Source organism: Silene latifolia, chromosome 7 (assembly GCF_048544455.1).
Source record: "Silene latifolia isolate original U9 population chromosome 7, ASM4854445v1, whole genome shotgun sequence".
NCBI classification, from domain to species: Eukaryota; Viridiplantae; Streptophyta; class Magnoliopsida; order Caryophyllales; family Caryophyllaceae; genus Silene; species Silene latifolia.
This window is the reverse complement of record NC_133532.1, coordinates 50,786,468-50,858,556: the sequence shown is the minus strand read 5'-3', so window position 1 is coordinate 50,858,556 and position 72,089 is coordinate 50,786,468.

The following is a 72,089-nucleotide window of genomic DNA, read 5'->3' as shown; positions in this document are numbered from 1 at the left end:
CAGAAACCGTATATCCGGTTTTTCCGTAAATACGGAAACCGTATATACGTTATCCGGTTCTCAGCCCCACTTTATATTAATTAAGTAATATTTTTCTTTTTCTTTTTTACGAGTGATTATTTGTTTTTTTAGTAACTTAAAAGTGTATTAAAAATGTGTAAGAGTAAATAACTTATAAAGTATAATATTAATATTAATAAGGCTTAATTACCAACATATTGGATATTATGTGATTTATATATACAATTTGATATTTTATTCTATAAAAAAAGGAAACCGTATCGGATACGGTATATCCGGTTTCAAAATTTGTCGATACGTATCCGATACGGTTTTTGCATAAAACGTATCGGATATACGGAAATTCGTATCGGATATATGGAAATGCGTATAACTTGAATCGTATAATATATTGTATACATATAGCAAAACCGTATCGTATATTTTTGCTCAGCCCTGGTAGGCGGTAGGGAGGCTCTGGGAAGCGATGGGATTTTTTTGGGGTCGTCTTTTAAGGGGTGGGTACTAATTCTGTAATTCAAGCCCACCAAATTCCCTATATACTAAAAGATTAACACATCTCCAAATTTCCACGCTTAAATTTTCCGCCTAAGTGATATTTTGTTGGACAATATTTATTTCCTAATAATTAGTGTTGACTATCTATATTTACTATCAAACAATATTTATCTCCTAACTAATTTTATAACATCAATCACGCCCTATGGCCCTATATACTAAAAGACTAGTTTTCTTGCCCGTGCGTTGCACGGATATTAAAATAAGTTGCAATTATAGTTTATTATTGCACTACTTATTTTAGTTGTAAAACTCTAATTATTGTGCATCTAATGTTTGATATACTATTGTTTTAGATTTCAGTCAGTTATTAACTTAACATCATATCTATATTGAGAAATAGTAGAGAACAACAATATGTCTTGATTATCAAGACCTTGTTGGGTTAGGAAATGGGAGGGAAACAAAAGCATGCAAAATTCCTAGTTTAGTTACCAAATGAGGTATGAGGGAAATGGTGAAGGAATGGAGGGTTCCAAACAATACAACCGAGCCGATATAATCGAGTTCGGTGTGTTACAATCATTCTCATCATGAAAAAAAATAACTCAATTAAAAGTTAATGGTATAATTTTGACATGATATGTACTCCCTCCATTTTTATCCAATGTTCCCACATTCAATTTCCGTAAAATCTAATCCAATGTTTCCCTGCCGTACTTGGTAAAATAGTGGACATAATTATACTCTTTTATTTATTTACAACGATACCATTGCAACTAAAACTCCACATTACAACATTTTTTTTATACACACCCCTAATTATTTCCAAGAATATCGCTAAAAAAAACACTATAAAGTTGTTCCATATTAAAATTTATGCGCTGACCCAAAAGAGCATTGGATTGGATTGAAGGGAGAATAAAATTTGATTGTTTAGTTTTGTGTCTAGCAAAGAAAGAAAATCGAGTTTATATACATAATAATTTAAAGGTTTTTAGCCTATATTTATACTATTTGTCGGGTTCTTATTTTCTTATAATACACTTTTCAAATAAAATTTATTTGTTTACTTTTTCCAATCAATATCTCACTTTACCCACCTTTTTCCATATCCAACGTTTTTCACCCAACTAAACAACCATCAAACTCATCAGAATCGCCTCTAACCCTATCTCTCAACAACCCCGCCTTCGCATATGAATATATTTTTCTATTTCCTAAATCACACTCGTAAACGTCGATGAGTAGTCCTACCCTTCGAGATACTTTCCCCCTTCCTCCAAAATCTGCCTGCACCCCTCGGAAAAATAAAGAACACCTACCTAAAAACTGTCATCGCCCCATAAGATTCATGTGCAACCCGTAAAGACCAGTTTCAACAAGCAAAAGAAAAAAAAACAATGTGGAATACAAACTACGTTTATATAATATAACTATGATTAATATCATTTTGATTCATAGAATCGGGGGTGTACGGTGAGAGTTATTGGAATTGATTTGTTTCATTCCATTGTTTGGTTTGGGTATCTTGAAGAAAAGTTAGAATCTATCATGTATATAACTCCATTACAATCCCTTGAAATCTCACACCCACTTTATCTTCATCAAGATTTCAAACTCCATTCCTATAGTACACAATCTTAAGGGTCGTTTGGTTCAGGATGAAGAAACGTAATGAAATAGTATGATACCTTAGAGGTATGAGGATCCAAATCTATTCCTTCTTAAAACTGTTTGGTTATTCATTCTAAACTTATAAAGGAAATGATTCATTGGGTAAGAATCCAGTACGTATCTAGCTCCATTATATGATTCACCAAACAAACCAAACACTGGAATGGAGCACTTTAATTCCTTTCCAGAAGGCCCAACCAAACATCCCCTTAAAATGAACCAAATAGCCATAAAAAAAGTATGAGATTCAGAATTCATACCTCTATGATATCACGCTCCATCCTATACCATTCTGAACTTATAAATAAAATGACCCCTCATAGAGTTTGTTTTGATATTTAAATTTATAAATCTTAATATATTATAGTTTCAAATTTAATCTAATTAAACTATCATACACTTGTTAAAAAAAAACTATGATTCGTACATTTTTACCATAGACTTGTTTAAATTAAACTTGAGTTTTATCAGTTTATCACACTTGTCCATTAATAAATTACTCCTTCCACTCCAAGTCAATGTTCCTATTTGCTTTTTGAAGATCAAACTTTGTAAAATTTTGACCGTTTGTTCATTTAAAAATATTAAATTTTGAAAGATAAAGCTAACATTTTAGTTTTGTTATGTAATATCTTTCATAAATTATATTTTTGATAAAAAAAAAACTCTATGTATAAAGGAATAAAAATACGGTTAAAGTGTCACTTCAAGAACCACCCAAAAATATTTGGATATGCGCACTAAGGTTCAAGTATAGGAAATAACTTGACGTGAATGGTTGTGATTGCAAAATTGCGTTTCGAAGAAAGCTTTATCCCCCAATGTACATTATTTGTATAAATATTTCATAATATTTATAGATTTTTTATGCGAGACTTGTAAAATATAAAAATAGTCATGTATATATAGTATCCTCTAAGTCATTATATATCATAAATTTAATTAAAAACATATAAATCATGAGATGTAAGGAGTTTCATTCCAAAAAAAAAAAAAATACTCGATCATAATATTTTTATTGAAAATAATAACAAATTAGTTTTGGGTCTAATGCGGTCTTATGTAGATGTAAATAGTATAATATAATATAACAAAGTAACAACAAATGTCGAAGTGTATTGGGAGGTAAATAGCTTTAAAATTGGTACGAGAAATACATATATCAGTAGCAAAAAAAAAAAAAAAATACTTCGTATTATGTGTAATTAAGCATGGCATTAGAAATAACAGATGTAGGAGCATATTTCAGCGTTCATTTTGCTTTTTACATAAATAAATTCTAGTCCTCTGTATTATGCAAATAATAAGTGTACAAATATTAAAGAGCAGTTTGTTAATTCAAATAGGAAAATCGTAAGTAATTAATTACTTTCTACTTCTAATAGAAAAATTATAAATAATTAATTATCTCCTAATTTTAATAGAAAAATTCTCAAAAAAAAAAAGTCTTAATTAATTATTTTCTACTTCTAATAGAAAAATTATAAATAATTAATTATCTCCTATTTATAATAGGAAAATTCTAAAAAAAAGCCTCTTTTAGTTATATACTAGATTTAATGCCCGTGTGATGCACGAGCCTATTTGTAGTGCTCTATCATGTATAATATAGTAACTGAAAAATATTTGTATGATCGAAACTATGTGCTACTTTAATTTGTTCGTGTGGCGCTCAACTCGTGATGAGATTAATAATGTTCTGGTCAACTAATTTAACATTAATCAAATTTAGGAGAGGTGACATCGTTAGATTCTCATCTTTATTCGTAAGTTTAGGAGAAGTGACATCGTTAGATTCTCATCTTTATTCGTAAGTTTCTTAAGTATTATGCTCATATAAATATTTTTACTATTTTCTAGTCCCAAAGTACACAATGATACTCAGGAATACATGTGAAAAATAACTTTTCATCAATTTAAGAAGTTGCTCTATATATTTTTGTAAGTTAAGCATTTGTTTGTTTGTTTTTCCCAAAAATTAATGATAAAGCTTCCAAAATACCAATTGAAGTAGAACTTTACTTAGACTCTTATTTCAATACTCAAAAGTCACAACACAAAGAACCCTATCCATGATAAGTTTTGAGATTAAGATTTTATACGTGTTTAGACTTATAATACAGAGTAATATTTTTAAACATGTGTATACTCATCGAGAAAAACGGTTAGTATTATGAAATAAATATATGCTCTAATTACATTCATAACCAACAAAGATACGATGATAATTGTGTTATATACCTTATGGTAGTACAAACATTTGTGTCATTATTCGCATTACGTATATGTTATTTCAAATCCTAAACTATCTCAACAGTTGTTAGCTTGTTATTATAGTGTACAAATTTCCTTGATTTGAAATAGTTGTAGAAGTTTCGTCAATGCAGCAAAAGTTTTCATTAACATACATGGTGGCCGGTTGAGTTCATTACTTCCTCTGTCTCTATTATTTGTTTAGATTTTAGAATACTCCTTAAAAAAAAAGGAAAGCAAATATTGGAACGAAATGAGGGAACAATATTCAAGTTCTATTGATAGAAAATCTTGTATTTTCGATGACAAATAGCATGCTAATATTCATATTCAGATTTCATTCTCATAAATTAAACTTGTGGATATAATCAATTTTTCCTTTGAATTATAAGATAGACTTGATAAATTCTTCGTCATTAATGTCCAACTTCACATGGCAGATTGGCCGTTATTGTTTGTTTGTATTGTCTTGTTAGACCTGATCAGAGGAAGGGTATTAATAACATTTGATTTTGAATAATTGCTTAGGAGTATGATTTTATCGTACATATAAGAAGTTCATAATTCTTTCATGTTCCATAGTCGTCCAACGTATTTATTTGTGCTAACTATAGAACATATAACATAAATAAACAGGTTAATATGCATGCATGAAGAACTCCATTTATCCATATATGTGGGGGTAAAGTTGGGCTTTTGTATGCTTATCATATACGTATACAGAGAGAGAGTACTAATAGTAGTATGAGTAAGTCTCGAGAGACGGTACAAAAGATTGGTCTCTCAATTACTTAGTCAGAGACCGTCTTTCTAAAATTTTGGTGTAGTATTATACTCCGTACATTCTAGTTTAGAGAATTAGAGGTATAACTCGAAATGACTTCAAAGGAAGATAAAAATCCTACATGCAAATCCCCATATCTTTAATTTTCACTTTCAATAATGTATGCATTTTTTTTCTTTTTAACAATATCTTTTACGAAATATATTTTATTTCATATATTCAAATTGAATATTTGAAAACAAAATTATAATAGTTCATGAAAGTTTGATTCTAATATTACTCGAAAGTGTTTCATGAATCTTAAACTCTATAATAAGAGGCTTAGAAATAAAGTTGTTTCAAATTAAAGTCAATCACAAAAGTTAGCCTCTCCGTTATTGTTTCCTATAAATCAATACATATATATAAAGCAGAAACTTTTCAAGCGATATTAGAGAGTCCAACTTTTTTAGAAATCCTAACAATAGTAGATTTCGAAACAAATTTACTAAAATTATCTTAATACAAGTAGATTTCTTAATATTTAAAACAAAATTTAATAAAATTATCTTAATATAAGTAGATCAAATATATTTTAGTAAAATTATCCTAATATAAAATAATTCACTGGTCTATATACGTTACTCCCTCCCTCCCGGTCAATAGTTTATAATTACTTTATACACGATTATTAAGGTAATGAGAGAGGAATGAGTTTATAATTATTAAAAAAATAAAAGAAACACGAAATGAGAAGGAAATAAAATGGTCCCCACCCACATGAGTTTGTTTATTTACTAGGAAAAAAAGTGTAAACTATTTGACTTATTCACCTTAAATAGAAAAGTGTAAACTATTGATCGGGTTAGAGGGAGTACTATTTTGTTTCATTAATATATACTAAATAAGAATGTGTAGATCATTAGATCATAGAGGAACAAAACCGAGAATAACCGAAGTAAAATTTTGTGGTTTGAACAACTTAAAGCTTGCAACAACTCATAGTATTATTCATATATGATGAACTGATGATCAATTGTAATTTAACCATTACATAATATTGATTTATTCTTAGATTCATATTGCAAGGATAAAATTTTACTTAATGCACAATTCTTCTTAACTTAAACACGGAGAACAAAAAAATTAATTACAATGCAGAAAATCGAAACAGTTTTTAACCATTTAGAGTTTGAGTGTTGGACTCATGGAAATTTGGAAAGATTAAAAGAATAATAGTAAGTGGTACTCTAAATATACAATATAACTTATTCATATACTATATCTCAGATTTCATTAGTCACCGTAAAATTGAAAAGTTAACTGAAAGCTAAAAAAATAGCTTAAAAGGTAACTGAAAAGTAGGAGTTGATAAGTTAACTAATTAAATAAAAAGTGTTTGGAAAACTAACCGAAAGGTAGTTAGTTTTTAGTAAAATTACATAAAAGGACTTAGTAAGTACTCCATGTTTAATATTTTAAATTGAAGGATTAAAAATAAGAAACAAGTAACTTATTACTCACAAGCTAGTCTTATTTTGGTAAATAATTTATCTACCAAATACTTATAAGTGTTGGAATATGTGTCCTCCGACAATAATGCGATCACAACTGTTGATCATGATGATCACATATTTAAGTCTCATTTTAAAGAATACAATTGGGAAGTAATATTTTACTGTCAACTGGTCCACACATATCGGTAATGATTGACTGACTAGAGTTTGACATTACTGTCGTGCGACGGTGGTGATCAGTTGATCCCCTTAGGTCATACCTAAAGGGTAACACACTTAATTGATCATTTAATTGATCGTATGACGATACGGGTCAATTAAATTACTTAAAATTGACGGACGATTTTGGAAGTAATATTTACGTGTCTCATTGTAATTTGATACGGTCTAAGTAATCGAATTATTTTATTACTTAGATGAAATTATTGTTTAAGGAAACAATTACATTTGAATGAATAAATTATTATAAATACAAGATGTTGTGATTTATAATTGATAAAATATTTTGGTAAAAGTAATTATGAATTACTAAGTCAATTTTTGTATATGACGTATTTTTATTAATACGTTGATTTTTAATATGTTAAAAATACATAACAATTTTATGTGACATGTGACATATGACAATTTGACAATTTGACAAAGATAAAATGGAACCCATTTTACCTTCATATGTGCCGAAAATTAGGAGGGAAGATTAGGCATTTTTGTGTTAATAATGTTTAAGTGGAAGGCATAATCATGAGCCTTAACTTATAGCCTTACATGCCTACTTTTATGGGTAAGAGAAAATGCCATGCATTGGCCATACCCAAGCCCTCCTACCCGGTTTTCCTTGTCATAAGGCCAAGGGTCTTTTGCTCATTTTATCATCTAATACACTACATGCAAAGGTGGTGTATTCATTCATTCATTCATCTAAAATTAGAGTTTTAGAAAGATAAAAACTTCCTTCTCCTTCTTCTCTCTTGACCGAAATAGTAGAGAGACCAAATAATATTTTTGGGTCAATTTTAATACAAAATTAGTATTATTCTAGTAATAATAATATTAATTTTATTAAGTTGTTATCTTGGGTATAATACTTTTGGGAGGGATTCTCTTCTTGAATCCTTGTTCTTCCACTAAGGAAAGCTCAAGAACAAGAGAGTAGGAGAACTCTCTTGTGCCCATATAAACCGAAATATCAATGTGAGATGATGATTTCTTCTTTATTTATTTTGTAGTTTGCATGCATAAGATCACCTTTTAATTTTATGACTAAATTAAAATTATAACATATATGAATATGTTGAGTATAGAAATATAATTTTCTAACAAGCGGTATCATGAGCCTTGGTTGTTTGCATGCAAATCGGTTATAGTTTTTCCGAGTTATACGATTAACATATAAAACTTGTAAAATTGTGTTATTATGAAATATCACGAAATAAATTTATGCATGTTAAGTTTCTGGTCCTAAAATGTTTTTAGGATATTTTGGTTATTTTATGGATTTTTATTGTTCACCTTATACAATAATGACATTAAAATGTGATTTTATGATTAAAATGTCATTTTCGGACTAAAATTAGCTAAACTTCGAATTTTCCAGTGATTTTTGGATATGTTATCACATATATTATTTTGAGATGACCTGTAAATTTTCATAATTTTTGGAGTTTTATGCTCAAAATTTGGATTTTTCATGTTTAAAATCGGATTTAGAAGAAAAATAGGTTAATATGAGATAAATTTCGAATATGGTCATAGAAATTTAGTATGTTGTCACATGCAATTTTACAAGATGTGTGTAAAATAATAGGCTATATTGAAGTCTTTATGCATGATTTATGGATTTTTGATGAAAAATAGCATAAATAGTGACTTAATTAGTAAATAATTGCTAAAACATACTCCATGACTAAGGAAAAACGTCACATGTTGCATTTTATTATCTTTTTCAGATCTAAAATTGAAAAGTTGATGAATATATTTTTTCTCATGTTTTTATGATTTTTATTGATAAATCCGTTAAACCGCAACATAGTTTTTCCGATAATTTTTACGAAATTTTAACCTAAGTTTTTTGAACATTATGAGTGTCATGGTATTTTTCTAGAATGTTCACAAGTTTTAAATTTCAAATTTTGAATTTATTTGGATTTTTGTGATTTATTTGAAGATTATAGCTTATTATTGTAATTTTAGGTCCATTAATGAACAATTTAAGAAATATGAGTTAGTTATGGTCAATTAGTTAGTGGAGACTAATTTTGAGTCCTAAGAGGTTAGGGTAATTAACTTATGCATAAATATGAATTTATGTATTTTATTGTGATTTTAAAACGTTGAATCACGCAAATCCGTAAAAACCGTGTAATATACGATATTGGCTACTTAAAGGCGATTTAGCATAAAATTGGGCATGTTCATATATATTATAATGCTGCATTTTATTTATGATTGTCATAATTTTATTTTATGTAATTTTTGAATTATGTAATTTTACTTAGTATGGCCTTAGTTTTTAATTGATATTACCCGAAATGTATGGGAATATCGATTCGGTTGTAATTTATTGTGATCTCGTATCACCGGTTTGTAATTTAATAGATTTATTTTATTATAATTACAAATGTATAATAGGAAATTATGTAATTTGTTATGTAATTTATTTATTCCCGAGTTCCTTGAAGACGGTGTCATTCAAGAAGGCGATACATAAAGACGGTGTTACCTCGAGATGCGTGCCTCAACCGAAGTTCAAGGGACCAATGGAGTTGGTTTCCGAATATGTAATAGTTAAATAGTTTTTCTATTTTAGGAAGGCCATACTAGGATTTATTTTATGTTTTGCATTTTATTATATGTCGCATGCATCGCTAAATCGCCATAACTAAAACATGCATCATCTTTTATCGAGTTTATCGACCGTGTCAATTACAATTATCGTAGTTCACCGCTTTAGTTCACTTAAAACGTGATAGATAATAAATTGACATGACCTCTCGCTAAAATAAACAATTGAGACATAGCCTTACCAAATAGTAGAAACCATGAAAACCTATTTCGTGAGGGAGTGCACTCGGCCATCCCGGGGTACAAACCTTGTTATGTAGGGGAAGTGGGTGATAAATGTCTATCCATCGAATTCGTGTTGATGAGGGTTTCATCGGCCATCCCGTGCCCAAATTAATGTGAATTTGGATCATGGACACATTTATTCGAAATTTGGATTGACCTCAACGGAAGTATTCGTGACCGTAGTCGCATGTGTTCCGGGCTATAGATAAACATTAGAGTAATTTTATCGACCAAGAGTTCTAAAAGTAGAATCGATTAAACGTTAATCCACCGAGTTATATTAATAAAGGTTCCCTCGGCTGTCCCGTGCCTAAGTTGATATGAATTTGGGTTTTGGAATCATTTATCTAAGTTGGGTAGAGGTCACTAGATAAATGCAATAAAACTTGTTTAAATTATTTTTTACGAGTATTATTATTAAAACGACATATGTTTTATTCCTTCTATATTTTTTTTTGTAGACCGCTCTTATTTCTCATAATAAATGGCAAATCCAAACACCAACGCCACGCCTCTCACTAATACTTCATGGCTCCGATCCTTCATGGATCGATGTAAACTTGAAAAGAATGGGTCAAATTTCTCCTATTGGGATGCCCAACTCAAACTAGCCGTCCAAGGTGACGACAAGCTTCGTTACCTTACCGAGGCCTCTCCACCCGAACCTAACACTAGGTCGACCGCCGCCACTAGGGAAGCATATGAGGCTTACCATAAGGAGTCCGCCGCAATGAAAAATGTGTTGATCTTTGCGATGGAGGCGGATCTCCAAAGGAGAGCCTTTAAGATGGGCACCGCTAATGAGATTTACTCCAAGCTTGTGACAATGTTTTCACAAACTCCGCGGATCGTCCAATATGAGGCGGCCACGACATTATTTGATCTCGACTTCAAAGAGGGCCAAAAGGTTAGCCCTCATGTGCTCAAATTAATGGAGCTAGTCGAGACCTTGAAAATTCAAAAGGTTGAAATCCCCAAAGAACTCATTGTAGATAGGATTCTACACTCCTTATCCAAAGTCAAGGCGTATGTTCAATTCCGGGTGAATTTTAACATGCAAGACAAGGACGTGTCTCTTGAAGAGTTGCACAAGTTACTTGTGCAAGCCGAAAGGGACATGGGGTTAAATGTGAACCCACCCAAGGATGTGCTTAACATTAGCACCAAAAGTAAGGGGAAGTTCAAGAAGAATGGGAGGAAGGGCAAGAAACAAGCTCCCACTTTCACCAAAGCTAAGACTTATGAAGCTAGCACTTCAAAAATCAAGAAGGGTCCACTTGATAAATGCCATTATTGTAATGGTGTTGGACATTGGAAAAGAAATTGTTCCAAATACCTTGATGATATTAAGGCTGGAAAGATCACTCCAGTAGGTAAATGACTATACTTTCTTTTATGTTTCTAATTCAACTATGGTATTGTGATACAAAGTTGTGATAATGTATCTCCCTTTTTATTGTAAATAGGGCCTCCACCAAGCAAAGACAAGGGAAAAGAAAAGCAAGCTTGAGAAACCATCAAGAAGCTAGGAATAGCTTTCATGGAGCTTCGCTTTTTATTATCTTATTTTAAATTATGTTTCGGATTTTAGAACCTTTTGATTTCCGTGTTCGACATGGAAATGTATTTTGGATAATTAGTTGTATTTTGGATAATGGTGGCTTGGTTTGCAACCCAAGTCACCCGTTTTATCATTTTTATCCTTGTTCTAAAATTATTCTATACATGCTTGCTCATAGAAACATATGATTATTCACTTAAAGTGATCTAATAGACAATTATAATGATGAGATTCATTATATGTCCACATGCTTAAGGCTTGTGTATGATCATTTACAAAGTGTCATTGAGTTTATCAACTCTCTTAAAGGAATGTCAATCACCAAGTACAGTTACAAAATCTAAAACTATTAGTCAAACCTATGAGATAGTCCTCCTTATACTTCAAATCATTATTTGTGTCCCATATGCTATCTTTGAATCTCTAGTGTATTTATTCTAAAGATAGAGTGGGAGAAAAATGAGGACACAACATCATTAGAAATTTGTGTACTTGTGTAAATGAGATCTATGCAAGGGAGAATGATTTGAATTAAGGTATATCTATTTATATAGTATGCCCAATAGATGAGATCTATGGTCTCGAATAAATCTACATGATTTCAAGAGACCAAGTGAAGTAATCAAAAGAATATTTTCTCAAGATAACTACACGAGGAGACCAAAAGAAAGTTTTGGAAGAAAAATGACTAATGTAAAGTCTTAACGAGAGTTTTGACTAGTTTATGATAAATTTTGACCAATAGTTTCAACTTTGATATTTACTTAAGAGCCTAAATGAATCAAAGTAACATCCTAGAAAATAAACAAGATTTATGACTAGAGGTTGCAAGGATTGATATACCGATATCCTCAATAGCTAAGTTAAGTATTAACCATGCAAATGTCATTACTTAACCTCATTATGAAAAAAAATGGTTAAACCTCCTTCCGAAAAGGGTATTTTTGAAGGACGTGTATTAGATATTATTTATATTTAAATAATGACATTGCTACGCATCATTATGATATGAATGAGTTAGAGATTAAAATCTCTTTCCATAAGGTTAAGATGAGACGACTTCAAAATTGGTATTTTGAAAGGATATGATGGGAACATATATGGTTTTATCTCAATAACTTAGCAAAGCAATAAATTTCAATTCTTGAAATATCTCAATTGAGTAGTCAATTGCGGATCATGTGGAATTAAGTGGGAGTTGGAAGTTAGCATGTGAAGACATGGAATTTAGTGGGAGCAATCATCTTGTAAAAGTTTATAACTCATCACTCATTGAAGAATCACGAGCTAATACCTTCCTTCGCAAAGGAGTATTTGAGTTTTCAATTCTGGATGAAAATGGACTATGATGAATCCAATCACATCATTAGATGTTGGATAAGTATTGAGACATACACATCGAATCAACGAGAAACGTAGGTTATTCATGTAAATGAAAACGGAATTGCCATTAGCAGTCATGGTCGTTCCTTGAACCTAAGAATGGTTGATCTCATGATTATTAGTTACTAATGTTTCCGCCATTAGAATAATCATGCCCATGTCCAATTATGATTCATATGCATAAAAGCATGATGAATCGTTGGCGAGCCATACAAGAAACGTCAAGAATTCTCGAGGACAATTTGATAAACGATTTCAGTGTTTGACAAGAAGACTGTTGTGTGTCAAGAGGTTGCACATATTGCAGTTCGAACACATGTAAGGATTTATGAAAATCCTAAGCTCTTAAGCTAAAAGGAGAAATAGGAAGTTTGGAAAGATACTTAGTTGAATAAGAAGTTACTTAAAACTAGTTTTTCCTATAATGCTAGGACTTGTGAGAAGTGCTAGGCTAATCATCTTGACAATTGTTGCAAGATTCTACAAAACATATACCTAGTGCATTGTGTGTGAGTATAGTACTTGATCAGTACAAGTTATATCATTCACCACAAACTCGTTTGTTATGTGATAATCGACAAGGAAGTTCTTTCAAGATAAAGAGCCGAAACCGAGGTTGGGAACCTAGATTTGTACTTGGTAAGGTTCATGCTATGAAAGATAACATGAACGTAAAGGAAAATGCGATAAAAGGAAGTTTGAGCACATGGACACTTGATATGTTAAACTTCTATTGCAATTAACAAGTGTTTACACACTTACGATATGCATCACAAGGTTGTAATATAGTATTGACCACCCGAGTGTGATGTCGACATTTGTCGTTTGAGTTTTTATTAACTCACCTTATACTTTGTTATATCCAAACGGGTTGTAGAGACAATTGAACCCCGTTAAAGTGAACACGGATTAACATTGTATTTGCCCATAGTTACTTACATGAGGTGACGTCTCGAAGTGACTAGAGTGTGATGCGATTGATGGCAAGTTCAAGTGCCATGAAGTCATATGAGAATGACTAGTCGATCACATAGGCAGACTGTTAGGAACATTTTGTCGGGCCTTATGACCGCTTATAGAGTTCTGGCAAATTTATATAGCCTGGTCGTGGCAAGAGCTACTATAGTATTCTAATGAGTCGATTCTTTTGACTAAAGACTATTCGCCTAAGATGGCACAGTATCAGATTAACTTTGATTTGTGTTACTACGACCTTCGTAAATGGGGTCAAATGGGCATATTTTGGGTTATGATGGCTGTGGCTAGTCGAACGGAATGAGTGCGATATGAATTGTCCACCCCTAGTCAGGGTTATAACAATATCTCAGGGCCACTCGAGGAGTAATGAACTGGAAATGCGTGGCCACGCTCGGAATGTATCCATGGTGGATAAATCCGGTCAATCAGTTATTCTTCAGATCGAGGAAACCACTCTCGATATGATCACTTGCAAGTACGACCTGAAAGACACCTTGCATAGAGTGGGAGATAGTAAAAGGACAAGAGAATTGGTGACGCACACTTGTCGAGGACAAGTGGGAGATTGTTGGAATATGTGTCCTCCGACAATAATGCGATCACAACTGTTGATCATGATGATCACATGTTTAAGTCTAATTTTAAAGAATACAATTGGGAAGTAATATTTTACTATCAACTGGTCCACACATATCGGTAATAATTGGCGGACTAGAGTTTGACATTACTGTCGTGCGACGGTGGTGATCAGTTGATCCCCTTAGGTCATACCTAAAGGGTAACACACTTAATTGATCATTTAATTGATCGTATGATGATACGGGTCAATTAAATTACTTAAAATTGACGGACGATTTTGGAAGTAATATTTACGTGTCTCATTGTAATTTGATACGGTCTAAGTAATCGAATTGTTTTATTGCTTAGATGAAATTATTGTTTAAGGAAACAATTACATTTGAATGAATAAATTATTATAAATACAAGATGTTGTGATTTATAATTGATAAAATATTTTGGTACAAGTAATTATGAATTACTAAGTCAATTTTTGTATACAACGTATTTTTATTAATACGTTGATTTTTAATATGTTAAAAATACATAACAATTTTATGTGACATGTGACATATGACAAATTGACAATTTGACAAAGATAAAATGGAACCCATTTTACCTTCATATGTGCCGAAAATTAGGAGGGAATATTAGGCATTTTTGTGTTAATAATGTTTAAGTGGAAGACATAATCATGAGCCTTAACTTATAGCCTTACATGCCTACTTTTATGGGTAAGAGAAAATGCCATGCATTGGCCATACCCAAGCCCTCCTACCCGGTTTTCCTTATCATAAGGCCAAGGGTCTTTTGCTCATTTTATCATCTAATACACTACACGCAAAGGTGGTGTATTCATTCATTCATTCATCTAAAATTAGAGTTTTAGAAAGATAAAAACTTCCTTCTCCTTCTTCTCTCTTGACCGAAATAGTAGAGAGACCAAATAATATTTTTGGGTCAATTTTAATACAAAATTAGTATTATTCTAGTAATAATAATATTAATTTTATTAAGTTGTTATCTTGGGTATAATACTTTTGGGAGGGATTCTCTTCTTGAATCCTTGTTCATCCACTAAGGAAAGCTCAAGAACAAGAGAGTAGGAGAACTCTCTTGTGCCCATATAAACCGAAATATCAATGTGAGATGATGATTTCTTCTTTATTTATTTTGTAGTTTGCATGCATAAGATCACCTTTTAATTTTATGACTAAATTAAAATTATAACATATATGAATATGTTGAGTATAGAGATATAATTTTCTAACAATAAGAAATTAAGATAAATGTAGTTTTCGTTATGCAAGACTTGGCAGAATACTTTAGTAGAGTTAGACGTAAGGAGCGAAATTCATTATCTTTTAGGAATTTCTCACACTAAATGTACTTCATCCTCTTCTCAATTATCTTTTGTATTGCTTTTACACAGTTGTCAATGCGGTAGTTTGATCCTGATTTTCGACATTTTAGTTGTCAAAATTATAAAAGTTTGGCCCCTTAAGAAGAAAGGTGGAAGATGTTTAAGAAGGGAGGGGAGTATACATAATACACTTTTAAATATAACTCATAATGGTAAGCTCTATCACAGTACCAGGTGTGGCATATCAGTTATGTTGTTGAGGAACATTAACTCTGTAAGAACATTAAATTTTTAAGAGGACTATGCCGGTTATGCCAGACCATGGTAACGTACACCGTTTTCAGCGATGCCCTAAAATACTAATTTGGTAACCCAACGATTTTGTTAATGCCATAAACTATTAAACAATATTGTCAAATACGATACTACTAGGTGCCCCTTGCATTTTATGTAATAGAATCACATATATTTTTGACTGATTATTGTTTAGACTACTAATTATATTAGAATTTAGTTTGGATTGATTTTGCGAGAATTTTAAAAGGATTAAATACTCTTAGTTGTATGTAGATAGTCAAGGTAGAATTATATTGTTAGAGATCTAGCGTTTTCTCTGAATACACTAAATTTATATAATTATGTCACCTGTTGTTTTATGTAACATCATTATGTATTGCTTAGTTGTTGTTGGTGAAAATAATTTGTAAAACTCATAAGGCATGTCTTCGTTATTAAGGGTTCAGTATGGTGTGTTGCAGCATGTGTTATGGACATAGTATTTTGTATTTAACTAAAACCGGATGTGCATGTGACAATGAAAAAGTTAAATACGTACTCTTGATGTTATACCTATGAAGGACAAAACTTTTCTGCTAAAAGTACTAATATTTTATCGGTGATTAACTAGACAACTACGTACACCAACTACAAATTTCTTTTTTCATTAATGATTCAACATTGTTGGACTTTTTTTAAAATCAAACTTAAGAGTATATTTTTACAGATAATTCTAATTGGAGCCCCGTGCATCGCACGGGCTTTCCAACTAGTAAACATACTAACTTAGTTAGCTTTAATATTACTTGAAAAGTAAGTAGAAAAGATATGGGAAAATAGATTGACATAGAGTAAATTATGAAATTATATCTAGTAATCTAAATCTAGATATCCATTAGTATATAAGTCAAATAAAGGAAAAATTGAAAAGTATACCTTCATTGACATGGTGAATGCAACAAACTCATCAGAACACTGGAATATGAAAAAAAAAACTTATTAAATTATAAACTACAATGATATTCAATAAAAACTTGCTACAAATGAAATGAACAACTCATATTCAGAAATAAAAATACAATGAGAGATAATGCAAAAGGGTAAAGTTAAGAGATCAAAATAACTTACACGTTATTGAGTATATGTGGCGATTTTTGTTTCCGACTTGAAATCTCTTGCGTATTGTCAAGACAAGTGACAATCTTTCATAATATTGCACATTATACCCTAAAAAAATTATGAAAAATCATCAATTAGAACATAAATATCTCAGAAATTAGGTAAAAAAAAAATACATAACAAAACCTATAATTAAATTAATTAAAAAACTTATTATGCATATATCATATCATAATCATCGTAATAACAACGCAAACAATAACAATAAGCTAAGAAAAACGAAAAGGTTGTCAAAGCAGCACAAAGACATTAATGTCAAAAAGAAATTGAATGATGATTAAGCCGGGGCGCTGAATATATATAGCTTTGGAAGCAATATATTGGAGTCATATTAGACTTCTTAAACATAAATTCTAATCATTGTTAATTTTCACCTTTTTTTTATTATTCCAAAACTCTATCCTTTTGTTGTCTACTTAGTTTATTCTTCTTAAACTCTATCATTTTGTTATATACGTAGTTTATAAATATTGGAAACTCTGTAATCGCTCGAAAAAAAAAGCTTCCTTTCATAATATAGATAGATAGATATTGATAAACACATCTCCAAATTCCCCCGCTTAAATTTCCCGCTAAAGTGATATTTTGCTGGACAATATTTATTTCCTAATTAATTAGGGTTGACTATCTATATTTACTGTCAAAAAATATTTATCTCCTAATTAATTTTATAACATCAATCATTAGTTAACGCTTATATAAATCAATACATATCTATCTATATTAATAAAGGAAGCTTTTTCCGAGCGATTACAGAGAGTCCAAATTTTTAGAACTTCTTAAATTAATTTTTAATTTAGAGATAATGATCAAGATGTTAATTAATAATTAATAATTAATAAGTGGAGAAGAACAAATTTTATCACATCATAATAAGAGAGAATATTTTAACGGTTAACTAAGCTAAATCCTATTGTACATTAAACTCTGATAATAATGGATATAAATAGTCAACGATGATTTTGGCCATCCTCACCCAATGCTAGCTCAGCAATTATACGTTCTTTGTTCTTTTGTATTGTCAAATGCTTTTATCTTAAATTGCAAATTTTCTTTAGCATCTTATAGTTGTTATCATTGTTTGCAGTTTTAATTTTTTTTTTTAAAGTTAGTATTATTGATATTGTCATTGATCTATTTATTTCTATTATTATTGATCATATAATTGATATTGCTCTTTTTATTTTTTTTTGCAGCACAATTACATTGATATAACAAGGGATCGGACGGAGTAATTAGGTATTTGCACGATCTTTACTCACGATACGCAAATAAAAGGTAACCATGAAATAAAAACAGCCAATTTATTGGTGTACGTACAAAGCTTTGCTGCTCTGTTTCTGAATTTAGTGTTTAGTGAGCCTTCATATTTGTAGTAGTCAGGCAAACCATTAGTAATCAGATTAGATTGATAAAGCGATTCTATTTTTCTTTTGATATTCTAAAAGATTTATCTATCATTACTTATTTTATAATTCTATAATTACGTATTTCATAAAACGTGGGGTTTTTAAAGTCGCTTGATCCTATAGGATCTTAGTACTCCGTATATCTTATTGACTACAAGAGTTTAATTAGAATTTAACGATTAGATAGAATCCTACATGACATTAACATACATCCCTACTTATTTATATTATTACTTGAGCATATATGAGCAATAAAGGACATAACCAAAAAAAGAAAAGATAAACATTAATGAGATATTGTTCTACCTGAGAATTGGTGTATAAGAGATACCATTGCACGTAACAAAAAACATTAACTTCTTTTATTTAGATAAACAATTCAATAAGTGAATCAAAATCCAAAGAGAGAGATAAACCCAATTATGAATATCGGAGTGTATGTTATATAATAATTTTAGAAAACTTAAGCTAATGTCATGTTCAATCATGAATAATGACACGACCCGAAAACATAGTACGATCCGAGATACAGCTTAGATTAAATTTTAGTGACACATTTATGAAACGTGAATGCTAATACAACTACGGCATAAATTTTATGTACACGTCCCGATATTTTGAGCTTTTCAACGTCAATTTTTTTAATTTATCAAAAAATGGTCAATTTATTACTTCCTTTATCCCAGTGAATAGTATACAGTTGCTTTATTTTATTTTATTTTATTTTATGAGAGAGAAATAAAACAAGTGTAAACTATTGGCCGAGACGAAGGGAGTAAGATATATAGATTGGATTTCTACAATATTGCGATCATGAAAACACTTTTTAGATATACATTATACATGATAGAGCATTAAAATTAGGCCCGTGCATCGCACGGGCATTAACTCTAGTATATATATAAAGCAGAAACTTTTCGAGCGATATTAGAGAGTCCAACTTTTTTAGAATTCCTAATAAGTGTAGATTTTTTTACAATTCCTAACAAGAGTAGATTTCGAAACAAATTTAATAAAGTTATCCTAATAAAAGTAGATTTCTTAATATTTTAATAAAGTTATCCTAATATAAGTAGATTAAATTTATTTTAATAAGATTATTCTAATCTAAGTAGGTGATACTCAAAATATACAATGTAACTAATTATATGGTTCATTAATAACATAAACATTATTCATATACTATATCTTAAATTTCATTAGTCATACTAACTGAAAAGTTAACTGAAACCTAAAAAAGAAGTGGCTTAAAGGTAACTGAAAATTAAGAGCTGATAATTTAATCGATTAAGTAAAAAAATGTTTGGCAAACTAACCGAAAGGTAGCCGTTTTTTGGTAAAATGATATTAAAGGACATAATAAGTTCTCTATATTTAATAATATAAATTGAATGAATAAAAAAATAGCTAACTTTTTTCTCACATGCTACTCTTATGTTGGTAAATAATTTATCTATCAAATACTTACAAAAAAAATAATATAAATGAAATTTTGCTGAAAAGCTCATTTCTTTGAAACAAAACCTATATATGAGATTTTTCAAGATCTCCTGACCTTACTCATATCTATTAATTATTTCTTGATGTTTTTTCTGTCAATGTTTACTTGTTTTTGACCCTATTGTTAGGAGTTGATCTCAGTTTATTTTTTAATTTTATAATCTCCATTATAGATATTGGTTCAGAATAAGTATTAACAATTAGGCATTGTAACACAAGGTACATATATACTCTAAAATCATGAGGAACATAATAAATAAGTAATTGGTATAAAATAAATGTTAGCTTTCCGCATAAGAATAAAATTATTGTTAGCTCCAAAATAAAATAAGCAAATTAATTTGATCAAAAAGGAAAATCTATCACAAGTGTCCAACTATAGCGCATTTGTCTTGGATGTAGCGAATAATAACAAAATTTTGAGAAAGCTATAGAATAGACGAGTATATGACCTTTAAATGGAACGAAACTATTTTAAGATCTTCCCAAGTTGAAGTGGTTATGGTTTTGAAAAATTGTACCTGCGACAAGTAGGAGCATGTCATTTTTCTATCATATACGGGTATGAGAAGGCCTACATCCGTCATGTCTTATCCCTCATATGGCATCCTTACTTTTAGGAGTCGTTTTTTGTTTTCATTATGCGAGATTATTTGGTAGAGTATTTTAGTTGGTGTAGACTTTGGGAGCAAGATTCATTATCTTTTAGGAATTTCACACTAAATGTATTTCATCCTCTTCGCAATGACCTTCCGAATTGCTTCTATACAATCGTCAATGCGGAAGTCTGACCATGATTTTCGACATATTAATGGTCAAGGTTATCAAAGTTTGACCTCTAAGAAGTAAGGTGGAAGATGTTTAAGAAGGGAAGGGAGTATACATGATGAATTTTTTAATATAACCCATAATGGTATGATCTACTAAGTGTGGTATGCCGGTTATGTTATTGAGGAACATTAATTCCGTAAGAGGATTATTTATCGGGATCTGTCTTATTATGTCTTATTATCAATCGCCATGGAAAATTCATAGCAGAAGGGAAGATACTTACGGTTTCCAAAGTCATCAAAATATACTGAACCCGAGGATAGTAATGACTTACTCGGATACAAAGATTCTTTTCGTTCTTAAGCAAAGACAATAACGTTGAGGCTATGCTATGTAGACGTGACAAACAGATTTGGTCGTGTCGGGTTCAGGTGTCACATTTAAACGGATCTTGAACTCTTCAACCCAAACCCTACCCAATTAAATCTCGTGCCGTGTTCTTGTCGATCCAGTTACATTAATAGGTAATCAAGCCTAAACTCTAACCCGTTAATTTTGTGTCATATCAATAGTTAAAAAGTGTAAGTATATTTATGTGAGGATCAAGAAAAGTTGAGATTAATTTAGTAAATAAGTTATTCGTGTCAGGTTCGTGTGTAGAGTGCTCGACCCAAACCTCGCCCGATTAAATCTCGTGTCGTGTTCGTGTTGACTCACTTGCATAAATGGATCATTAAATGTAAACCCAAACCCGTTATTTTCGTGTCGGAATCGTGTCGTGTCATTGTTTGTTATCTCTAATGTTACGCCATGACAATAAACAATAGTTAGTGACAATCACTAAATCATGTTGAAATTTATCTACCGAAACCAGTTTTTGTTAATGGTCAGGTTTATGTAGAAGCGTCAAACAACGTCATCCGAGAAATTAAGGTTCTACATCGATGATAAAGACAAAATTTATCAAGGCCACAAAAAGGACATTGTTTACAATGAAGTTTTCACAATTTACCAAATTAAGATGTCGTATGATATATTTTGCATGAAGTTTTTAAGGATAAGTAGTCAAAGACTATTTCGGTTAAAAACTGATAGCGTTGAGACAATAAAAACGGTAACTCTATAATCCAACTATATATCTGAATGTTAGTATACAACTGATATAGTTAAATGCCAAAACGCATTCATTGCGTTTTTGTTATAGGAACTTGTGGAGGCGGGCCCACGGGGGCGAAAAGCGAAGCAAGCTTTTCCTCTTTGTTTGTTTTGCATTTGTGGAGTCGCCACCAATTTACTGTGGAAAATTGGAAACCGTTCGAATACCTCGTGTCATGTCAAGACACAAAGTAATGACATGAACACTAAGATCTCGTTACCCTTAGCATTCTATGTCTAGAATGACTCTCGTGAATGCCAATGAACATGGATGTTCATAGAGATCTGGAGTAAGGGGTGAGGGTACGTATTAGGAAGCTCTTTTGATCGAACACCTAATCCCCCCGCCTCGATATCGGCCTCTACTAATACAACAACAACAACATCAGAGCCTTAATCCCAAAATGATTTGGGGTCGGCTGACATGAATCATCCTTTCGAACCGTCCATGGGTGAACGCACGCCTCAAAATGCGAATAAAAAAAGGGAAGATGAAAAACAAAAAGGGAGAACGAAAATGTAATGGAAAGTCAAGCTGAACTTAGGGGTTTTAAAATCGAATTCCGTCTTTCTTTTATAAAAACTTAAAATTTAAATCGAGAGAAAAGATTAAAACGATTTTTAAAAACCGAAATAGAGTTAAGGATCCGGAATAAACCAGGTAAAATCTATACGAAAGTGGTTGTTGAAAAAGTGTGTAATAAAGGAGAGAAAAATAAATAAATAAATTTCTTTAAATTAAATAAATAAAAAAACACTAAATCTGTCAAAAAAACATCAAATACTAAAAATCCACATGTATCCTTTCCCTCCATTGTGCCCTCTCCGTCACCATACTCTCCTCAAGCCCCAGAAATCTCATATCGTGCTCTATCACTCTCAACCATGTCTGTCTCGGTCTTCCTCTGCCTCTAGGGACCTTTTCTGTTCTCCAAGTCTCCAGCCTCCTAACTGGTGCGTCCATAGGTCTCTTTCTCACATGGCCAAACCATCTTAGTCGGTTTTCCATTATCTTGTCCTCTATTGGCGCCACTTTTACCTTTTCCCTAATCACCTCATTCCTTAACCGATCTTTCCTTGTATGTCCGCACATCCACCTCAACATGCGCATCTCCGCCACACTCATCTTTTGAATGTGACAATGTTTCACGCCCAACACTCGGAGTCGTAAAGTAGAAGCGAGCCTAATTGCCGTGCGATAAAATTTTCCCTTTAATCTCTGGGGCATATCTTTATCGCATAGGAACCCTGAAGCAATCTTCCATTTCAACCATCCCGCTTTAATTCTGTGAGCCACATCTCCGTCTAACTCCCCATCTTTTTTAATAATAGATCCTAGATATCTGAAGAAATCCGCACCCTCAACAACATTCCCATCAAAAATAATACTCCCCGCCTCTGTCGATCTCAACCCCGCCACCTTAGTGAACTGACACCTCAAATACTCAGTCTTACTCCTGCTCAGCCTAAATCCACGAGTCTCTAAAGTCTGCCTCCACAATTCCAACTTTCTCTCCACCCCCTCTTTTGTCTCATTAATCAATACAATATCATCAGCAAACATCATATACCAAGGGATATCGTCCTGAATATCCCTTGTCAACTCATCCATAACTATAGCAAAGAGAAAAGGACTAAGTGCGGAACCTTGATGCACCCCGATGGTAATAGGAAATTCTTCCGTTCTCCCAACATTAGTGCGAACACTTGCACTAGCCCCCTCATACATGTCCTTTATGAGGTCAATATATTTTCGCGACACACCCTTTCTTGCCAAAGCCCACCAAAGTACTTCTCTTGGTACCCTATCATATGCTTTTTCCAAGTCAATAAAAACCATATGCAAATCCTTGTTCTTGTCCAGATGGTATTCCATCAACTGTCTCATGATAAAAATCGCATCCATAGTCGATCTCCCGGGCATAAATCCAAATTGGTTTTCCGAGATGTCTACATGTCTCCTAAGCCTTTGCTCGATTACCCGCTCCCATAACTTCATTGTATGACTCATAAGTTTAATTCCCCGATAATTGGAACACTCTTGGATATCACCTTTCTTCTTGTACAAAGGGACAAGAGTGATTTTCCTCTAAGCCGATGGCATCTTGTTGCTCCTCCAAATCTTGTTGAAGAGCATGGTTACCCATTCAATCCCTTTCTCCCCGAAGCACCTCCAAACTTCTATGGGTATACCATCCGGTCTCTCAGCTTTCTTTGACCCCATCTTCCTTAACGCCTTTCTAACTTCACTCTTTTGTATTCTACGCACAAATTCCCGATTAACCATGCTTGGTGTTACCTCTACATCCCCAAAACCTTGTTCCTGATGTCCATTGAATAAATTATCAAAGTAAGAACTCCATCTAGCCTTTATCTCGTTATCCTGAACCAGAACCTTGTCGTCCATATCTTTCACACACCTAACTCTCCCAATATCTCTCGTCTTTCGGTCTCTTATGCGAGCCAGTTTATAGATATCCTTCTCTCCTTCTCTCGTGTCCAACCTGGCATACACTTCTTGGTTAACTTTTGCCCTCGCATCCCGTACGGCCTTTTTAGCGGCTCGTCTAGCCTCCTTGTATTTTTCAAAGTTCTCATCACTCATGCATTTCCCCAGAACCTTATAGCATTCACGTTTAGTCTTTATCGCTTGTCTCACCACATCGTTCCACCAAGATGTGTCCTTACTTGATGGTCTATTCCCTTTAGATTCCCCAAACACCTCCCTCGCCAAATCCTTTACAACATGCTCCAATTTATCCCACGTTGCATCAATATCTTTCTCCTCGCAATCCGACCAAATATCGCTACTTCCAACCTTATCCAAAAACGCTTGTTGGTTTCCCCCTTGTAGCTTCCACCACTTAATCCGTGCCTCACCGATTATCTTTCTCTTCCTCAAGTCTCTCTTACCTCGAAAATCAAGAACCACTAGTCGATGTTGTGTTAGGGCACTTTCCCCGGGTATGTCCTTGCAATCGGTGTACTCTTTCCTCCACACATTCCTTACCAAAAGGAAGTCAATTTGACTAGCATTACCTCCACTTCTATAAGTCACCAAATGAGAATGTCTTTTCTCGAACCAAGTGTTCATTATACCCAAGTCATATGCCAAAGCAAAATCCAATATGTCACTTCCTGCTTCATTTCTCTCCCCGAACCCAAAACCCCCATGAATGTTCTCAAAGCCAACTCGACTAGTACCCACATGCCCATTGAGGTCACCACCAATGATCAATTTCTCTCCAATAGGGACTCGTTCTACAACCGCTTCCAAATCTTCCCAGGAGGCTCGTCGAAGAGAAGCATCCAAACCTACTTGAGGTGCGTAAGCACTTATAACCGTCACCACCTCATCCCCGACTACAAGCTTAATACTCATAATCCTATCACTCTTTCTCGATACTTCTACCACATCATCAATGTAATCTTTATCAATGACAATACCCACTCCATTACGACTTTTGTCTTTACCCGTGTACCAAAGCTTATAACCCCAAGGCGCTATCACCCTTGCTTTATCTCCGACCCACTTTGTCTCTTGTAGACACATTATTTGCACTCTCCTCCTTTTCATAACCTCCCCTACCTCAGCTAATCTCCCTGTCAAAGAGCCAACATTCCAAGTACCAAACCGTAACCTACTACCCTTCCTAAAGACATGTCCTGATTTCTTTACCCGCTCTTGACCATGCTTCCTAGATCCAAACCTATTTGACACCACACCCATACTTCGAGGTGGCGCGCCGCTTTTGGGCGACGACCTAACAACCCTTGCATATTTTTCACTACACCCGGGTCTAGAAGATGTAGCGCACCCTGGCCTATTTGACACCACCCCGGATGTAAAGATGGCGCGTCGCTTCCGGCGACGACCTAGCAACCCTCACATACTTTTCACTACACCCGGGTCTAAGAAGTGCAGCGCGTCGCTTCTGAGGAGACGCTCCAACGATGTTCAAATTCCGATTCATGTCCATAAAATGTGACTAAGTTTTTATGCTGGCTGCCACAGACCTACCGCAACCCTCCTCCTTTATCCGGGCTTGGGACCGGCAGCGAATGCCCGAAAACACTCACAGGCGGAGTTTAGCGGCCTCTACTAATGATTAGGGAAAATTGTCTATACTCGATATATTGTCGATTTATGTGCATGAAATGCAACATCCAATAAATTAATCCTAACATGCGAATTAAACTAAGTCGGTTAACACGTAATTTAACATACAATTAATGTCGAGGTAGAAATTTAGGTTAATTGCATGTGAAAGCATACAAACAATACAATAAAAGAAATACAATAATAATACAATAAAGGAAAATTACAATAATTACATCGGATTTATTGATTTATGTCGAAAATACATTTAAAACGGATGGTTTTAGAAAAGAAAGAATAAATGAATAAACGAACAGATTATGGATGATAATACGATTAATAGTTAATTAAATACGTAATTAATAAACTAGGTCAAGGCGTAAACAGGAGTTGGGGACGTAAATCAACCGGAACAGCGCAAAGCGAAGTTGCGTCCCTTGGAAGAAGCACGGCGATCATGTTGCGTCTGTTTCTGGGTTGAGTTCGTTTAATGAAGCGGAACCGCATCTCGTTAATGTTAATTGATGAATTTAATGGTCGATTAATGGTATTTGACTCGGATGAAAATGATTAACATATTATTTACATGTGAATGAGGTCATGAAAACAATAAAACACGAATGAAACTGATTAGAACGAATTATTTACAAGATGAGACTAATTAAAGAATTAAACAAACTAAATAAATTAATTAGGTTAAACAAGTTATTAATGATGAATTAATGACGGTGACGGTAAATAACAGATACAAGTATATCAAAGATGAATTCCAGAGATTCAATATGGGTAAATTGAATCTCTAAAACCCGAATTGACTTAATGACGAAAACCCGCAAATATGGATTATAAGGTATTTAAGTCGGGATTTTGAAAGATGAATTAATTAATGACGATTAATGAATTACAGGTTAAAATTATCATATTCAAATTGTTATGTTAATGAAACAATGAACAATTGATAACAAAGCGAAAAACAAAAGGACGAACAAAAGACGAAGGAAGAAGAAAGGAAGCAGGAACTGCGGCAGCCTCACGAAGAGGCGCAGCAGGTGCTGCGTCCTTTCTCGATGGTTGTCTTCTGATAATCCGTAAAAAGGGTCTTTTAAACAAGATTTTACAAATCGGTTTTAAGAATACTTTCGTCATAAATCTTACAATATTAATTACGATAATAAAGAATAATAAACAAAAGAAGGATTTACACACTCAGACTTACATGTTTGACGAAACGAGATTGACTAAGTTAACGTTTAGTAATGCTCGACCCGAATGTACGACGAAACTGCCCTCTAGGAGGAAAACGAATAAGATTGATTTATGTTGATTAATGTGGAGTTGGTCAAATTGGTCGGTCATGCAAAACGAGGCTGGTACTCTGAAAGATCCGAGCTTACGTGGTCGAATGTTCAAGCACGTAGACGCCAAAAAGTAAGAACGTGGTCTAGAATGCAAAGGGATAAGAAAAGAGCGGACACTCGCGTGAGAAATATGTGAGACCGAAGGTCTCTATTTATACTAATCACACGAAAGAACTAGGGTTTTCGGAGAAACTTTGGAAGTGAATCTCGAAAAGATACGAAAAAAAAACGCAGAAAAGGACTGAGGAAGAGGCGCAGCAAGCACTGTGTCCCTTGGAAGAGGCGCAACACTTGCTGCGTCCTTTCCTCAGTGGTTTCCTTCTGCGGAAGAAAGATTTTCGCGTTTCTATTATGGAATAGTGGATTAATCTCGTTTCCTTAATATTTTGTGTGAATATTACGGGAGATATTTTACTAAAGATCAAAAGATTGGAAAATATGGAATAGAAATATCCGGAACATTCCAGAACATTCTGACTCGGTTATTAGAAAATGAAGACGGTTTTTGACCCGGACTCCAAATGTACTCTAATTACTGCCAAAACGACCGCATCGGCACGTAGATGACAATTAAGAGGTAGACACAAGTGTTTGAGCGATCACTTGACGATAAACTTACGAACTGTCACAAATCGTTCCGTATACCAAACATGCGGCCCAATCATCACCGGGTGGTTTGCCGGAGGTACAGAAATGAGGTATCTACAGAGCCCCCACTTTGACTGAGGCTTGGACAAGGCGAAAGTCAAAATATAGCCATCAGGTCAATCGAAGATTACAACCTGACGACTATGGCGACGCGAGGCGGCTCAAGGGGTCTGAGCCAAGGACCTGTCGTCGGGAACATTTTAGAGTCTGTCGACTATCGGGGAGGGTCATTTAAAGTCCATTAGACTACGTAAGGAGGCTCGCCAGCCATAAGAAGAGATCATACCTAAAATTCCTTGAAACTCCAGGGGGAACAAAACGCGATATTGGGAGGAGGCAGCAAGACGTAGTCAGAAACTGCTGGGAGATCTGCTTGGGTCGGCTTCAAACAAACTTCCGAAGAGCTTGGGGTCGATGTTGATCTCCATGTCTCGTGAGGGACGATTGCCTGTCCGTGAACTCTCGCTGGGGGAACATAATCAGGAACTGTTCTCCATGTCTCGAGAGGGACGATTGTTTGTCGTGAACTCTCGCTGGGGTAACATAATAAAGGTGTGTCGAAACACCTGTCAGAGAATATTCGCTCATTGTGACAAGCAAGGTCTTGGTAAAAATATGGCGACAGTTTGCTGTTGGCTTGAAAATACGGGTCCGGGCGAAGAATAAATGTCAAACGGACCAAATATGTGATATGACATCAAGGAAGAGGCGCACCAAAGATGGGCCCACAAAATAACGAACTTATAACGAATCTTCGAAAATTCATATGGAGGGAAACTGAGGAAGAGGCGCAGCAAGAGCCGCGTCCCTTGGAAGAGGCGCAGCACTTGCTGCGTCTTTTCCTGGGCGTGGCATTCCTGGGTAAAAACCCGATGAAACAAGGGTTTTGTTTCATTATTTCGAAACACAAAATCCTAATTTCTCTCTCAAATTCCAACCATTTCTCGTCAAAATTTGATCAAAAGCTTGCATTTGCCATGGCTAATCGAGGTATGTGTATTATTTTTGCATTAATCTTCTATAATTGATCAAATTGGACCGACAAATTAGGGTTTTCAACCCTAATTATGTCGAAAATTTAGGGCTTTTTCCCCAAATGATTTTAACTTGAAAAATTGACTTTGTAAATGGCTAATTGGTAGTATAAGGATCATAACCATGTATTTGTTTCGAATTTTCGTTGAGTTTTGAGCATTTGAGTGAAATTGAGACGGTCTCACAGCTAAACCGTAAATCGCTTCGAAAATACCATAGGATTACCCATTTGTGACAAAACTTTATATTTGGAATCCTTGTGTGATGGGTAAACTTCCTATCATCTCGGAATTTTGATTTGTGACGGCTTTTTCAGGACACTTTTCTAGGGCATAATCGCCGTTATAACGAAATGTTGTCGAAATTCCGACTCGAACCCATGACTAGGCTTCAACTTAGGCTTGACTTGACCCAAACTACCACATGAGCGGTCGGGTTTGTGGGAAAATGGCCAAAGATGGCGAGAAAAGAGCGATTTCGGAGCTCCGAAAACTCGAAAATCCCCTAATTAAGGCTTGTCGTCATTTGACGCGGCCCAAATTCACTTTAATTTTGCAGGTGATGAGGCTTCTACGTCAGGGAGAGCTCCCATGGACGTGGCTACTGCTATTGACCCTTCTCGTTCGCTTGAGGAGGCGTTAGAACAGGCTTTTACCGCCGCGGTGACGGCCGCTGAGGACGATGTCCTTGAGGAGGAGGTTCTTGAGGAGGAGGAGGAGGCCCCAAGACGGGCCAAAGTTGGACGGGGTGGTTGCCAGCTGAGGGGAGCACCTGCGTGGGCTGAGACTTGGGACAGCAGGCACCTACTTTAGGCTGCAGAGGGTCACCTGTCCTACAGGATGATGAAGAGCTTGGTAAATCGAACTCATCACTCTTCACTCATCTTCTTTCATTTCTTTTTGTTATTCCTTTTCTTCTTTATTCAAGCTAAAGATAGCTTTTGTTTCGAATCCAAATAGGAGGTCGGGAACATCAGATCGTTCTCGGGATACACGACGGCGATAGGGTGCTACGAGAGGCTGTCGGTTGAGGAGCGAGCCATCATCGAGCGGGGAGCGTTCGGTGCTTTGGTGTAGGCTTGGAGGGATATCACGAGGAGGAAGCTTCAGGCTAACCTCAGCCTGGTCCGAGCTTTCTTGGATCTATTTTGGGACACGACCTCCATATTTCACATGCCTTTTGGCGAGGTGGGGGTCACGTTGGAGGATTACGGCATGATTTTTTGTTGGCCGTGTGGGACCGAGGTGGTGGAGTGGCCGGAAACAGCCATCAGGGTAGACTTGGCTGAGGCTAGGAGATTGATCGGCTGGAATTTGATGCCGAAGGCTGCTGCGGTACCCGGGTTGGTGCCTAATTCTTACGTCCGGGAATATTTTGCGTGGAAGACCCCGACGTCGGTGGTGATCGAGAGGATGGAGACGGCTCCTCCTCCCTGTACTGCAAAGCAGAGAGTCCGCTTGTGGCTCTGGTGGTTCCTGTCTTCAATCTACCTCGGAGACAAGGGAGAGAGGCTATCGACGAAGCTCCTTCCCTTTCTTTCCGACCTGAGCGACCTAGGCCGTTGGGACTGGGTCACTGCTGGTTTTGCGGTCCTCATTCGCTTTATGAGGGCCATGGTTCGTCCGGAGTTGATGGAGAAGGGGACTTCTCCTACCGCTGTTGGCCCTGGACTGTTGTTAGAGGTATGGACCTTCATTTCATTTCATGAAAGATCATTTCCTTTTCTTATCGAATCACGAAAGATCGTTGTTGACTATCTTGTTTTACAAGCGTGGGTGTACTCCAACTTTCCGAGCCTCGCGCCCAAGAGGATGGAGCCGGTGGAGAGGGCCTATCCCGTTGTGAGGGATTGGGTGATGTGCCGTACGAGGAGCCGACGTTCCTTTCACGACGTCTGTCGACGAGAGGTGAACGCTCTTCAGTTGGACGGCGTGAGTATTTCACCTTGCGTTGTTTGTCTTTCTTCTTCACTTTTTAGAACTGATCATAAGAATGACTCTTTGTTTGCTTTTCTTAGTGGGTGCCCAGGCCTTGGGTGGACTACGCCGGCGCTCCTCCCTTTGTGGCTGAGGTCCTTCGACCTTGGAGCTCGAGCCGGTTGCTGCTTAGGACGTCGATGGGTCCTGTGTGGTACTTGGGCGAGCGTTTGGCTCGTCAGTGCTCTCGGGATGTCTTGACGGTTCCCATCGATCCTCCTCGGATGATGTTCAGGGAGCCTTCTGAGGCTGAGAGGGAGGCTGGCCTGGCAGGCGTTGGTGGTGACGCACTCCTTCTTCCTGGTGAGGACTACTCGGCGTTCCTTTACGGAAGGTTGGCGTACTGGCTGGTCGTGGTAAGTGTTTTACTCTTACTTTTGATCATTTTGAGAACACGATGAATGATCATCGGTTAATGGAAATCATTTGACTTTGCAGGAGGTCGAGGTGGCGGGCATCGAGCCCCCAGAGTACCCCGAGACCCTTAAGTACGTTGACGCGACGGGGATGACGATGATCTCCGAGCTTCGTGACTTTGATGCGGCGGTGAGAGATACTGGTCTAGACGAGTGGCAGCATCTGATTGGGAGGGTGAGTCTCCTAACTTGTATAATTTTGTGTAAGAACACATTTGCTTGAGTCTGTTCAATCGTTTAAGAATCTCTTCTTTCGAAATGCAGGTTGCGCTATCCCGGTTCGTGGCTTTGTGGAGAGTAGCCAACCGGCTGCGAGCTACTGTCGTCGAGGCACTTGTTGGCAGTCGATGACGTCAGGTATGAACCTTCCGTTTACTTTATTTTCGAATTTTCTAACTTTCCTTATTGTTTGGAATGATTGACATGAGCCAATTCTTGCGTTTGCAGGGGGAGAGCGAGCTGGAGCGAGAGCTAACCCAGTCTCGGGAGGAGACAGCTCGCCTGCTGAGGGAGCTCGACGTCCGTGACGCCGAGGTTGATGCTCTCGAGGCGAGAGTTTCTGAGCTAAGCGGCGACCAGCAGTAGTTTGCTTGTTGTTTTTGTGTGTTTTTGGCTGTACTTTGCACATTTTGTACATTTTTAGGACCTACATTTTGGACATTTGGACTTTGTTTTGGGGCTCGAGCCCCCAGTTTGGTGTACATATCCCCTCTTGGTTGTATATATGATGGCCTGAGTGCCTTTGCTGCTGGGTTGCTTTGTTTGTACCTGCAGGTTAGCTTTGAACAGGTTTGGTAGATGACGGTTTATGCCGTCATGCTGCCGAAATTTACACAGAAATCACATAGAACATACATTTGTACACATGGCCTAAATTAGCGCAAACCAAAAAATGCAAAAATATTGCCGGAAATGACCGGATGGTAGGGAGGGCTACCCCCTAAAAAAAGGAAAAAATAGAAACATATAAGTTTGAAATGTAATGTGGAACGGGAGTGAAATGATTCCCCAAAAAGAAAACTAAAAAGAAATGTATAAGTTTGAAAATGAATAAATTGAATTGGTGAAATGATTCCCCAAAAGAAAATTAAGAAAAAGAAATGGATAAGCGTGCTAAGATGACGAAAATGTCGATATCGCCTCGAAATGCGTGCCCGTGGAATTAGGAAACACGAAACATGGCAATTTGACGGATTTACCAAAATAATAACCCGTATGAATAGGAAATTATTATTTGAGGAATTAGGAAAGATCCAACGCGGAAAAACACAGAAAGAAAGCTGAGGAAGAGGTGCAGCAAGAGCTGCATCCCTTTGAAGAGGCGCAGCAAGTGTTGTGCCTGTTCCCCAGTGTATCCGTCCTGACGGATTTTAGGAAACAGCTTTTAGTATAAATAGAGACGTCAAGGGAGGTTTTATTCACATAATTCTTCCGTATTTCCTTCGTCTTATTACATAAAGCTCTCATACATCATGAATACTCTCGAAATTCGTCTAAAAGAATGGACAAGTGAGTTCTCCAATGTGGAGAAACACGACATGGGTGCTTATAATTTTGGATCACTTTTGAGCTTGAAGTTGATCAAGGTGGTCAAACCGTTTCTAGATGCTTGTCTTGATTATTGGGACCCGAATTATCACGTATTTGCCTTCCCGGAGGCGACATGTGCCCATTTCCCGAAGAAATTGCTGCGATTGGTGGTTGGGACCCGGAACATTTGCCTGCTATTCCCTCTACTTCTCAAGGATATAAGAACAAGTTTAGGGATTTGCTTGGGTTGACAAGAGCTGAGGTGGACCGTCTTGTGACCTCGAAGGGAGTGCGAATGTTGGACTTCATTTATCGATTCATCAATAGGGCAGATCCTACTATCTCTTATGTTGCCAGGCGAAGGGCATTCGGGTTTTGCCTACTACATGTATATGTCCTTCAGGGGCATGTTGATGAGGATTTGAGAGGCGATCCTCGTTATTTGAGCCTGATTGAGCAAATGGAGCTGCGCAGGAGCCCAACTTGCCTGTGTCTAGGAGAGATCCTCTTGGGGTTAGATAACAGGAAAGCCAACCGTGACCTTCCTTATCTGGGAAGTCCCATTATTTTGCAGGTAAAAGAATAAAAAAATCCTCCTTTTTTTTGTTTTCGCTTTTTCTTTTTCTTTTTTTCTTTTTTTTTTGTTTTTTTTTTGTTTTTTGTTTTTGTTTTTGATACCTGCTTTTGGTAGGTCTGGCTTATGGAGCGTCTTCGATTGATCGAGTCCCCAGTTAATATTCCTGCTTATCATGCTTGCTCAATTGCGATGAGGACCAGGCTCTACATGGTGGACTTCACTCGAGTCTGCAACTATTGGGAAAACAAATTGAAGAGTGACGATGGCCCCTTGATTAGATGGATCGTACCATGGTGGCATCTTAAATCTGTCACTGGAGTATCATCCTTGGATCCTACCCAGTCTCTGCGCATTCCTGGCTTGGAGTTTATGATATGCATCTTCCCAGAGAGGTTGATGAGGCAGGTTGGATTGAAGCGGATGATTCCGAAGCTTGACACTATCCCGAAGACTGTCGTGGCGCTTACTACTGAGAGTCGAAAAGAATGGGCCATCAAATGGGCTCAAAGAAATATGTGGTTCTTGAACTCTTCTGTTAGTGCTCTATGGGTGTCGGATTCCTATCTGCGGTGGAGGAAAGCTACTACTCCGGAGGAGCGCGATAGATTGAGGAAACGCGAGCCTGTTGACTACAAGGTTCGTGATGTAGAAAAGGAGAAAGAGAAGCATCTGACTGAGGGAGAGGAAGAAGTCGGGTTTCGAGTTGTTCAACCTTCGAAGAAACCGAAGACTTCTCCCGTCGTCGAGATGGTGGTTGACAAGAATGGCAAGGCTAGACCACGAGAGAGACCGTTGGTGATGATTAAGTCTGAAGTGGCGCAAGAACGTCCGGCTCGAGGTCGGGACAAGAAATATGATAAAAATGACAAAGGCAAAGGGAAAATGGAAGAATAGCCTAAGTCTTTATTATTATTTATTATTATTATTATTATTGTAATAAGAAGGTGGGGTTTTTAGAATCCTAGCCTATTTTTATTTTTTTATATTATGTGGCATATTATTATTTAAAAGGCATGGAATAAAAGAGGTTGATTGGTTATGAAACCGTTACGATTTTCTATCATTATTCTTGTCGAATTCCAAATAATGCATTTGCAAATGTCCTTCTATTTACATTTAAAATAATTAATGGGTTGTACCCTGTGAAGGATTGCCTACGTATTCATTTAAAAAATGAAATCAAGCCGTTGCGCGTAGTTCAAGTAAATGTAAAAAATAATTGTTCTAAGCAAGAGCTTGTAATGAACTTAGAAAATAAGCATGAGCTTTCACTTACTCCTAAAATGCATTTCAGTTTATTTGATGATATGAGGATGAAAATTGTCAAAATGCAAGAGCAAGATGACATTAGCTTTATTTAGCTTGGCCAGGGGCCGTTTATTTCGTGCCACAGGAGCGACACATGAGGTTACGCGAGGCGCGTTTTTGCTCCTATTCTAGGCAAAGTAACGTTTCAGTTGGTCGAGGTTTGTCGGGTTGGAAAATTCATTCCCATCTAAGTCTGTGATCCTAACCGCACCCCCTGGAAGTATGGACTTGACTAGAAATGGCCCGGCCCAATTGGGTTTGAATTTTCCTCGTGGATCGACAGGTAAAAGAGCTCTAATTGATTTGAGGACCAAGTCTCCTTCTTTGATGTTCCTTGGCTTAACCCTTATGTTGAAGGCTCGTTTGATACATGCCTGATATGTTTGCACATTATGTAATGCACGTAATCTTGGTTCATCCAGGAGGATGAGTTCTTCATATCTATCCCTCTTCCAATCGGCTTTTGGGATTTGACTTTCGAGTAAAATACGCAAGGATGGTATTTCTAGCTCGACTGGTTGTACATCTTCCATGCCGTAGGTGAAATAGAAAGGGGTGGACCCAGTGGGCGTCCTAACAGATGTACGGTATCCCCACAAAGCAAAAGGTATCTTGCTTGGCCAATCTCAATAGTTGTCAATCATTTTCTTGAGAATTGTGACAACGTTTTTGTTTGCCGTCTCTGCCGCGCCATTAGTTTATGGTTTATATGGCGAGGAGTGGCGATGCTTGCTTTTGTACTTGGCTAGCAATTGCTCAGTCTCAGCTTGGAAATGTGATCCATTGTCACTGATGATCTCATGTGGGCAACCGTATCGACAGATGATGTTGGTTTGTATGAACTTTGCCACGTTCTTGGCTGTAAGACTGGTGTAGGAAGCCGCTTCTACCCACTTGGTGAAATAATCGATTGCTACTAGGATGAAACAGTGACCTCCTGTTCCGGCTGGAGTGATCTTGCCGATGATGTCAATTCCCCAAGCAGAAAATGGCCAGGGAAATGTCATGGTGTAAAGCAATGAAGGAGGGACATGTTGCATATTCCCGAAGATTTGGCAATTGTGGCAATGTCTTACATATTTGATGCAATCGGATTCCATTGTGGTCCAATAATACCCCAAACGTGTGATTTTCTTTGCCATCATGGGTCCACTCATGTGAGGGCCACATTCTCCATCATGGACTTCTTCCATCACTTTCCGTGCCTTTAAATGATCAAGACAGCGTAGGATTACACCAAGAGGTGTTCTTTTGTATAACTCTCCTTGCATGAGAACGTATTGGGAAGCTAGTAAGCGTATAGCGCGTTGTCCCCTTTTGTCCATATCCGGTGGATAGGTGCCGTTGAGTTTGAAGTTTAGGATCGCTTGGAACCAAGGTTCCTCTGTGATTTCCTCTTCATCGGTGATTTGGTGCACATAAGCCGGTTCTGACCGTCGTTCGATGCATAAAGGCATTTCTACCATGCTATCCGGCATATTAATCAAAGATGCAAGTTTTGCAAGAGCATCTGCAAATTGATTCTCCTCTCAAGGTTGGTGTAGGTAGGTTACTTGATCGAAGAATTGGGCAATTTGGTCTATTCTGGCTTGATAAGGTGCTAAGCGTTCACTTTGGATTTTCCAAGATCCCGTAATTTGGTTGATGATCAAAGATGAATCCCCATGCACTCGAAGATTCTTGATGCCTAAACCTACTGCTGCTTGTAATCCAATGAGACAAGCCTCGTATTCTGCAGCGTTATTTGTCACCACGAAGTCGAGTTTGACAGATATTGGTGTATGCTCGCCTTCAGGAGAAATGAGCAACACTCCTATTCCAAATCCTCTCAAGTTTGATGCTCCATCAAAATAAAGGTCCCAGGAGTCTACATCGGTTTGGAGTATATCCTCATCCGGAAACGACCAGGTGTCTATCGTTTGTGTATCATTAATGGGATTTTCTGCGAAGAATTTGGCAACGGCGCACCCCTTTATAACTTTCAGAGGTACATACTTGAGATCGAACTCTGAGAGCATCAAAGTCCATCTCGCTAAGCGTCCATTGAGAACGGGTTTCTCGAAGAGGTATTTGACAGGATCCATTTTGGAGTATATTTTGACGGAGTAGCTAAGCATGTAATGGCGTAGCTTCTTCGTTGCCCACACAAGAGCGAGGCATGTCTTCTCGAGTGGTGTGTATTTGCACTCGTACTCCAAGAAATTCTTACTAAGGTAGTAGATAGCTCTTTCTTCTTTTCCTACGGTTTGAGCTAGCATGGCGCCCATGGCCGTTTCACTTACTGTGAGATATAAACCAAGAGGTTGATCTCGTTGAAGTGGCATGAGCACTGGTGGTTTGGCTAGTATTTCCTTGATTCGGTCGAAAGCCTTCTGACAGTCATCATCCCACATGGCATGATCTGTTTTCTTTATTCTTGAAGATAGGCTCGCAGATCATGGTGAGTTTCGATATGAATCGACTTATGTATTGCACCTTGCCTAGGAATCCTCTAACTTCTTTCTCCGTTTGAGGTTGCGGCATTTCGATTAGAGCTTTGATCTTAGAAGGGTCTATTTCTATTCCTCGTTGGCTAACAACGTATCCCAGGAGTTTACCAGATGTTACTCCGAATGCGCATTTCTGAGGATTGAGCCTCATGTTGTACTTCCGTAGCCTTGAGAAGAATTTGCGAAGGTTCGCAATGTGCCCCTCTCTATCCTTGGACTTGACAATCATGTCATCTACGTATACCTCAACTTCTTGATGCATCATGTCATATAAGAGCGTAGTTGCGGTGCGTTGGTTTGTAGCTCCGGCGTTAATTAACCCAAACGACATAACCGTGTAGCAATAGGTTCCCCATTGAGTGACGAAGGCTGTCTTATGCATATCTTCTATGGCCATCTTGATCTGGTTATATCCTGCGTATCCATCCATGAAGGATAGTAACGCGTGATCTGTTGTATTATCCACCAGTATGTCGATATGTGGTAGAGGAAAGTCATCCTTAGGACTCGCTTTGTTTAAGTCTCTAAAATCAACACAAACACGGATTCTCCCATCCTTTTTGGGTACGGGTACTATGTTAGCTACCCAGTCTGAGTACTCGGAAACTTTGATGAACCCGGCTTTGAACTGTTAATCGACTTCTTCTTTGATCTTGAGAGCCCATTCTGTCCTCATTCGACGAAGCTTCTGTTTTACGGGTTTGAAACCCGGTTTGATTGGGATTCTATGCTCTGCGATGTCCCTATCGATCCCTGGCATGTCTTTGTAGGACCAAGCAAAAACGTCTTTGAACTCGTGTAGGAGGTCTATAAAACTGGCCCTTTCGGTAGAGCTCAAGGTCGTCCCTATCCTAAGTTCTTGGGGTTCTAGTTCAGTTCCTACGTTGATGGGTTCAGTGTTTTCTATTACTGGTCCCTCTTCCCCCTCTTGTAGTATTTCTTTGGCTATGTAGGGAGGTATCTCGATCGAGTCTGGGTCTGGGTCATCCTCAGTATCATCGTAAACAGAATTGCATTCAAAATAACACGAAGAGTAAGCAGAACCTGATTTATTCATATTAAAGTTTGAGAAAAGTTGAAACAAAGAAGCAATCTGATCTGTAGCCAGTGGCGGTAAAGGGACAACCGTTTGGACATTTCCCGAACTACTGTTACTACTTGATGCTAAGCTAGGAGAAACAGGGGGAATGGGAATGACGGTAGGAGGAGACTCTCTAGGAACTTCTCTAGACTCCGACTCTGACTCCGACTCTGACTCGAATTCATCGTCTTCTGGTTCTCCTTTGAACATCTCTCCTTCTCCAGTGGTGAGCTTGAAGAGTCTTCCTTGATTGTTTGTCCACTTGATCGACTTTCTCCATCCGTTCTGCTGATTGGTGTTGGTTTCTGTGATTAACGCGGTAGGGTTGAAGTGATCGTCTTGAAGTATCATGGTAATGATCTCATCCTGCGCGGCTCTAACAAATCGATCTTCTCTAAATAGTAGACTAACAGCTTGTTCGTCTAAGCAAGGTGCTTGACGAGTCTTGACGGTAGGAACCGTTTCTGGAGGAATGAAGTAGCAATCGTGAAAGATCTCGATTCCGGCTAGCTTCCTTTCAAGATAGTGCCAAGGTTCGGGAAATCCGTGAAAGATATCTTGACTTCCTTCCCTAACGAAGTATCCATTTAGGGTAGGGAGGTAGGGTCGCATTTGGATTCCCACATTCTTACGGTTATGAACTTGAGCGAGCATCTCGAGAACTTCCTCTTTAGTGGGTTTGTATCCTAGTCCAAGTGGTATTCTTTGTGAGTTGCCTTCTTTGTAGGATGCAAAGGTGTTCCTTCGGATAGGATTCAAAGGCATTCCCGGGAAGTATCCCTGGGATTTAAGCATGTGGTTGACCACTAAATTAGAGTAGGGATTAAAGTATAAGGGTGCCAACTCACTTTCTAGGACATTTATGCTATGGAAGCTCCCAAGTTCATATACTGGATCCGCAAGGACTTGATTACTTGACTTCTTTTCGATTATTACCTTGATGGGTGACAAAGTGATCGTCACCACTTTACCATTTAGTGGGATTTTGATTTTCTGGTGGAGGGTGGATGTTACCACTTTGAAAGCGTGAATCTAAGGTCTTCCCAGAAGTATGTTAAAGGATGCTTCAATGTCCACTATTTGGAAGTTAACCTTTCGCTTAATCGGCCCTGTGGCTATGGTTAGGTTAACAAGTCCTACTACCTTTCGTCGTGTACCATCATATGCGCGAACACCTTGGCTGGTAGGGGTCCAATCCGGCTCTTTCATACCCAATTTGTATGCCGTTTTCAAGGGTATGACATTGACTGCGGAGCCATCATCTACCAAAGTCATTGGCACATTCTTCTTTAAGCAAATGACAATGATATAAAGAGCCAAGTTATGACTAGCACCAAAGGGTGGCAAATCTTCATCCGAGAAAGTAATAGGATTACTTAGCTTTGGTGATTCTTGGAAGACCAAGTTGACTACGTCATCGGGTGTGGAGTTATGTGCCACATTTAGTTTGGTCAAGGCTTGCAGTAAAGCTTGGCGATGTGGGAATGAGCTTGCCACTAGTTGCCAGACTGAAAGATCAGTCTTTGTCTTCTGTAGTTGCTTTAGCAAATGGTCGGTAGAGTCATCTTCATTATCATTTGGTGTGACCACATTGGTTGGACCATTCGCTATGGGGCCATTTTGAGAAGTGTTTTGGTATGGGCGTCCCGAACGAGTAAGGTGGTCTACATCTTGATCTTCACAATTTTGGACTATTTGCTCACTGATTTTGACTAGGTAGTGTTCAACGAGATACTCATCTTCATCATCATCGGCCCATATTCCATTGACAGTAGCAAGTTCCCTCATTCTTATGATTTCGGCCTCCAATTGGATAATTTGGTCGACTAGTTCATCAACCATGGCTACTACTTCTTGCATCGTAGTGTTTTGAGAGAAGACTAGTGGTGCACGTTCTTTAGGTGTTGCGTTGGGATCACGTAGGGTTGCCACTACACTCTCTAGTTCCATGACTTGCCTATTCACACTTTTTGCCCATGCAATGAAATCAATGATGGTTGGGGAAATGGTAGAGTATTTCCCTTCATTCTCTATTGCATGATTTGCATCTTCGACTGGAGAAATGAGGTGTGAACAATCTATGGTAGATTCTTCACTTGTAATCACTAGAATTCCAAGAGGATTATGAGTGTTGTTAGGCTTACCTCCAGGCGGTATTGATAGGCGACCGTCTTCAATCATGTCTTGAAGTACATTTTTCAGTTTATAGCATTTCTCTGTATCATGTCCCTTACCTCTATGGTATTCGCAGTAAGAATTCTCATCCCAGAACTTGGATTTCTTTTCTGGTTCGGGTGTAGGGCCTATGGGTTGAAGTTTACCCAGTTTCATCAACCTTTTTAGAGCATTGGAATATGTGTCCCCAATATTTGTGAATTTCCTTGGTGGGGTAATCTTCTTAGATGGCTCGAGAAGGTTAACTTCATCAGTTTTGCTAGTAGAGCCGTAAGAACGACTTGTTGAGCCTTGATATCCACGACCTACCGTTTTGGACAAGAGCCCTTTACGGATGTCATCTTCGATCCTTGTTCCTAGTACGGTTAAGTCTTTGAAGGTCTTAATGTTTTTGTACCTCAAATGACTTGCATAGATGGGTTTTAGGTTGTCCACGAATTTCTCCACGAGGGTAGCTTCATCTCGACGTTCAACAAGTTGAGTACTAGTCTTCCTCCACCTACTTAGGAAGTCGGTGCAACCTTCTTTGTCATTTTGGGTAAGAACCTCTAAAGTGCGCATGTTGACTTGGATTTCAGCATTATCCGCATATTGCTTGGCGAACTCAATTGCGGCAGCGTCCTAGGTAGCAATTTTCTTGTGCTCTAGAGAATAGAACCATTATTTTGGGATGGTGTCAAGAGATGAAGGAAAGATCCTTAAGAACATCTCGGGTTTAATGCCTTTGATAGACATGTAATCCTTGAAAGCACGGATATGGTTAAAAGGGTTTTCATGCCCCTTGAATTTAGGGATATCCGTCATCTTGAAGTTGGTTGGCAACGTGGAACTCACGGCTTCATATTTGCGATTATTTTCCCTATAAATGTCATCCTCTTTCAGATACATCAATTGTTCCTCCAAGTATTGAAGTCGTTTCTCAGCTGTAGTCATACCTATGGGAGGGTTTTCGTCCCCGAAGTTATTCACAAATTCATCAGACACTTCACTTTCTCGAGGAGGCATCCTCGTTTCCACGGCATATATTCGGCCCTCGATTGTGTCAAGGCGATCATACACTTGGTCTTGAGTGACTTGGAGACGAGCTAGTGCGGCTAGGATTTGATCATTACCATTCTGGGGTTGGTTGTGGCTCACGTCGCTTGTTTCAGGCATCTTGGAAACTGGATAAGAGATCGACGACGAATCAAAACACGATCGACCATTCTAGCACACTTACTCGAAAAAAAGAAATGTTTAGACTCGTGAAGTGGGAGTGTGCCACTTGTGTCAAGTGAGTTTTGAGGAAATGACAAAGTTTGAAAATGGTGGCCCTAGTCAACTTTAGTGTAGTTGTAGGAGTGGACTCGAAGTGAGGTTTTGAAATGAGTTTTGAGGCACGAATTTTGACTCGACAATTGGACAGAGTTTCGACTAGTTTTGCGCTAATATTAGGCCTATGTTTCGAAAATTTTTACATTTTAAAAGGGATTTTGATTTTACAAAAATCGTCATGGTTTTGTTTAGAAATGGTGATCACATATGGTACAAACATTATACAAGCATTATAACGGGATGCTGAGTGCATTTAGAAGGGTTTTGGTTTTAAAGGGTGGGTTGCCATACCGAATAATCAAATCCGAGGTCTGTAGAGAGGCCCGTACCAAACAAGAGTAAGGCCGATTCCTAGTCCATTTCCTCAAGTAGTGAAAGTCCTTGATACAAACAAGAGTAAGTACCATGGTATGGATGACGTCAATCGCTATCCATCCTTAGGCCCAAATAAGAATTAGGGCCGTTTAGACGGGACGATTGGTCGAATGGGTTGGGTTGGGCCTAGGAGGGCCGAATGAAATGATCTAGGAAGACCGAGTTATGAAAACCGACAATTGTCTTGTACAAACTATTCCCTAACCTTGTTCAAGTTTCACCCTTTTGGCTACACGTAAGTGTATTATCCCCAGCGGAGTCGCCAAACTGTGGACGCGGGCCCATGGGGGCGAAAAGCGAAGCAAGCTTTTCCTCTTTGTTTGTTTTGCATTTGTGGAGTCGCCACCAATTTATTGTGGAAAATTGGAAACCGTTCGAATACCTCGTGTCATGTCAAGACACAAAGTAATGACATGAACACTAAGCACTCGTTACCCTTAACATTCTGTCTAGAATGACTCTCGTGAATGCCAATGAACACGGATGTTCACAGAGATATGGAGTAAGGGGTGAGGGTACATATTAGGAAGCTCTTTTGATCGAACACCTAATCCCGCCCGCCTCGATAGCGGCCTCTACTAATGATTATGGAAAATTGTCTATACTCGATATATTGTCGGTTTATATGCATGCAATGCAACATCCAATAAATTAATCCAAACATGCAAATTAAACTAAGTCGGTTAACACGTAATTTAACATACAATTAATGTCGAGGTAGAAATTTAGGTTAATTGCATGTGAAAGCATACAAACAATACAATAAAAGAAATACAATAATAATACAATAAAGGAAAATTACAATAATTACATCGGATTTATTGATTTATGTCGAAAATACATTTAAAACGGATGGTTTTAGAAAAGAAAGAATAAATGAATAAACGAACAGATTATGGATGATAATACGATTAATAGTTAATTAAATACGTAATTAATAAACTAGGTCAAGGCATAAATAGGAGTTCAGGGACAGAAATCAACCGGGAATAGGCGCAGCAGAGCTGCGTCCCTTGGAAGAGGCGCAGCAGTCGCTGCGTCTGTTCGTGGGTTGAGTTCTGGCTGTGAAGCCGGAACCGCACCTCGTTAATGTTAATTGGTGAATTTAATGGTCGATTAATGGTATTTGACTCGGATGAAAGTGATTAACATATTATTTACAAATGAATGAGGTCATGAAAACGATAAAACATGAATGAAACTGATTAGAACGAATTATTTACAAGATGAGACTAATCAAAGAATTAAACAAACCAAACAAATTAATTAGGTTAAACAAGTTATTAATGATGAATTAATGACGGTGACGGAAATAACAGATACAAGTATATCAAAGATGAATTCCAGAGATTCAATATGGGTAAATCGAATCTCTAAAACCCGAATTGACTTAATGACGAAAACCCGCAAATATGGATTAAAAGGAATTTAAGTCGGGATTTTGAAAGATGAATTAATTAATGACGATTAATGAATTACAGGTCAAAATTATCATATTCAAATTGTTATGTTAATAAAACAATGAACAATTGATAACAAAGCGAAAAACAAAAGGACGAACAAAAGACGAAGAAAGAAGAAAGGAAGCAGGAACTGCGACAGCCTCACGAAGAGGCGCAGCAGCTGCTGCGTCCCTTTCTCGACGGGTTGTCTTCTGATAATCCGTAAAAAGGGTCTTTTAAACAAGGTTTTACAAATCGATTTTAAGAATACTTTCGACATAAATCTTACAATATTAATTACGATAATAAAGAACAATAAACAAAAGAAGGATTTACACCCTCAGGCTTACATGTTTGACGAAACGAGATTGACTAAGTTAACGTTTAGTGATGCTCGACTCGAATGTACGACGAAAGTGACCTCTAGGAGGAAAACGAATAAGATTGATTAATGTTGATTAATGTGGAGTTGGTCAAATTGGTCGGTCATGCAAAATGAGGCTGGTACTCAGAAAGATCCGAGCTTACGTGGTCGAATGTTCAAGCACGTAGACGCCAAAAAGTAAGAACGTGGTCTAGAATGCAAAGGGAGAAGAGAAGGGCGGACACTCGCGTGAGAAATATGTGAGACCGAAGGTCTCTATTTATACTAATCACACGAAAGAACTAGGGTTTTCGGAGAAACTTTGGAAGTGAATCTCGAAAAGATACGAAAAAAAACAAAGAAAAGGACTGAGGAAGAGGCGCAGCAGGCACTGCGTCCCTTGGAAGAGGCGCAGCACTTGCTGCATCCTTTCCTCAGTGGTTTCCTCCCGCGGAAGAAAGATTTCCGCGTTTCTATTATGGAATAGCGGATTAATCTCGTTTCCTTAATATTTTGTGTGAATATTACGGGAGATATTTTACTAAAGATCAAAAGATTGGAAAATATGGAATAGAAATATCCGGAACATTCCAGAACATTCTGACTCGGTTATTAGAAAATGAAGACGGTTTTTTGACCCGGACTCCAAATGTACTCTAATTACTGCCAAAACGACCGTATCGGCACGTAGATGACAATTAAGAGGTAGACACAAGTGTTTGAGCGATCACTTGACGATAAACTTACGAACTGTCACAAATCGTTCCGTATACCAAACATGCGGCCCAATCATCACCGGGTGGTTTGCGGGAGGTGCAGAAATGAGGTATCTACAGAACTGATGATTAATCTGTCCTTATCTAAATCAACCCCCAAAATTTGTTGATCTCATTTTTAGCATAGTTTGACTTTTTGTTAAATTTAATAGTTTTCTGTTACCAGATCATGGTAACGTAAAATAATGTTTTCAGATGACATAAAATATATATTACTAGCTGACATTATTATACTAACTTGGTAACCCAACTGTTTTAAAAAATGACATAAACTACTAACTGATGTTATCACATCACTTTTTCTTTTTGTCGCCCGAATTTTACTTGTATAGCCCGAGTAATTTACAAAAATACCCTTATAAAATTAAACAATCACAAAAATGCTCTTTGTATCACTAAGAACGTATTTTCTTAGAAAAAAAAATTAACGCTACTACCACCCTAGGTAGCACCAAAACGGACACGGACACGGGACACGGACACGACACGGACACGTGACACGGCATCCCCTGAAATTTAGGACACGGGACACGTTATTTAAATTTAATAAAATATATATATTTTATAATTATAAACGTTCGATTTTATTTTTATAAAAATATTTGATATTAAATTTAAATAAGAAAAGCTAAAACTTGCCCTTGATTATAACTCATTTTCATTTACCATCCAAACGAATCTTTTAATCAATCTCTTTCGACAGCTCATTTCACGCTTAAAGAACATCATTCACCCCAAATGATGTCCAAATGTCATGGACACGCATTGGACACGGCCGAAATACCATGGACACGCGTCGGACACGTGCCCGAATAAATGTAGAAAGTTAGACACGGCTTTATAGGTGTCCGACACGTTTCGACGTGTGTCCGAGGAGTGTCGGTGTCCGACACGGTGTCGGACACGGGACGGCTGATTAGGAGAAGTGTCCGTGCTACCTAGCTACCACCGTACTCAAATCCTTTGAATACCACACTAGTCAAATTCAGATTTTTTTTACACAAATTCTCATTTGTGACGGCGATCTTGTGACGGATACCGTTTTCTTTCACAAAATGTCCATTAAAAGGTGAGTGGGAAGCACATGGGGGTGCTCCACCTTGTTCCCTCTCCCTTTTTTGTGAGAGGTCACAAGCAAGACTAGCTGTTTTTTTTTTTACAGTTTAACATTTGACGACAACAATTTAAGTTAAATTACTCACATCTCTTTTCAATTCATATAATTTAATTGTTGTAAACGGTTATTAGGTGAAACATCAATGAAATAGGGTAATTGAATTTGTTAATTAACCGACAATTTGTTGCATCATTGGTAATTGATTGTTTCAATTAACTCGCTAATTAAGGGGTCTTGCACGACATAACAGCGGACCTTTCGTTAATTGCAACACTATATGGCAACGGAACTATCATCTACCTCGCACAACACACCATCGGAATTGTCGTTTAGCTTGCACGACAACATACCAGTGGTGTTTTATTGTTGTCTCCGGTTGCACGAAGATGCCACTGTTGTTGTCGACTTAGCGCATGTGCTGGAGATGTTCACCATTGTTGTAGTATCGTATTTCTTTGACGAGTTTAAATGACTGTGTTATATGGATATTGTTTAAAATGATGTGTCGTGTAAATTAGAGGACGAGACCGTGGTCGTGTTGTGTAGAAAAAACGACCAAGCCATGGTTTTCTCATGTAAAGTACATGATGATGCCGTAGAGATGTCGTGATGGGGACATGAACAAACCGAAAATTGAAGAAAGTGTATGATCAAATCCGATTAATTTACTCGTTTCTTGCTTGTGAATTGTGGTCATTTATGATTGAAAATTTAAACATTACATAATTGATTTATTGTGTTGGAAATAAATAAGAGATGAAGTATAATTTGAAAGTCAAAAGTTGAGGTAGATTAGGGGTAGAATTGGAAAGTTAATGTCCTATTTTGGGCGATACTAGTAAAACACGGGCGACAAAAAGCAACTTCCCTATCACATACTCCCTCCATACCAGACCAATAGTAACATGGTAAAAAATGGTTTTTAAGAAAAAAAAAAAAGGTAAAAGCAGGGGCAAATATGGAAAGTAAGCTGAATATAATAAGGATTAATGTTAGGTTGGTGAGAGGTCTACTACTTGGTATTTGTGTAAATATAAGAAGTATATAAGGGTATTATTGGAAAAAAATAGCCCATTTATAGTATGTTACTATTGGTGTGGTACGGCCGTATTAGGTAAGTGTTACCATTAGTCCGATATGGAGGGAGTATGATACTACTAGGTGCTCGTGCATTCCATGTAATAAAATGAGATATGTTTTATTTGATGTGTTTAAAGACTACTAATTCTATTGGTATTCAGTTTGGATTTGATTATAAGGAGCAACTACTCTTAATTGTAAATAATCAAGGTAAAATTATGTTGTAAGAGATCTAACATTTTCTCTAAACGTACTAAATATATATAATTATGATACCTGCCTGTTTTTTCTATAACATCATTCAGTTTTACGTAGTTGTAGGATAATTTGCAAAACTCATAAAGACATGTCTCCATTATTAGGTTCATATTGGTGAGCTTCACCATGTTTATACATAGAGCGTTTTGTATTTAATTAAAAATCGGTTGTGCCTGTAACAATGAAAAAGCTAGCTACATACTATAACTATGTCACTTGATGTTATACTAATCGATGACTAAACTTTTATGCTAAAGGCACTGATAATTAATCGGTTATCATCTACACCAATCACAATTTCTACCCTTTTCAAAATAGAGGTAAACTGTATTAGTTTTATTAATGGTCAAATTCTCAAATAACTTATCTAAATACCGTGCATTTGGCACTAGTTTACAAATTGAGCAAAGCAGGGACAAAAAAAAAGACGCGGTTTTGATAGCGCGCGAATTCAAACGAGATAATAGTACCGTTAGATGAACAGACCGCCATAGTTGAACAACTTCCTAAACTGAGAAACTACAAGTCCCTAATTTCTTAAACTTTCCTTATTTCAATCTCTTTATTTCTAATCATCTTTCCATCTTATATATTCACAGTTATGCAATTCAATCAATTCCTCTCTTAATTACTCTCTGTTTTCATAACCCTAGAATTTCAATTTCAATTTCTGTGATTTCCTGATCAATCCAAAACAATTACTTTGATTAATTTCAATCATGAGTAAGCGAAAAGAAGCTGAAACCTCTTCCGATTCCTCTCAAGTTTACAACCCAGAATTCCCTCGCAAATTCACCCCCAATTCTCCGATTCAATGCTTTGAAAACCCTAATTTCAAGAAGCAGAAAACAAGTCTCAATATGGAATCAGAACCGTCTTCGAATGATCTTGGTGCGGATGTTGAAGTTCAATTCTTCGATGATCAACTAAACGGCGCCCCTTTCTTTGATTTCTTTGCTCAAGAAAAAAGTGAGGATTTCGACATTCAACCGAAGAAACCAACATTGGTTGATGTTTCAGCAGATTCGGCTGTTTCTTACTCTGATTGTGGCGAGCCAAGTAAATCTGGTACTGAAAGCAGTGAATGTTCGGAGGAGGAACTTATAGAAGCGATACCACTAAGGATGTACCGTCCTGATTGTGGCATCGACTGGACAGTGAGGAAAGTACTGACTGTCAGCGACTGTAATGCACAAAGTAGGCTTCTCATCAGAAAAGCAGTCATGGAGGAACACATTTTCCCTCATCTCGATGAGTCTAGTCGAGCAGTAATCAATATAAGACAATAGGTTTTGAGAGATATGAAAACTTGTATTTCTGTCAATGAAGTTTACAGTATATATAGTTAGCTTAGCTATGTAATTAGGGAAGGGAAGATTATACAATAGTCCTAAATGTAGTATACAATACCAACTCGTTAGATGGTCTACGGGTGAATGTGTATGACGTTGACAAGGGAGTTGAGTTGAAGCTGACGTTGAAGAAGTGGCCGTCTTCAAAATATTACGGACTGATGAGCAACTGGAAGAGGGATTTTGTGAATAGAAGAGGGCTTGTTCCGGGAGATCAAGTTGGAATCTGTTGGGATAAATCTACTCGCAGGTTCTTGTTGTCTGTTCTCTGCAAATTAACACAGCAACATAATAAGGAATTCTGAGATACTCCATTATTGGTGGATTTGTTTTATTTTTTTACATTCTTTCTTTTAAAATAGGAATAGTATTGTATCTATTACTTCCTGGTTCCTATGTTATTAAGGTCTTTGTAATGGAATCCAAATGAGTTTAGTTTTGTAGCTCTAAGTTGTTATATATGGTAGCTTCATGTAGTATTTTGATTGAAACTAATCCAACAGTGTTTCTCAGTACGGAATAATAATTTTAACAAATTGTCGTCATTCTTTTTAGTTCTGTTCTGCTCAATCGGGTTTTGTAGGAGTAATAGCATAAAAATCTGAATTTCTCAGTTTGGTCAAGGACATGTCTGTTTTCACTAAATTGCAGTGAAAACAGAAAAACTTGATTCTCCAGGTGCGCCCTCTCCCCTTTCTACCATTTTTTAAGGCTATATGCCTAGGATACCCTTGCCCCTTGGGATGAATGTTGAATATAGGCCGTGTTACTCAAACTTAGTTACCAGTATGTGGAGCGGGCCTGTCCCTGATAGCTTTTTAAGATTGTGTGCCATTTTAGTACATGAATTAGTACCTAGCCATGCTTGCTCAGTAATTGATTACTGGTTATTTAAACCTTAAGTCAACGGTTCAAGTCTCGGCCCTCTTTAAATTTTTTCTCCTAAAGACGCCATTGGTCTGACATGGCTTTTATTGCGAAAATTTTATTTTGTTTCCTACAAGAAGTGTCTGAGTTTGACTTCATGTTGAGTTGAAAGGAGTGTTTTGTTGACAGGTAACACCCAATCCTACAAAAGTGAAGGGTCGAAGTAGCATAGAATCAATCTTAGAAATAACTAACTTGATCTTAACATGTCACAATCTTGTAGTGGTTGATAATAATAATGGAGGTAACTGGAGTGTAAGGAAGAGACAACTTCTCTGCTTAGGCCGAGTCATGCTGAAGAGAAGCAGACTATTTATTGTTCATGGATAAGGCGACTGCTTATGGAGATTCTGACAGATGCCGTGATTCAAAAGGATCATTAGAGAAGATTTTGCAGCCTGTACTGTACAATCATCAGCATTGCTCACAGTCACAGGATACCTACTGTTATGGATTGTGCTAGAGTTCCCGTGGTCGAGGCAGGTACGTTATGCATGCTTCATATATCCGATATAAATCACCCATCCTGTACATTCATATATCCGATATAAATCATACAATTTGTTCAGTAAGTATGCGTCATATATCCGATGTAAATCATACAATGTCTCTTGAAAGATGATTTTAATGCTATTAAACCAGTTAAAATATATATTCCACCCTTATATAAATCACCAACAGAAAATAATTCATATATACAGGTCAATGCTCGTTTTCAGGACAGCATGAGACCGTCTCAAATGGGAATGTGTAAATTGTCAACATCTCTTAAGTGTGTTTAGTTAGGTAATGTCCTACCTAAGTATGTTTACAAATGTGAAAATGATGAACATGGAAAGCAAAACAATATGATTCTCCAGCTGGGTTGCATGAGTGGTGCAAGAGTATGCTAATCGCTCGTCAGGGATTTAATCTTGAATCATGCAGCTATTATCAACCATGTTTGTCGAATTATTCGGGGATTAAAACCGCCTTTCTAAATAACATTACGGATTTACTGTGAGTCTTAGGGTCCGTTTGGATTGAAGGAATTGGAGAGAAGGGGAGGGGAGGGAAAGGGAGGGATTTAATTTCCTTTGTTTGGATAAAAAATATGGGAGAAAGGAAATGGAAGGGGAGAGAAATGAGAGGACTTATTTTCCCTCCTATAGAACAAATTATAATCTTTCCAAGGGTGGCAAGATTTGGAAAGAAAACATTATTTGGACTCTAATTATACCACCACCATCCTTCAATCCTCCATCCATTCTTCATCTCCCTCCTTCCTCCCCTTCCATTTCCCTTCATAATTTTTGTTATCCAAACACTCAAATCCCATTTGCCCTCCCCTTCTCTCCCCTCCCTTCACCTCCCCTCACTCCCCCTCCCCTCCCTTTCCCTCCTAAAATTGTATCCAAACGGACCCTTAAGCTCGACTGCGAGGATAAAACACAGTGCTCTATATCCAAATCAAATTATGGATTTGAGAATCCTTTTACAAGGGGCATATTTATGTTAAGATATACAGTACTGATTTGATAAATTTCGGAATTTAAGCTAAGAATATGACAGATTACAATAAAAACAGTCCTAATACAAAAACCAAATGAGCAAAACAAATGACAACATTTTGTTGGAATTTTTATTCACTGAAAATACTACATCAAGCTTTACATATGTAAGAATTCAGAGAAAAATCTCCTGTGATTACAAAAACCTGATAAGCGATAACGTATGGCTTCCATTACAATACTATTCTAAAAAAAAAGAATGTAAGCAATAAAATAAGGGGAATAATATCTTATGATTCATGATGTAGAAATGTTGATTTGTTGAGAAGAGAGAACAAGAGCCTGTGATTCGATTTATCCCAATAAATCCCGACTTCATCGCCAGGAAGACGCCCTCTTCTACTGACAAAATCCCTTTTCCAGTTGTTCATCAGTCAAAGACAGTCAACCGAAGACCATCTGGTGTGTTGATTAGAAGTCGACTAGAGTCATCGAGCTGAGGAATAATGTGAGTCGTCATTAATTCTTTTCTGATGAGAAGCCTATGTTGTGCATTGCAGTCAGTACATCCTTAGTGGGACCGCCTGGATAACAGTCTAGGAACATTCGCTGCTTTCACAATCAACCTGCACTAAAGTTGTTCTTTGGATCCCAGAATTGATATCACCCTCTTGGGTAAAGAAATCGAAGAAAGGGGCGGCATTTAGTTGAACACTGAAGAACTGAACTAGAATACCGGCACCAAGATCATTAGAAGACGGTTTGAAATTCATGGTGAGGCCTGTTTTGTGCTTCTTAAAATTAGGGTTTTCAAGACAATGAAACGAAGAATTGGGGGTGAAATCTGATCGGATTCAGGATTGTAAACTTGGGAACAATCAGAAAAAGAATCAGGTTGTTTTATCTTATTCATGATTGAAATTAATACAGAAATTGATGTGGATTGTTGAAGAAAACAGAGTAAAATTGAGAAGGAATGAATGAATTGCAGAGATTTGTAAAAAGGAGAAGCTGATTGTATGAGACTGAGATTAGGGATTTGTAGTTCAGAATTATGAAAACTTTGAATTTATGGCGGTGGTTTCTGTCTTCGTCTAACGGTAAACTACTCCTCCTGCTTCTCCTTTGCGCGCCTTTTAGCTCCATTAGTTAACGCGTCTTGTTTATTTTATTTTTATTTTATCTTTTGTTTATTGTTTCTTCGGACTTAAATTTTTAATTTAAAAATAAACTTTTTAAAATAAAAGAAGACTAGTTCATTAAAAAAAATGAAGAATAAAATTTCTCATACGTAAATTAAATTCTCAAATAATAAACTGCTGAAATATTTATCGGTCATAAGACAAATTTATCATTACTTGGAAATAGTTAATCGCATGTAACACCATCTACGCTGTTATTGTATTTACCGTAATTTGTTTCAAAGAAATTATAACTTTATCAGTTTAAGCCCACTGGGCAATTAGGTCGGGTTTGAGACGCATCCTTACGGGTTTGATCATTTCAAACCTGTCTTATTGTGGTCATTTCGCGTTTTGGTTATGCCTCATGTGTACGGTTATGTTCCGGATTGTTCTTTTTTGGGTCATGCCTTTTTAGGTATGAGTCGCTTACATCGAGTTTTTTTTTTAAATTTCTAGTTATTAGTGATTAAGAAAGATTTTACAAGTAATTTTTTTTAAAAAAAAAAAAAGTTGTTTTGCATAATTATATATATGTATTTAAGGAATTAAGGATTTTTTTTATAATTTATATTTTCTTTTAATGTAGTAGATAATACTAATTAAATGTGATTTAAATTAAGAGTTTCATGTTATTTCGGGTCATTACGCAAAGGTTTATGTTCGGGTTCTTCAATTCGGGTCGGGGCATTCACGACGGGTTTGTTTTCCCACGTCTAACTCAAACGTTATAACGTCTGGGAGATAACACTTGTTACAGTTATTCAATTATCGAATCATGAATAGTCGTTGGTTCATCGTTAAGACAGTTGTTACATAGATTAGATACGTAATATATCTTACCCTTTTTAGTAGTGCTTTTTTTTCTAATTTTTTTTTCTTAATTAGCATTTTTTTATACAAATTACAAACAATTAAAATTGACAATAAGATGATATCCCTAAGAAATAAGCTAAGAGATCGCTCGCCTCCCTGCTTCTATTCGTCTAAATGTGATCCAAGTCGGTTCAAGTGCCTGAAGAGCATATTATTTCCTCGATAAGATATTGTAATACCCAGGATATTTAAGAACGCTGTTGATCGATCTTGTTGACCAAACAGACCTTAGGGATGTATGGGTGAGGGATCAGGCTTGTAACATGAGTTTTATAGGATTGTTTGCTCGACCTAGCTGAGGCTACTCGGTCGAGTATCACCTATACTCGACCGAGTAGAGCCTACTAGGCCGAGTACTCCCGTACTCGACCGAGTATGGCTGCTGTCGACACGTTAATATAAACGCAAGTTCGCGAGATTCATTTCATTTCTCATTTTCCTCGACAGTTTCTCTTTCTTTAACCCTAGCCTATCTCCCTCTCCTATCACCCCATATCTTCACCCTAATGTATTTAGCCTAAACCTCCACCATGGGAAGGTCGGGATTCGCTGGGGAATGATGACGTGAGTGGTGGTCGCCTATGTCACCGCCGATGCGTAATGTTAGGTAAGTTTCTGCCTTGTGTTCTTTTGAGTGATTCTTTGAGTATAGTTGTGTAATAGGAGATGGTTATCATGGTTAGGATGCTTATTGGAGTCGTGCGTGGCTGTGTATGGAGGTCTTACATGCTTTGCGACGAGGTAGGGTTTCCCTACTCAGTTTACTGTTAATTGATTTAAGATTTGTGATTTTATCGTAATTGTGGTTATCTACTGATCATCGGAGTATGGGTGTTGTGGTGACGGTGGAGATGTGATTGTGTTGAGACGGTGGTGTTGTTGTGACAGATGTGATACTGTGGTACGGTGTTGTGTGTATTGGTTGTGGTGGAGTCACTTGCGGGAGTGGCTTCACACCCTAGTTCGCCCTTCGTGGAACCCGCCACGGGAGGGGATGTGCACATTAAGGGACAGGGATTGTTAGTCGCTCGTTGAAGAGCTGGACTAGGTGGGATGGGCTGCGGTCACCCACTGGCGGCGAGGATTACCTGTTGCGATGGGTAATGGCAGGGCTACACCCTTTGGGGTGTAGTCGGATTCTGTGCGAGGTCGTGAGACGGGGATAGAGGATGATCAGCTGTTTACTTTGTTATCCTGTCTTACATTTGATTAGTTAGTACTGACCCCGTGTTGTTTTGTGGTGTCTGCGGTGATCCATTCGGGGATGGTGAGCAGTTGGCTTAGCAGGTATTGTTGATTGTGGCTGCTAGGACTGGAGGGATCGAGTCATCACGCTACCAGTTTAGAGATGTGGTGTCATGAGAGTTGTAGTTGTACCTTCATTATAAAGACTTTGTATTGAGTTGTATTGTATAAGACATATTAATAATATAAGATTGTTCTTTTATTGTCTAATTTGATCTACCTCCTCGGGAAACCGAGATGGTGACACCATCATACACTGGGATGGTCCTTGGTAAGGCGTCCTGGTGTGCGGGGGTGTTACAAAGTGGTATCAGAGCCGACGATTTTGGAACCTGAACCAATGAATCTAATGAATATAGGGTGTCAATTAAAATGAACCTGGTGTATGTACGTTGGGAGCCTCAGCCGATGCTAGATTTTGGGTGAGTAGGCGCCCTCATTTCAAAATCATGGCCCCATCGGACTTTAGCCAGACACGGGAAAAAGGGTAGCTAGTGAGAGTCGTTGATTGCTTAGTGATGATTGTTGTGTGTATCTATGATTAGGGTGATATGTGTTATGATGTATGTGTGGAAAAGTTGGAGTGAGTGACGGAATTGTTGCGATGTGCGACCAGTGGTAAGTTAACCAATTTATTTCACGATGAATGTGTTGTGTGTTGAGTTGCTGCTTTGTAAATGTGATTAAGGTGTATGTCTGGTGTTTAGCAGAATTAGAGATGAGGTGAGATAAGAGCTAAACCTTGCAGGTACCGTAATTAAATGCTGAGTATGCTATAAGGATAGGGTGTAACAGTTTCATGGCATAGTGAAGAATGAAGGTAGTAATGATGATAGTATTGGTAGTAGATGTACAAAATAGGTGTTGATATGTGTTTGAGTGGTAGAACTAAGCTTTAATAGTGACGAGCCGGTTGCACGGAACTCCGAACGATATCATTTATTTTGCAGGGATAGTGAAAGTTTATGATTTCCTCTTCACTTTTGGAAACTCGGCCGAGTAGATGACTGTACTCGATCGAGTAGACCATACTCAGCCGAGTATCAAGCTACGCAACCGAGTATCCGTTTGGTGAAAATAATAATCGCTTCTGTTCTTCAAAATTCGACCGAGTAAGAAGGGTACTCGACCGAGTAGTCCACACTCGGCCGAGTATTCCCAAGCACTCGACCGAGTAGTCGACACTCGGCCGAGTATTCCCAATACTCGACCGAGTATTACTGTAGCAGGACTTATACGGGTTATACAAAAACCCTATTTTCGTTCCTTTCGTTCTTATTTCCGCCTCCCATCTTCACATTCCCTTCTCTCTAAAAACTCCATATCCTTCCTTCCTCAAGCTTTTGGGTAAAACTTTGGTGTTCTACTTGTTCTTGCTTGCCTCAAATCAGTTTAAGGTAAAATTTAAACTCAATTTTCTCATTTGTTTTCAAAGTTATGGTATAATATCATGCTATATTTCGAATTTCTTGGTAAAACAATTGAAATTTAGTCTTTAACTTATTGATTCTAGGATTCAACTGTATATAGATCTTGTGTATGCCTTGATTGATTAATTTCATGGTTTAAAATTCAATTTCTGAATTCTAGGGTTACCAAAAACGAAACTCTCTTTGTTGTTGATGATTATTCCTTAATTTGAAACAATTTAAAGCTTACAACCATATAAGTTGTAAGGTAATTGGTGATTTTCTGATAATTTGTCTTAAAAAGATCGTTCCAAAATCGTTATATAATTGAAAACAGTCCGTCTTTTGCACTAAGAATTTTTGTGTCAATCCCCTGTTAAAGATTGTTTTCTTGCAGTATGGTGAAAACCAGAGGCTTACCCAACAAAAGAACTCGTGCTAATGTCCAACTTGAGGCTGGTCAGTCAAGCAGTGGACCCGTAGTTCCGCCGGTGGAGGCACATCCATCGGTAATATTCTCTGATTTCAATCATCGTAAGGCTTTTGTGGCTCTTATGCGTCGTCCTTTTCGCCCCACCCGTTGTGTTAATCCTGGTATCCTTGAGACTTTAGGGATCAAAGAGGACATATTTCATATCTTTCAGATTTTGGGTATGGAGGGGTTGTATCATTTGAGAAAGAAATCCTACCCCCACTTGACCTTGGAGTTTTTGAGCTCTTTTGTCTATGATAAGAAGGGAAAGACTGTTTCTTTTCGTCTCATGAATGAAGATCATGAGCTTACCCTAGATGAGTTTGTTGATCACTTGGGTCTTGAGGCCGAGGGGGAGGGGTACCTTAGTGATGTGGCCAAGAACAGTGGTGCACCTCTTTACCTTCCATATTTGACTGGCAGACCTGCCCCTAGTGCTAGTGCCATGCTGATTAATGATGTGCAAAGACACGTTTCCCTTCGTATGTTCCGAGGATGTTGACTGTTTGTTATACTCGAGAGATGACGTGAGCAAGCTCAATTCTCACGAAGTCATGCTCCTTATGTCCTACCTTAACCTACACCGTCATAAACCGTTCTACTACAGTGCTCATGGTGTAGTGTGCTCTAGTCTTGAGCGCATGGCACGATCGATACCCGACACATAGCTTGCGGGGCTATAGTGACCCGCCTAGCTCAGCGCCGACAGATTTTGAGGCCCCGCCGCCCGAGGGGAGTGAGTATGTAGAGATTGTGCCTACCATGGACGCTCGCATCGGCGTCGTAACGGATGGTTGAGGAAGATGGAAGATGGGTCTTATGCCCGGAGGGTGAGGGGAACTATGTGGATGGTACTTCCGGACCAGCCCATCTCCCCGTTGTTGATCATTTGCCGAGTGGGAGACTTGTGCCATTCCGAGACCCGAGCCCTGGGATCACTACGATTGACCCACGGATTCTCTTGGACCTACCCGAGCTCGTCACCGCACCCGAGGGACGGCAGCGAGCACCTCCCCCACCTCGGGAGCGCCGTGGAGTGAGGCGATCTAGGCGAGACCCGGTTGTACCCGAGCCCTCTTACTCGCCCCCGACTCCTATCCTTACCACCCTTACCGATTCGCCCTACCCCACGGTGCATGACCCGAGGATGCGGCCCGCATGACTGGCCGAGCGGATCTCCTCTACTTTGGTGCTCCGTAACCTGCATGAGATGACCCTTAACCAGGGCATAGGGACACACGGCTAGCACAACTGTCTCGGTGGAGGGGACCGGGAGTGGATACGGGAGTATTCCTGACTATGGAGTTGACCGATTCTTGGAGACCTCCGGAGGAGAGGCGAGTTTGGCTACCTTGCGGGGGACCGTGGGGAGCCAACTGCGCGATCGGCTAGGAGGGGATTACTCGGCGGACGGGCTTTCCGGGAGCGGGAGTTCAGGCATTGGGTACCTCCGGCGCAGGTGGTGATGATGACATGGAGGAGGGTCCTCGTTATTGATCTTGTGTTGTTAGGTTGTTTGGTTTGATTTCTTTGATGTTGGATTTATTTCGTTTGTGTTGGATTTGGTATTTCTGTTTTGCGTGTTGTTTTCGGAATTTATTATCTACTGTTGGATGACTGTACTCGGCCATAAGGCCGTTAATTATTTTATTTATCGTGTGGAGACGAGTTGGATTTCGTTATGATAGAGACTAGTTGTGTTTGATATTGCTGGAAGAGTTTGATGCAGGTTGACTGTGAATGCTCTATGTGATGTCGTCAAAACGCTCTCTGGCTGTCATAACTCGACCGAGCATAGTTACTACTCGACCGAGTAGAGCTTACTCGGCCGAGTATACAAATATACTCGACCGAGTAAAGCTTACTCGGCCGAGTAGAGTTTCATACTCGGCCGATTATGATGACACAGGACCCTGATGCATAATAGCGATGTGAATTGCATGAGTTATGTGAATAATTGTATGAGGAGTTGATTAGTCCTTATTTTGCCAGTTTATACAATAAGATTGATTATGATTATGTCACAGGTACATGATTGTTGAGATAACCTATTAATATAGGAATGTTTCGTTATATAACATTGGTTGGTAGACATGAATTTAATTGTCAAGGGGAGGAATACCCGAGTCTTTAAATGATGTAGAAAGATAATACAATACCATACAGTGTTGTAACTGTTACCAGTCTTATGCGTGGATATGTTTGGTGACGGTTATAATCGCCCCAGCTGGCCACGAATTAAGTTACTATCTTGTGTTAACCCCATAATTTTTATTTTTATATACTACTTAGTTACTGAAATATTCGGTTTGCACAAGTTGCAAGCGTATAATGTCATAAATTAAGTTGTGCTACAAGAGTTTATGAGTAATGTCATGTGTGTATTAGCTTTGGGCACGGGAAGTGGCTAGTGGTGAACTTCGGGGACGAAGTTCCTTTAAGAGGGGAAGAGTAATGTCGCGGAAACAAGTATTTATTTAGGCCTGAAATACGTATTTAATTATACCTATGATATTTGGAATCACATGTATGTTAGGCATGTTAGCATTCGGAATCTCATTTATGTTTCCTTGAAGTTGTATCCATGTTGTACTCAAGTAGTATGAAGATTATACTTTGCACGGGTGTCTTAATTCAATTTATGTGATACTTGGTATAGGTGTACGGAATGTGGTGGTTGAGTACTGTTTTTGAGTATTGTTTTGCAATTGTGTATGGTTGCTAGTCGTTGTATCGCTTTTAACAAGAGAGTGCATATGAATTCATTAATTTCTGTAAGTATATATGAAAGTTGGTGATTAGTATTGTTTGGAAGAGTAGCTATGATGGGTGATTGTTGTTTGAGTAATGTGGTATGACGGTAATGTCAGGATGGTTGGGGTTTGTGCGCCTTTGTGTAAGTGGTTAGTGTCACAGTGCGTAACCCTGAGGGGAGTGGCGTGCGGGCTGAACTTCGGGGACGAAGTTCTTTTTAAGGGGGGAAGACTGTAATACCCAGGATATTTAAGAACGCTGTTGATCGATCTTGTTGACCAAACAGACCTTAGGGATGTATGGGTGAGGGATCAGGCTTGTAACATGAGTTTTATAGAATTGTTTGCTCGACCTAGCTGAGGCTACTCGGTCGAGTATCACCTATACTCGACCGAGTAGAGCCTACTCGGCCGAGTACTCCCGTACTCGACCGAGTATGGCTGCTGTCGACACGTTAATATAAACGCAAGTTCGCGAGATTCATTTCATTTCTCATTTTCCTCGACAGTTTCTCTTTCTTTAACCCTAGCCTATCTCCCTCTCCTATCACCCCATATCTTCACTCTAATGTATTTAGCCTAAACCTCCACCATGGGAAGGTCGGGATTCGCTGGGGAATGATGACGTGAGTGGTGGTCGCCTATGTCACCGCCGATGCGTAATGTTAGGTAAGTTTCTGCCTTGTGTTCTTTTGAGTGATTCTTTGAGTATAGTTGTGTAATAGGAGATGGTTATCATGGTTAGTATGCTTATTGGAGTCGTGCGTGGCTGTGTATGGAGGTCTTACATGCTTTGCGACGAGGTAGGGTTTCCCTACTCAGTTTACTGTTAATTGATTTAAGATTTGTGATTTTATCGTAATTGTGGTTATCTACTGATCATCAGAGTATGGGTGTTATGGTGACGGTGGAGATGTGATTGTGTTGAGACGGTGGTGTTGTTGTGACAGCTGTGATACTGTGGTACGGTGTTGTGTGTATTGGTTGTGGTGGAGTCACTTGCGGGAGTGGCTTCACACCCTAGTTCGCCCTTCGTGGAACCCGCCACGGGAGGGGATGTGCACATTAAAGGACATGGATTGTTAGTCGCTCGTTGAAGAGCTGGACTAGGTGGGATGGGCTGCGGTCACCCACTGGCGGCGAGGATTACCTGTTGCGATGGGTAATCTGGCAGGGCTACACCCTTTGGGGTGTAGTCGGATTCTGTGCGAGGTCGTGAGACGGGGATAGAGGATGATCAGCGGTTTACTTTGTTATCCTGTCTTACATTTGATTAGTCAGTACTGACCCCGTGTTGTTTTGTGGTGTCTGCGGTGATCCATTCGGGGATGGTGAGCAGTTGGCTTAGCAGGTATTGTTGATTGTGGCTGCTAGGACTGGAGGGATCGAGTCATCACGCTACCAGTTTAGAGATGTGGTGTCATGAGAGTTGTAGTTGTACCTTCATTATAAAGACTTTGTATTGAGTTGTATTGTATAAGACATATTAATAATATAAGATTGTTCTTTTATTGTCTAATTTGATCTACCTCCTCGGGAAACCGAGATGGTGACACCATCATACACTGGGATGGTCCTTGGTAAGGCGTCCTGGTGTGCGGGGGTGTTACAGATATTCTCTTCCTTCTTTCTGGACATGTTTGCAGAATTTGGTGGTTATAACTGATGGTTAAATGGGGAAGATGGTAGGTAAAAATAATGAAGATTACGGATAAAACAGATGAAGATGCCGATGTGAGTGAATATGATAAAGATGATGAAAAAAAAAAGAACAAAAAATGGCCATCACAGCAACGTAATTGTCGACCATTGGTTGTTAAGCCCTTTGAGATCGATTTTGGGCAAGGAAGGGCACGCTCACAACTAAGAGGAAAGATATTCGAAAACATTGAGAGAAAGATGGTTTTTTCTAGCCTTACCTGTCTTTTAAATAAAGACTCTAACCGTGGGAGGGTGTACAATTACCATGGGATGATCCCCCAAGAACATGGCTTGAATTCAAATTGCAATTGCAACTTGCCTTTATGTCCAAGTTTAATTCAGATATCGCTCACATTAGGTGTAACACCCCCATTTACCAAGGAGTCTTTAGCAAGGCCTTCCCTATTAAATAAGGGCGCTACCATCTCGGTTTTCCGAAATAGTTCATATCAAATAGATAATAGAAGAACAGATTAATAACTTTATTAACTCATTAACAAAAATATTGATTACAATCCAAATCCTAATCCAAATATCTAACAGCGGAAAACTACAAATTAACCAAATATAACTATCATCAAACTAAGTGTGACTCAATGATGTCACGCCTCTTCCAGTAACCCCAGCAACAGCTCATAACAACCACAAGATCACCTGTCAAGACTCACTATTCACCATTTGCTGGCAATATCAAAATGATCACCGTAGCCAAGTAAGAGAAAATAAGAACAACACAAACAACACACAAGGTCAGTAACAGCCAATAGATTTAACCACGATTACAGAAGATATAATCACATCAACAATTCACACACAATATCGTCACAATACTCCATCACCTTGTACGCCACAGTAACTTGTGTCCGAACCGCAGCGCGGACACCACTGGCTCTCATCGCAACGAGTAGCCTGGTTCCCATTGCAACAGGTAACCAACACCCGTCAATGCCAGACCGTAGCACTAGATATCAAAAGTCCCGCTCATTGCAACGAGCAAACTCAGATCTTTAATGTGCACATCCTCCTTGTGACGGAAGTCACAAGAGGCGATACATGAGGGTGAAGTCCATCTCCCGACATGGCTTCACAATCACAACCACAACCTCTATTATCATCATCAACACAATAATAATCATGATACAACAATAATCAGATAATCATATAAACATCAACAATCCTACAATTAACTATACAACTGTAGTGAGAATGGAAACCCCACCTTTTAGCAATTCTCCGTTCACAAGCAATCAATAGCAATTCAATATCAATATTCTATGAAACCGTCACTTACACACAGTAATCGCATATAATCACTATAAACTTTATTCAATACCCGTATCATAACAATTTCCCCCAAATCCAAAGATCTAGGGTTAGTCTCAAAACAAAACTGATTAAACATCTTAGGTTTAAATGAAGCTAAATGAAGATGAAGGTTGAAGCTCTAATCCGACAATCGCCACGAATCTCTCACTAGGATGATTAAAGGAGTAGAAAAGTGGATGAGAGAAGTTTAGAAATGTCTTTAGTGTTTAAAGATGTTTAAGGAACTAATTAACGCACTTATATAATAACTCCCCTTTCTAAACACGAATAAATGAACCGACTGATATAATCACACCATTTCACTCGGTCGAGTAACACCGACCCACTCGAACAAGTGGCCACTACTCGGCCGAGTACACACACTACTAGGTCGAGTAACCACAAAACGGAATCAGGTTAAAAACCAAACTCACTCGGTCAACCTCTACTCGCCCGATTGCACTCCACTCGATCGAGTACACCCCATACTCGACCGAGTACCTAACCCAGAAATACGGAGTATTACAGTCTTCCCTCCTTAAAATGAACTTTGTCCTCGAAGTTCGCATCTGCCTCTACACAACTCAAACTTTCTTCCTGCATTCTCAACATCAACTCAACCAGCAACACCTACCTCAACAACATAACCCACAATATTGCATCAACCATAGTATAACTTACCAAATTCCCACTGCTAAAACTGCCTTACTAACATACCGCTCAATAACAAATCCAATACCAATACAATCCACCAAGTAAGAACAACTACCAAAATGAAATGTTACTTCTACCACCTTTAAATTAACTTCATCCTCGAAGTTTTCTCACACTCATAACCGTCACTACCCAAAACCGTCAACACTATCACAACTATACATACCTACAACATTACTCTATACCCATTAATTTCAAATACGTAATACCACGAGCACAACCATTACTTTTAACGATATAAACCACAAGTCCATCCTTAATTCTACAATAAAGACTCAAATCCTCAAAATATACCACGTGTAGAACTATCAAACTCTCTTTGTCGCATCCCACTTTTCTTAAGATAAACGTTACGTCCTCGTAACTCAACTAGTACTAGGTCCTTAGCTCTTCCTTTCCATTATTACCATCTCGTGTCAATGATAACTAGTTATCATCTTACCATCAACATTGATAGCTACTCCATATCCAATACTCTCTCTAATAATTTCCATATCTCCCACCACCTAAGATTTACCATAAAATCCTCAACATAATCCACTAACTTAACTCTTTAATATTATTGCACAACAATATCTTTCGTAATTCACGTACCTATCCTAAATACATAACACACGGTCAAAATTCTTATACACCAGTGAGATCCTCAAAAGTTCTTCTATCGCTACCAAACTCGTCCATACGTTCACATGGTATTCATCCCCAACGCCCCATCCCTACTGCGCCAACAAAAGATTATTATGCACCACTTACAGCTTCTAGCTCAATATGACACAATACTCCGCTAACTACTTGTCGCTACTAAGTGTATAAATGATTCATCCAAATCAAGCTCAAAAGTACTCCAACAACTACACCTCATGAACACAATATCTATGGAATATGACGACAAAATAACCGTATATGAAATTCTCATTCATAATGTACTCTACTATCTCACCCACAAGTCAAAAATTAAAGGAAACAACAATATTAAAAACCGACACCAATCCATATTCCAATAATAGAATGAACATAATATTTCAGAATTCGTTTCTCAACCATTCCGTCTCCTCCACCACAACTGATGACGGTATCACAATATCGCCACCAACAGCCGCACCGCAGCACGAAGGTATCTGTATCACAACACGGAGTAAACGTGCCTAGATTTACAAATTTAAGGCTCTGTTTGGCAAAACTACCTGAAAAGGTAGCTGAAACCTGAAAAGGTAGCTGAAAACTGAAAAGCTAACTGAAACCTAAAAAGGTAACTGATAAGGTAGCTGAAATTTAGGAGCTGATAAGGTAACTGATTATATAAAAGTGTGTTTGGCAAACTAGCTGAAAAGGTACCTGATTTTGGTAAAATGACGTAAAAGGATATGAAAATTATTTAATATTATAGAATAAAAGGGGTACAAAATGGAAAATAAGTCATTTCAGGTACCTGATTTCTCAAATGCTACCTGAGTTAGCATTTCATTTCAGGTACCTTATTTGACCAAATAAGCTACTTGTCAAACACTTGTAAAAAAATCAGGTAGCTGAAATTTTGGTCAAATAAGCTACTTTGATCAAATAAGCTACCTGAAGTGTCGTGCCAAACAGAGCCTAAATCCACCAAGTTTGGTAATTTTATTTCTATCCCAGAAGGGCAAAAATCTCATAATAAACCCAAAAAAAGTTTTTTTTAACAAAATTTTTACTCCATTTATTCCAATTATTTATGGGTGCTGATTTTCGCAGTACGCATTTTACTCATTACAGTACAGTATGAACGCTTTACTCCTCTCATTTCCCATCCCATTTTCCCCTCTCTTTTGTTTTGGATGTGTTTCCTCTCATTTCCTCTCCTACCCATAAACCCCATCAACAACCGCTGCTATCAACCACCTTTAACAACGGTAAGGAAGGGCTGTTGTGGTCTCTGGCCGACAGGGAGGGAGGTTGCCGGAGACGAGGGAGGTCGTCGTCTGGGAGGTAGGTCCTAACAGGCTGGGTTTACTATGTGGATCGGTTAATTGCTCGCTGTCGAACAACAATCCGACATAGTCTACTGTGGTTGACGACTGACACACATTTCGGAATTAGGAACTGATGGTGGATTTCCGGTAGTGAAGCAAGCTGAGGTTCAGGATAGGGGATTACGTGGGTTAGTGGTGCTCAGCGTGAAATTTTACTCAATTTTTTAATTTAATATACTACATCAGCACATTGTTTATTTCTCGACGTACTGCGTGTACTTCTACTGCCGGCCAAACGAACAGAATTCGGCGACACAACGATGTCCTTCTCTCCAGCGGTGCCTACCGATGTTGCCGGCAACATTCGATTACACCAATATCCCCACCATCTCACACCAATAACCAATAATTAATTTACACATAAACCCTAATAAAAAAATACAAAATTATTAACAAGGAGTCAATTTGATTAATAGTAATGAATTAGTGAATTAAATACTTGTTCTATATTCGAATAATCATTCTTAACTGAATAATTTGAAAGAGGTTGAAGGAAGTTAAGGATGAACAATAGAGAGAAGGAAGAAAGAATTATATTTGATTATTTTAACTAAGGGTAATTTAATGGAAAGTTTGGTGCAAAATGTGACACCCTCAAAAGTCGCGGAAAAATTAAACACGTAATTTCTAAATAAAAACTGCATGGATATGTTTGTAATAGGTTCATTATAGTAAAAACCTGTAATTTTTAAAACCTGAACCTGTTATAAAGATATCCAATTGGAAGGTGTCAAAACATGCAAGGTTTAAACAAACTTATTTACATAACCACCGCTAAAAATAGCGGAATACAAAATGATACAAACCAAATGTACAGAGGGAGACATGTGTCCCTAAAAAGTGTGACATACGTGTCACTACAAAATGGGAACCAATCTAGGTTCCAAGGTTTCTTTGCTCGCTAGCTCGTCCGTGTACCCCATATAAGCATCACCTACCTGTCAATCGCATTTTATACAAACACGAAAGCCACGGTCGGTGGGAGTAACTCCGAGTCCTCCCACCACGAAATGTCAAGTTAATATAACATGAAAGCATATAAATATGAGCAAATATAATACATAGCCCATATAAAGGCTAAACAATCAAGCTTTTCATGAAAAACATTCAATATAAACAACATATAGTCCTAGCATGTGAATACTAGACCAACTCAAGCTACACTATCATGTGAGTCAAATAACACACGGGAATCCAAACTCTATCAACCATAGCCGGCTTGCATCTCACCTTCTATGATTCATAGAATCATCAAACAAGAAAGGGCAATATATCTAGAGACAGGCATAAGTTCCTAGTACAGTCAATAGTCACTTTGTAACTCGAGTCTATACCACGAGGTAGGGAAGCTAGTATTTTGGCTCGGAGGTTACATTTAAAACATGGCCAAAACACGGCTCAACCCTAATCCTAGACTCACTGCAGACCTAGAGAAATGCGGATAAAACCACCGCACCCAAGACTCATGATAAAACCACATGAATACCCTAAGGAGTCCACCAAAGGGTTGGCTAGTACTTAAGCTGACCATCTACTCACAAAATAGGCAGAAAGGTCATGCCCCAGCTTGGATATAAACCCACCAAGCCAGGAACACAAAGGCTATTAAGCCGTGAACATACACTCGTCAAAGACTATAATGACCTATCTATGACAATAACTTAAAATACTCACTTAAGACCTCGTCCCAAGTGAATACTTTAGCCAACTTAACAATAAAAAGGGCAAAAAGTCCAAACTTGTAAATATAAATGATCACAAGCTAGCATATGGAAGGCTACACAAGAATATAATCCAATGACATTCCAACAATACAATCCAATATGGCCAAGGTACCAAGTTTCCAAAATATGAATTATAAATATCAAGGCATTAATATATAGCATCCAATTACAACCAAAGTCATCCACTGTTATCTAAACTTACCGCAAAGACAAATCCCCGACCCAAGTCCCACGACGGGTCATTGGTCAAATCAGGGCTGACCGGTTTAAACCTAATTTGACCAAACTCATTCGATCATATTGGCCCATTTCGAGTCTTGGTTCATTTTGACTCAAATCACATAATTCAACATAATACAAATCATGTGAAAATTATCAACATAAGGGAAAATTATTCTAACTTATAAACTAACCCATTTCCAACAATTTCTCCTACTAATAAAAATTACTAATACGCCAAAATGTAAGCATTGTTCAAATGTACAAATGACAACTACAAAACATCAAACAAAAGCTCAAACATACAATCCGAACAACGGCCAAACCCGGCCACACACACGGCTACACACACACGGCCACACCCACACCATATACACACACCACACACGGCACACACACGGCCTGTGGGGCCTGCTCATGGCCTGATTTGGGGCTGTTTTGGGCTGTTTTGGGCAGCCCTACGGTCTCTTTCCTTCTCCATCCAAAACCCGTCTCAACAATGTTACAAAACCATTCCAACAACACACAACCATTAACAATTCAATTCAACACTACCAACATATGAATTATACCTCATAATAATCATACTTTAACAAATATATTCATATAAAATAAATTTAACATATTAACAACCACATAAACATCCAACACACAAAAAAATGTGACATATATCGCCGAGTAACTCGGAATAGTTACCTTAAGCTAGAAAAAGGCAAATAACCCTTGAGAAAACCCTAAAAACAGTAGCTACCCATCATCCTCTACTATATAGGAGTCCCCTATATCATCCTCATAATCTTCACCTATTAAAAAAAACAAAAACACAAAAATAATTACTAAAACCGAAATTATGCCCAAAATCATCTTAAATCGACATAATGAAAACCGAGGATGTAGATCTTGAAGAGAGGATTCCGAACAGTGGCGGATGCACGTACATCACTATGGTGTCCTAGGACACCCCAATTGAAATTGAAATTTGCAGTATTTATGCGCTTGAGATTGAGAGGACCCCATAAAGCTGACTAGGGGACCCCTCAGTTGAAAGCCACAAACGCCACACACCTAGAAATAAATAAGGATATAATAGTAGCAAAATTATGTGAAGTTTTTAGATTAAAAAGCTGCAATTACAAAGCAAGGGCACCAAATGCACCACGTGCTAACTAATTGTGGCAGCATAAGGGTAAGTCTTGCTTAAGACGAAGTATTCGTCTTAAATTTTAAAACGGGTTAAATACTATTATATGGTACTAATGAAGATAATATTTTTACCATTTCTTAGGAAACTTCCCTTATAATTTTGTATTTATTTAAACCGTCTTAAAATTTAAGATGAATACCTCCATCTCAAACAAGAATTTGTGATTTATTTTTGATACTCGTATATATTTCTATTAAAATCACTCTATCTAGTTATTTCTCTCATTTAGTATCTTTTTTAGAGGTCAATTTTTAAAATTTAGACCATTAATAAAGTACGAAATTTAATATTTTATCATGTTATTTACATTTGTTATCAAAAACTCGTTCATAATAATTTATTTCCGTCCAAAAAAATACGGAATAGTATATAAATGGTCAAAACGATGTTTAATGTAACGAGGTCGTGTATAGAGTAAATAGGAGGAAATTGGAGGGAGTATATCTAAAATCAAAACACTCCTTTAAGAATTTAAACGGTTGGTATGTGTGAAATAAAAAAACGCCCCATTTGTTTTTGACATCCGATTTTTCAATACGTGTTTCACTCATTCTCAAATGTTCCATTTTAAGCATATATAAAATAAAATGGTAATATTTCATATGTGCAAATTATTTTTCTGTTTTTTTAAAGTATATATTTTATAATTTTTATTAAAAGTAAAAAGAAAAGGGCCACGAATTTTTTTTTACCCGTATCACCATATGTCAATGCGACTCGACCCATATAAATAGGACCCCGTAAAATAAACTTTCTGGATCCGCCACTGATTCCGAAAATATAAATTTTGCGAAAATCGGACTAGAAACGAAGAAGTTATGATGAAATTACGATTGTAAGTTTATTTGATTTTTTTTTGTGGATTTTCGGAAGAACAAAGATCAAGAGGAACAAAATAAAAAAAAAATGAAACCCTAGGGAGAATGGGGAGGGCCGGATGCCTCATGGGGGGTTAGGGTCTATTTTTTTTTTACTCGGTTTTGATTCATTTTGACGGAAATTCAAATTATTCGTCAAACGCGATTTTCGAAAACGCTAAAGTTTTTAAACACGAGTTTACTAGAAAATTAAGTACCCCTATGCCCTATATCCTAACTCATTTACCCAACGACCGTAAGAAATAGAAAGTCCCATGTTTACGACTTTTCATCGAAATAACCTTTTATTAAAGAAAAGGTTCAAATATAGTTTAAATTACTTTTAAACATTTCCAAACTATCAAAAATAATTATATTACTTCAAAATAAAATAAAATTATATTTTATCGAATTATTATTATTTCAAATAAATTAATATTAAATTAAAGTTGATTTAAAATATTACTTTTAAAATATAATAACGGTCCAAATTTACGGGGTGTTACAATCATCCCTCTTTTTAAAAAAGTTTCGTCCCCGAAACTTAAAAGAAAGAATCATTGTATATATATAAGCCCATCTTTTTAAAACAATTAAACAAAATTTTCAAGATATGAACGTATGAAAATATAAGTGTCCTTTCAATGGAACGGAGATACTCTTGGCGATCACTCAAGAACATCAATATTCCAATTCAAAGACATAAAAATACATTTTTACACCAACAAATGATAAAACTAATTATCAGACGTTTCCAATAACAAGCTTTAACACTAATTGACGTTAAAACCAGTGAAAAACATTAAAATATTTTCAAAACCTTTAGTTCAAATTTTTTTATAATAAGGGTAATAACTCCATTAGCTATAGCTAAACCCTAATTACGGTTTCTAAACACTAAGCAAAGACTATTAACGCGGAGAATATGTAAGAAAAAGGAATAACCTCACGAGAAAAGTTCGGGATATTTAGCTAACATAGAAACTTTAGGTTCCCAAGTTTCTTCTTCGACATTTCCACAACGCCAAAGAACACGAACTAGGGGCACAATTTTGCTCCTGAGTTGCTTGTTTGCTCTTTCAAGGATCCGGTTTGGCCTTTCTTCCAAAGTCAAGCTAGGCTCTAAATCTGGAATTTCCTCTTGAATGACATGGCTCGGATCACTAATGTACTTCCTCAACTGAGATACATGGAAGACATTATGAACCTTGCTCAAATTCGGAGGCAACTCCAAACGGTAAGCAACGGGACCAATCTTTTCAATCACACGGAAAGGTCCAATGTATTTGGGACTTAGCTTCCCTTTTACACCAAACCGCTTCACCCCTTTCATAGGTGATACTTTAAGGAACACTCGATCATCAACCTCAAAGGAAAGTGGTCGACGACGGACATCAGCATAAGATTTCTGTCGATCTTGAGCGGCTTTCATGCGCTCTCTAATGATCTGAACCTGATTGACGGTCTCAGTCACCAAATCGGGTCCTAACACATGAGCATTTTGGACTTGATCCCAACAAACGGGAGTACGACATTTCCTACCATACAAAGCTTCATAAGGTGACATTTTAATAGAGGCCTGATAGCTATTGTTGTAGGAGAATTCAACAAGAGGTAAACATTTCTCCCAAGAAGTATGGAAATCTAAGGCACAAGCTCGAAGAAGATCCGCTAATATCTGGATAGTTCTTTCAGTTTGTCTGTCTGTAGCGGCATGAAAATCGGTACTCATTAGTAGCTTACTACCCATGGCTTCTTGTAAAGCAGTCCAGAAACGAGAACGAGAATCTAGGGTCTCGTGCGAAACTATATCTTTAGGAACTCCATGGTAGCGTACTATCTCTTTCACGTAGGCACCAGCTAAAACATTTAAATTCCATGTCTCCTTGATAGGTATAAATCTAGCACATTTGGTCAGTCGATCTACAACCACCCATACAGCATCCTTTCCACCAGCAGTCCTAGGTAAAGCCATCACAAAGTCCATGGCAATGGACTCCCATTTCCAAAGAGGAACATCCAAAGGTTGTAGCAAACCTCAGGGCTTCGATGCTCAATTTTCACTTTCGGCGGGTAAGACATTTGCTAACATAATCTAGGACATCAATCTTCATTCTAGGCCACCAAAGCGTAATCTCAAGTCTTTATACATCTTGTCACCACCAGGATGAATAGAATAAGGAGAAAGATGAGCCTCATCAAGGATCCTCTTTCTTAACTCAAACTACATTCGGAACATACATCCTACCATGGTAACGAAGGTATCCATCATTATCCACCACACAATCCTTAGCTTGCCCAAGTTGGATTTTTGCTTGAATGGACTTGAAAGTAGCATCTTGGGTAGGCAAGTACGGATCTCACGGTAAAAATCAGGTTTGCACTCAAAGCACTAAGATGATCAAAACCCTTCTCAACAAGGCTTATCCCTAACTTTTGAAATTCTACGATAAATTCATGAGGTAATTCATGGATAGTGTTCAAAGAGTGACAAGTCTTCCTACTCAAAGCATCGGCCACCACATTTGCTTTTCCTTCATGATAAATCAACTCAGCATCATAATCATTCACTAACTCTAGCCATCTTCTTTGCCTCATATTCAACTCTTTATGGGTAAAGATACACTTCAAACTTTTATGGTCAGTATAAATTCGGCAATGAACTCCAATAAGGTAATGTCTCCATGTCTTCAAGGCATGCACCACCGCAGCTAACTCAAGATCATGAGTCGGATAATTCACCTCATGAACTCTCAGCTGTCGAGAGGCATAAGCAATAACCTTTCGATTTTGCATTAAGACACAACCTAAACCATATTTTGAAGCATCACAATAAACATCATAGTCCACACCATCCTCAGGTAAGGTCAACACCGGAGCAGTAGTCAACCTAGTCTTCAATTCCAAGAAAGCATTCTCACATTCATCGGTCCACACAAACTTAGACTCTTTCTTCAACAATTGAGTCATCGGTCTAGCTATCTTAGAAAAATCTTTCACAAATCGACGGTAATAACCCGCCAAACCAAGGAAACTTCGAATCTCAGACACATTTTTCGGACTCTTCCAATCAACAACGGCTTCAATTTTGGCAGGATCTACCATAATACCATCTTTGGATATGACATGTCCAAGAAAAGCTACTTGATGTAACCAAAATTCACATTTAGAGAACTTAGCAAACCACTTTTGACGACGTAGAGTGTCTAAGATGATACGAAGGTCTTTGGCATGATCTTTATCATTCTTTGAGAAAATTAAAATATCATCAATGAATACCACAACACATTTATCGAGGTACTCACCAA